The 70318-nt window shown below is 40.6% G+C and overlaps 1 protein-coding gene across 1 annotated transcript; it reads left to right on the forward strand.

Annotated features, from left to right (window-relative positions):
• Nucleotides 1–12384: 12384 nt before the first annotated feature.
• On the forward strand, nt 12385–29010 carry tmem88b (transmembrane protein 88 b). Its single transcript, XM_039747188.1, has 3 exons — nt 12385–12727; nt 17771–18099; nt 28502–29010. The coding sequence occupies exons 2-3, from the start codon at nt 17791–17793 to the stop codon at nt 28781–28783; spliced, it is 591 nt and encodes a 196-aa protein (XP_039603122.1). The 5' UTR covers nt 12385–12727; nt 17771–17790; the 3' UTR covers nt 28784–29010.
• The last annotated feature ends 41308 nt before the right edge of the window (nt 29011–70318 follow it).

Genomic DNA, 70318 nt, shown 5'->3' on the forward strand with positions numbered 1-70318 from the left:
AAACCGAGCGGAGAACTTGCGTACGACAAGGCATGAGGTACCGTGGAAAAGTGCGTGGCTTTACGGCAAGTGTAGGTTTTATACATCGCGATTTGAACGTGGAAAAGTTCTTACGCAACATTTCTGTGCGTACGCACCGTTTATACATGAGGCCCCTGGTACGTTAAGGTTACACCAGTTAACATTGTGTGTGCGACGCATACTTTCAGATGAGCAACAAATACCATTGCGTGCTACTGTACGTCATTTTCTGGAAACAGGACATATCACTAAATAGTCTGATGTTGTCCTCACACTGTCACATTCCACGGAAATGGATATTGGCAAGTTTATAAAAGCAGGCTATGCAGTCAAGCCCAGGTTGTTGGATCCGCAAAGCAGCAGCGCGAACCACGGCACCAATTTATAGTAAAAGGCAATAACATTAATTAGCCATCTACTTACTAGCCCGCAGCTTCTTAGTCGCACAAGTCACGAAAGGAATTCATATTTCACGTATTGAGTGCATGTGAAGTTTACCCAGTCCAATGCGGGTACACTAACTTAATTCTCTTGTAAACCTGGCACACTCGATCGCTTATCTGCACCAATGAACTGTGGGATCTACAAGATAGGGGTTATCCCATTTATTTTTCACTGTGCGGTTCAGAACTTCTGTGATACGGCAATTTTGCAACCTGGAAACTTTCTAAAAAGGGCATTTTTTTTACTTATTTTAGTTTTTGCGGGGCTGAAAGAAAGGAACATTGCTCCTTAATAGTTTGGCAATACCACACATCCCTTTGGATCTGTATACATCTCAGAAATAATTTCGGACGAAAATAAACAGGGAAACTGCCTTTTGAAAATTTAGTACGGCTAAACAGAACCAACAATGGCACAATCTGCGATAAAGGTGTAATCAGACGAGGCAATTAAATTGTTATCTAAATTAGTTGCGAAGAAAACGCAGTAAATTCGGCCGCCGGTCCAAAACTTTGTGCGTGCTGTCAACGGTGTCCTCCCTTCAGCTCTAGCGCGCTCCTGCTGCCTGATGGGAAATGTAGTCCTTACATCGACACAGGCTTTCGGGTTGCCAGCCATTATAAACCCCCTCGCCTATATTTTAAGTTGGGTTTAGATTTAGTCAAAATCTGATAAATAATCAAATGAACTGATTACGATCTTATTTATATGTTTTAGTTTGTAAAATGTAGAAACCCAATTATCAGTTATTATGGTGAAGTTTAGCTACACGGGTGCCGAAGCAGAGGACAGGACTAGCCGTACTGAATTTTTAGACAGCAGCTGGTCATCAGCAGAGGGACTGAAGATGAGAACCGAGACACGCGGGTCCAGAGGGCAGAGCCAGAACTGAAGGGGAAAGTGGATCAGGTTTAAATCCCATCAGAGAGCGCCATTGAAAGGGTGTCACAAAACAATTAGTGGCCTATATGGTGGCAACTATTTTAAACAGGACCTTACTGTGAAGGCTATTAAAAAGCACTAGCTATTTGAAATTTCACTGTTTTTAATGAGCATTATTAAAACACACTTGACAAGGCAGGTAAACTAAACATGGTGCCTGTCTTTTTTCTAACTTAAAAAAAGCAGTAATAATTTTATATCTCACCCTTTATTACTACACATAATTTTACAAAGGACAAATGAGGCATATTTCATATGCAGTGCCGACAGATTTGAGCTAAGGCAGGCCCCCCAACTGTTCCAGGAGCACAATGGGGCATGTGCTGGCCAGTGTGTGGCACCAAGGGCAGGGCTGGATCTACAGTACGAGGAAACTAATGTGGCTTAAGCTTCAGGTGCCCCTAATCCTGGAGGGGCCCCACAAGCAACTTTAGTCCACATTGCTTAAAAATGTAGTGTGTCTGCTATATGAGAAACTGTTTTAATACTAATAATACAGTGTAATTCAATACAAATTAATAGTTAAAATAAAAATTAAAAGGTAATTAAAGTGTCAAAAAAATTGTGGTGATCTGTCGTGGAACCACCCCGTTGAAGAAGACAGCAGTGGTTACCCAGATCTTGCTTGCAATTCAAGCTTCAGGGACCCAAAAATGTAGGTTCAGCAGAGATCAAGGGCAGTGCCATATCTGCAAGCCAGTGTCTCCTGGCAGTGCCGTTATGGTTTTCTTTATTCTGTCTGTTCATGGTGACACCATAGGCATGCTCAGAGACCTCTGTCAGGCAGGTAATTCACATATACCTGCTTCTGATTCACCCGTGTTGCCCCACTCAGGTGTTTCTTCAAAAATAATTGAAAAATTGAACAAAGTATTTGATTACTGGAGTTTGAGGTTAAAGGCAATAATTAGCAAATTGAAGCAGAATGGCTTAGGCAGGCCCACCAGTCCATCCCAACAAAATACAAGCAAATTTTATTTAAAGCAACTATCATTTGTTTTTTCATGATAAAATTTATATTGAAATAAAAAAGGCAACATTTCAAAGGGGAACATAAACCATTTTGACAATAATTAGAATAAAGTAAAACCCAATGCCCACCTCCAACTCTATCACCCCAAAACACAACCCAACCCAACTCTGCTACATTAAAACTGAGAACAATAAAAGAATAAAGGAGGCCATGAGGAACGGCAAGTGAGGGAGCAGCACAGCTCCAACCCCATTAAGAAGAAGAAGAGCCAAGGATTAAGGTTGTGCCCAGGACCGGTGGCATCCGTACTCACGCCAGCTGTGCTGTATCCATCCATTTGTCAATACAAGAGTCAGATGCCCCATTGATCCTCGCCACTGACCATTCCGAAAAGATCAGATTAAAAAAGGAAGACTTTCAGACAGAAGGAGGCAAAAGAATGGAGATTTCCAGCAAGAGGCAAGGACATCTTTAGCAGCCATTGTCCCCAACGCAAAGAGCCTCTGCTGGATAACAGACAAATGAAGTGAGGAAAATGTGAGGAAGCGTGGGAATGGCAACAGACAGGGTGGTCGTAAGAAAATGAGACCCCCAGACCAAAAACTAACCACCGTAACGGCAATCCTGAAACATGTGCATAAATGTACCTGAGGCGTTCAGGGAAGGAAAGTGACAATTTGGGTCAGAAGGCGATCCCCAGGCATATCGTTTACAGGGGGCGACACGGAATGGGCAGACAACTGTAAATTGAGTTTGGTGACGATCAGGATTCATTGGTAACAGCAAGACATTTTTAAGAACTAAATTCTATGAAAAGGAAAAAGTGGGAGAAAAATTTCTCTGACTTACAGTAACTGATAGCGGGCGATGTGATGCCTTACAAAGTTTTGCATATAATGTAGACAAGAGTTCACAATTAGGAGACAGAGTGAATAAAAAAACTATATATACAGTACAATGGATAGGAAGCAAGGGCAACAGAGATTAGAGCCCCCACACTTTAAAGACAGATCTAAATTGTAAGTAAAAGACAAAGGATAGAAAAGGAAGATTTTACAAAATGAAATGTTTGAGGGCAGGTGGCACAGTGGCGCAGTGGGTAGTGCTGCTGCCTCGCAGTTAGGAGACCTGGGTTTGCATGTTCTCCCCGTGTCTGCGTGGGTTTCCTCCCAAAGTCCAAAGACATGCAGGTTAGGTGCTTTGGTGATCCTAAATTGTCCCTACTGTGTGCTTGGTGTGTGTGTGTATGTGTGTTGGCTGGGATTGGCTCCAGCAGACCCCCGTGACCCTGTAGTTAGGAGGTAGCAGGTTGGATAATGGATGAATGGATGGATGTTTGAGGGCCTGACTCACCAAATACATCACCCAGTATGTGAACACCTTTACTAGACCACAGCTGAAACGTAATGGGACCACCTGAGGATGTGAAAAATGGGGATATATCACGTGAGACAGCGCATGATGCAGCACCTTTCACGATGAGCCGGTCCAACGAGCTCCACAGGCTGCTGACTCTCACACCAGGCAGGAATGCAGGCCTCTACAGATGAGGCCAGAGTGGCTCCGTTGTATCGGTCCACTGCTTACCTGCTGAATGTCCAGCTAAATGACTTTTTAGGTCTTCCATGTGCTACTGAAGTGCTGCCTGTATCCCCTCCAGTGGTTTCTAAAGCCCTCTTCTGCATGAGCTGCCAGAACCCGGTGAAATCTGCACCCGTATGATGGGCAGCTCCTCTAAATTTAATACAATGGCTTCTGGCCGAGGAGCGAGACTTACTGTTAAGGTCCGGTTTTTATCAGCACATAAAAATAAACAGAGCAGAGGGGCCTGGAATCCCCTAATGTCCTCTTCAGCTTCCTTTCTGGTCGGGCTGCGGGGCCTGCTATTCCTCAGAGCTTGTGACATGTCATCAGTCTCTTCCTTGTTATCAAAAAAAAAACTAAAACAGAGAAAGAAATCGGTGAGAAACTACAGGGAAAAAAATAAAGAATGCGACGCTCCCACACACAAACTCCAGCACGGGAGGCTGGTGTGGGGGTCATCAGCTTGGATCTTTAGTGGGGGGCTGGTTATCAGGCCCTCATCCCTGGAGTTGTTCGTTTTCTACTGTGCTAGGCTTCGCTCTCTGGAGACAGACCTCAAAGGAGTGTCTTTGAACTGCTCCCCACCAAGGGGGCTGCAAGTGCTGCTTTGTAACCAAATTGGGCTGAAGGACAACTGGCCAGCCGGAGGGCACCTTAAAGCTGTGGTGGCTGTTGTCGTCCTCCTCCCTAATGGCTTTGTTCCTGTGATGGACTGCAGACATGTCCAGGTCTGTCTGACCTGTGTGGCTACTCCTAAGTTAGGACATATCCCAAAGATGTGTCTTAGGTTCACTGGTCACTCTACATGGCTCCCATATGACTGCATGCGATGGAGTGGAGTGACGTCTCCTGTATGGTGGCTCAGATCTCAGACGCTTGTCAAAAGTGAAACCAAATGCACATGGAATAAGGTAGCAAGTAGAACTCTAAAGACCTTGAAAAACACATCTTCATCACATAGATAGGAGTGACAAGCTCGTCGTGCTCTTCTCATCCAGATGGTAGTAATGTGTGTTGCAGTTTCACTGTGATGATTCTCTGTCTGTGCTATACTAGTGCCCACAATGGAGTGGCATCCTGTCCAGGGTTCGTTCCTGCCTTTCACCTAATGTTGCCAAGATAGGCTCTAACTTCCCAAAGCAGGTGGAGAACATGAAAGGATGGATGAATATTTTGCAAATTGCAAATACAACTAAGACTGAAAGACTCCCCCTACTTACGGCTCTAATAAGACTGTATATTCAATGTCTTAAATATGGCGCCTGTGAGGATTCACCACCACTAAACAATACAGCAGAGGTGGGCTAACCACATGTCTCTGACTGATTCTTACTTTATGTTGCCTGCAGTGGACAAACGGCCCATCTAGGGTTGGCTCCTGATTTGCACCCGATGGTGTCAGGATTGGCTTTGGGGTATGGGGGTAACTTGGGGAGAACTGAACAATTCTAAAATGGAAACGTGATGTCTGAACGTGGGAACGTGTAGGTGTCCAGGGCACACTATTAGTGGAGATACGAAGAGGCGTAATAATTTACAGTATGACGATCCGTATGATAAAATGTCACACCAGAAAGCGCTTCCAGTGGTGCTGTACCCTTGCATGCCCATACAATGAGAGGAACAGTAGTTAAAGCTGCTGCCTCACAGCTCCATGGATCCGCATTCAGTCCCATGCCCAGTCCCCATTTGGGTGCAGTTTGCATGTTCTCCTCATGGCTTACCTGTTGTTTGCTTCCACATCCCTGGGACAGCAGATTAGCTTGACTGGTGCCCATAGGTGTAATTTGTGTGTGCCCATCAATGGACTGGTATTCTGACTCTACAAAGGAATAGTCGAGTTCATAAAATGAATGAATGAATGGATATTATTCTTCAAAAGTTACAATTCTGTTGTCACTTTAAGTCCTAATATGGGCTCTAATTCATAGAGGTGGCACATGGGCAGCAAAGGGGCTGTGACATCTGCCCCTTGACACCATAAACAAATAGATCTAATTTATAATATATTACATTTTGAAATCTCCAAATCTCTGGCCCGTTACAAAAGCTGAGTCAACTTAAAAGCAGGGTAGACTCTACAAGAATGTAATGGCCGCTCAGTCACCAGCTCTGCAGGAGGCCCGGTGAGTATCAGGTCACGCAGAGCAAAAGGAGGGCATGGCATCAGCATGGGGCTTGAAAACTGATAAAGCACATGGTGGCTAAGTTAATAATACTATGGGCTTATTGTTCTTGGGTGCAATGCCCACCTTTGTCACTTTTAGTGTGGAGTTTGTACACCCACTGGTGTTTGTTATTTTGTGATAGTATTTCCCAGTTTTCTTCATATAGATTGAGACAGACATAACCATTGGTAGAGTCCTCTGGCAGTACTGCTGGTCTGTTAGACAGCCGGCGTATGACATAACATTTGAGGGTGTGGGGGCCTGTGTTGGCAACATCGGGTAAAGTCATCGCAGGGCTAACTCAGCTGTGCCCGTCAATAGGTGAATGTGGGAAATATGGAAGCAGCCGGGCACAGGACATGATGTTGGAGCTGCACTGACTTTTTAGGTAACTAGTGGCAGAAATTTTTCCACAAATGTATAATTACGTTTTACTTGCCAGTTGGTTTTTAATTTTATCAACTCAGCTATTTTGAGGTGGGCGGCACGGTGGCGCTGCTGCCGCACAGTTAGAAGACTTGGGTTCGTTTCCCGGGTCCTCCCTGAGTGGAGTCTGCATGTTCTCCCCGTGTCTGCGTGGGTTTCCTCCGGGCGCTCCCATTTCCTCCCACAGTCCAAAGACATGCAGGTTAGGTGCTTTGGCGATTCTAAATTGTCCGTAGTGTGTGCTTGGTGTGTGAGGTGTGCGTGTGTGTGTGTGCCCTGCGGTGGGCTGGCACTCTGCCCGGGATTTGTTCCCGCCTTGTGCCCCGTGCTGGCTGGGATTGGCTCTCGTGACCCTGTGTTAAGATATAGCGGGTTGGAAAATGACTGACTGACTCACCATTTTGAGTAAAGTTTACTACAATTTGTTACATAACTGCAACTCCCTCAAAAAATCAATTTTGAGTTTTAATTGATTTTTTGTCATATTTCACATACATAAATTCTACTTATAGCAATATGTCGTGTTTGCTAAATATGCTTAAGGACTTCTACCATGTTACAACTAGTTAATTTACACGTAGATTAACTTGGCAATACTACACAAATAAATTAATAAATATAACCTTATAATCAATAGGGCATAACAAAAACTCAAATGCTCACGTTAGAACACAAACTAAAGAATAAGAAACACTTTTTCATTTGTTTTTGGTTGAACGCACTTTTCACAGATTCATAACATTAGTTGCAATGTGTTGGAAGCAAATAAAAAGTTGCTGTTTAACATAAGGTGCCAGCGTATAAAAAACAAGAGGGTCACAATTCAACTTCCACAACCACACAAAACTGACGGCGTTCAGAAAAAAACAAACAATTCACGAAAAGTCTTTAACCCTTCAGCCTCAGCCTCATTAATGTCTGCTTTCTGCTACTTTGACTTAACTGGCTTTATCTTCATCATATTATTCAGTATTATTCATGTTCTAGCCCTCAAAATAAAGGTCAGACATTTCTCTTGCAGAATTCTGGCAGCTGGAGAGTTAGTTATGTTACACACAAACACATTACAGCAGAATATACTGCATATTCAGTAATAATTTTATCAAAAAATGTACTTTGAGTGTTATTATTTCCATTGGTGTTGGGATAAGCTTGTAAACTCCATAAAAGTGTCAGTGAAAAATGTTGTGAAATATCTACAACTGATATGGCTAGTTTCACTGTTTTGCAGCAGTACAAAAGACAGGATTCTTCTTCTCTTCTTTTACAGTTTTCAAATAAGTATCCATAGCACAAATGTCCATTATTGAAGACCCATGGCGTGTGCTTCATTTTGAAGGGCAGGCCTTACTCTGTCCGTTAGTAAAGAAATTATACTGTGCATACAAATTGAAACACCAAGAGTTGCAAGATTCAAAAATATCTTTAAATCAGAAAAATATAAGTGGATTGTGGTGTCATTTGAAAGTTGAAACAACCCTCTCATGAAAAAGATAGTAGTTTGTCTGTCAAATTGTACACAGAATGAATTAGGACGTTCAGGAAAGCCATTGGGGCTTGGGGTCAGGTGTTGCTCTAATATAACAACTCGGACATCTAGCATGATATTGGGGTACTATAATTATAGCAACGAGAAAATAAATGGTTTTATGAAGTTTTTTTTCTGTATTATTGTTCAGTCCCGCCGGCAGATCCAAAACAATGGGGCTGAGTTTAAAGGGTTCACTTTCTTTACAACTGTACAAAGGTGTGGAGGTCCTTTGGACAACAATGCAACAAAATGGAGGGGCTTTATGCAAAATGTCATACTTTAAGCAAAAATTGATAGATAGATAGATAGATAGATAGATAGATAGATAGATAGATAGATAGATAGATAGATAGATAGATAGATAGATAGATAGATAGAGTCTTATGAAAACGTCTGGGAACCCCTCTCAGCCTGCATAATAATTTACTCTACTTTCAACAAATAAGATAACAGTGGTATGTCTTTCATTTCCTAGGAACATCTTGTTTTCCAAACAAAGATTTTTAGTGAAGCAGTATTTAGTCCTATGAAATTAAATCAAATGTGAAAAACTGGCTGTGCAAAACGTTGGGTACCATTGTAATTTTGCTGATTTGAATGCATGTAACTGTTCAATACTGATTACTTGTAACACCAAATTGGTTGGATTAGCTTAGTCTTGAACTTCATAGACAGGTGTGTCCAATCATGAGAAAAGGTATTTAAGTTGGTCAATTGCAAGTTGTGCTTCCTTTTGACTCTCCTCTGAAGAGTGACAGCATGGGATCCTCAAAGCAACTCTCAAAAGAGCTGAAAACAAAGATTGTTCAGTATCATGGTTTAGGGGAAGGCTACAAAAAGCTACCTCAGAGGTTTAAACTGTCAGTTTCAACTGTAAGGAATGTAATCGGGAAATGGAAGGCCACAGGCACAGTTGCTGTTAAACCCAGCAGGTCTGGCAGGCCAAGAAAAATACAGGAGCCGCATATGCGCAGGATTGTGAGAATGGTTACAAACAGCCCACAGATCACCTCCAAAGACCTGCAAGAACATCTTGTTGCAGATGGTGTATCTGTACATCGTTCTACAATTCAGTGCAATTTGCACAAAGAACATCTGTATGGCAGGGTGATGAGAAAGGAGCCATTTCTGGACTCACGCCACAAACAGAGTCACTTGTTGTATGCAAATGCTTATTTAGACAAGCCAGATTCATTTTGGAACAAAGTGCTTTGGACTGATGAGACAAACATTGAATTATTTTGTCATAACAAAAAGCACTTTGCTTGGCGGAAGAAGAAAACCGCATTCCAAGAAAAACACCTGCTACCTACTGTCAGATTTAGTGGAGGTTCCATCATGCTGTGGGGCTGTGTGGCTAGTTCAGGGACTGAGGCCTTTGTTAAAGTTGAGGGTCGGATGAATTCAAACCAATATCAACAAATTCTTCAGGATAATTAGAACATTAGAACACTCTAGGCAAGAACAGGCCATTCAGCCCAACAAAGCTTGCCAGTCCTATCCACTTATTTCTTCCAAACAAACATCAAGTCGAGTTTTGAAAGTCCCTAACGTCTTACTGTCTACCACACTACTTGGTAGCTTGTAATGTTCAAGCATCAGTCAAAAAGTTGAAGTTACGCAGGGATTGGATATTCCAACAAGTCAATGACCCAAAACACAGTTCGAAATCGACAAAGGCATTCATGCAGAGGGAGAAGTACAATGTTCTGGAATGGCCCTCACAGTCCCCTGACTTGAAAATAATCGAAAATCTATGGGATGATTTGAAGCAGGCTGTCCATGCTAGGCAGCCATCAAATTTAACTGAACTGGAGAGATTTTGTATGGAAGAATGGTCAAAAATACCTCCATCCAGATTCCAGACACTCATCAAAGGCTATAGGAGGCGTCTAGAGGCTGTTATATTTGCAAAAGGAGGCTCAACTAAGTATTGATGTAATGAAACTGTTGGGGTGCCCAAATTTATGCACCTGTCTAATTTTGTTATGATGCATATTGCATATTTTCTGTTAATCCAATAAACTTAATGTCACTGCTGAAATACTACTGTACCATAAGGGGTATTAAAAGGATGTTGCTACTTTGAAAGCTCAGCCAATGATAAACAAAAATCCAAACAATTAAGGGGGTTCCCAAACTTTTTCATATGACTGTAGATAGATAGATAGATAGATAGATAGATGTTTATATACACACTATATATATATATATATATATATATATATATATATATATATATATATATATACACTATAGTCTGAACACACACTGGAATGACTATAAAGCAAGAAAATAAAAAGAATGAACGTTTCTACCTTGGCTGCCCTGGTCCCAGTAAGACATTATGCAGGCGTATTGCTGTTGGTATAAAGGAGCCGCAGTAGTGTTTCTTGAGACATTTCTGCTGAATAATTAATTGGCTTAAAGTTCTCAGTGTTACCATATCAGAGAGAGGATGTGCAGCACTGTTCATAATGGCACTCAGTTTTATTATAATTCTCCCCTTTGCTACGACCTCCAGGGGGTCCGGAGGGAGTCCGATAACTGAGCCTGCCCTTTTAATCAGCTTGTTGATAGAATTGTATAGTATAGCTTGTAGGATAGCCATGTAAATCCATCCATCTATCCATTATCCAACCCGCTAAATCCTAACTACAGGGTCACAGGGGTCTGCTGGAGCCAGTCCCAGCCAGCACAGGGCACAAGGCAGGAAATAAACCCTGGGCAGGGTGCCAGCCCACCACAGGGCACACACACACCAAGCACAGGGACAATTTAGGATCGCCAATGCACCTAACCTGCATGTCTTTGGAGTTTGGGAGGAAACCAGAGCACCCGGAGGAAACCCACACAGACACTGGGAGAACATGCAAACTCCACGCAGGGAGGACCCGGGAAGCAAACCCAGGTCTCCTTACTGCAAAGCAGAGCTACAACTGCACCAACGTGCCGCCCTAGCCATGTACAGTTAAGTTAAATTAAGTTAAATCAACTTAATTCAACTGCGTATTGAGAAAATAAAAATATTATGTATTTAGGATTTTAACAGTGTTTATTTTGAGTAATTTTAAAATAAAATAGGTGAATAATTACAACCGTCTATGCGTCTGATTAGAGAAGGGTCTAGCTGCACCTTGCAATACCTATAACATAGATCATGTAATAACGACAACGTAAGTCAGAAAACGTCCTTTGACACAGATAACCCTCCTACAACCCTAATCTTAACCGTAGTGTAACGGGGCCCTAATGTTAATCATAGTGTAAGGCAATGCGCGTTTCGTGATGCTGGGGCATTACAAGACAGACCTCATAGGCACTGCGATCGACAATTACACTCTGTTTTCTGATTGTGCTTCTTTTAAAAGAAGATGATTTAATGGCTTTGTTTCAACATCAATAAATTGTGTTGATGTGACATCTGTGAGATTTTTGGAAATGTAACTAGAAAATACCAGCCAACACGATTCTTTTAAGTCGTATAACCTTAAATTGGATACAAAAGGTATATGTCCCTCTGTATACTTTTTTCCTATACACATAAAAAGAAGTGGTGCCAAAGAGGTTCTTCAGAGACATGCCATTTAGATCTGTAACGGGTTCCATCAATGAATGCACGAATAGATGATAATCGACTATCACTGAGCTCCCGATTTTAAAAGGGCTCTTGTACTGCATACAGTAACGCAGGCTAAGCTCGGGGCTTCTTGATCTGATGTACCCCACTAGGTTGAAGCCTTTTTGTCCACTTATTAGTAACCGTCCTTCTTAGAGACAATGACTGAAACGGTTCTTTGACAAGCGACGGATCTACCAGTAAAAGTGCCATTAAAGAACGTTACTGTCCAGAGGGCGCCGCGGCGCCACGACGTGCGAGTGTTCGAATCTCGTCCGCGAGGAGCGTGTCTGATACCGAAGTGCCTGCTAATACTTGTAACTTCTACTCGTTTTCAAATTTGGTCGGCACAGCGCTGCTAGTTAGCGACAACTCCTTGGCGTCCCGACCGGCGCTGCTTCCTGCTTTGCGCCCAAATTCAACGGCGTCATTGTACTGGAATAAGAAATAGAAGTATTAAAAAAACGAATGAACGAAACGCGCTAATATAATAACAACCAAAACATAAGACAGAAAAACATGTTAATATAGATGAGGGTCAGCTGGAAACCCAATGGGCACCTCATAGAGGAGCCCACGCTAAAGGCGGTGCCAGCGAGTGCCAGCGCAGCACGTCAGTCCATCCGTCCACACCCCAGCCCCCATCCTACTTGTCCGGGTTATCTTGAAATTCCTAGGAGTCCGGCGGCCCCCACCGCCCACCTCCCCCCTCCCTCCCTCTCTCACACACACACAGAGGTGGACGAGGAGGGGAGACGCACATTTGGCATCGCTGCCCCTCCGAGAGGCACAAGAGGAGACTCACCTGTCCTGCTGTCGACTGGAGTTTCACAAAAAAAGACAACTTGAGTCAGTGAAGGAAGACAAACCGGGCGAAAGCGACCTTCCTAGATATCATCCTGTTGACGGTGGGTTACCAGCGAGGTCTTCGTAGCGGACACCTGAAGGAAGCGCGGAGTCGTCCGTCACACGGGAAGAAAAGCGGCGCTGGACTGCCTCGGGGCCCTTTGTCTCTGACGGTAAGTTTCACGTGTTTTCTCGCCTCCACGTGGTACACTTCACACATTTGCGCTGCTGCTCGTCTGGAGGGTTCGAGCTGCTATCAGACATCGTAACGTGGTGGCAGTGATCACAGAATATGAGCCGACTTCGACCCTACAGAAAAGTCGTAACCCCTCAATGTGGGTGATCTGTGGAAACCTGCTAAGCAGCCAACTACACATTAAAGGTTTCTCTTTAGACCACATATTTTAAAATTCCAAAAAAAATATGATAGTTCTATGACAAGCAATGGGTCTTACAAGGAACCTTGCAACGCGATAAATTGCCATTAAAGAACCGAAACAAAGTGTGAATGGGTCCTTAGGCTTAACTGAGTCTTTGGTGACTTCTTGGACTGGACACCGACAGAGCCTTTGATACCACTGACTAATCCATACACGATATACAAAAGTGTTGGCATCGGTGGTCTGTAAGGCTTCATAACAGCAACTGGATTGCATGCCAGCAGCTTCGATTCTAATGGGCCCTTTAAAGCTCAAACAGTTAACTTTTGTAAAGGATGTGCTAGGGTGTCAGAAATTTGCGGCTCTGCTCCAAAACTGATCAAAGCCTATTACTTATGTAGGTGCTCACACATCTGGCAACCACTCATTTTCGTTGTTTTCAGTTGGTACACTTTGACATATCAATGGCGAAAAAGGCAAAGAAACAGATGGTAGTCACCCTCGGGTCTCACGCATATTGAAGGTGACAATTTAACAGGAATCTGTCGAAAGCAAACATAGAGAGAAAATACTGAGTCCATGCTAAGGATAAATATAAACTGTCACTCAAGTCAGGAGCAAAGAAAATAAAATACACTCCTAAGCCAGCCTCACACCAGACCAGCATGGCAAGGAGTGGCATCTGAATACTCGGTTGGACTTGGTGGTGTGATAAAAGTCCAAAAAATCGAGCCAAATACCTTACAGTGTGGTTTAGCCCAGCTAAGTAATACTATAATTTGTTGTTAAAACCGCTTTATCATTTAAAATTATTTTTTAATAATCTGTAATTATAGTTCATTGGACAGCAAAGCCGACATATTACATGGCACCTCTGTGACCAGCTGCACATCTGCTTGCTTGCACTCCATATTTGTCCTGTAGAAACCGTAGCTCTCACTGCTAGCCAACTGTAATGTTAAAGTTATTATTTTAGTTAATTCATGATGAGGGGTGAAGGACTGAAGGACAGTGGTGGGTCTAGCGATGTCTCACTACTTTGACCCACGACGACACCACCTTTGTGTTTCTTCCACAAGTTGAAACTGTGACTCTGTTGTCACTATCGAATGAGGGAGTCATGCTCAAAAATTATGGATGCTTATCTGTTCCCAAATGCAATCATTTCTTTTTCATTTTGCAGTGTTACGTATTTATTCCTTGTCATTATTCCTGATTATGTGCCCAGTAATTGACTGGCACCCTGTCTTGAGATGGTTCCTGCCTTGCGCCCAGTGCTGCAGGACTAGGCCCTGCCTCTAGAAAATACTGTAATGAAATATATCTGTTTGGGAAGAAATGAACACATGTGGGGGCGGCACGGTGGCGCAGTGGTAGCGCTGCTGCCTTGCAGTTAGGAGACGAGGGGTTTGCTTCCCGGGTCTTCCCTGCGTGGAGTTTGCATGTTCTCCCCGTGTCTGCATGGGTTTCCTCTGGGCGCTCCGGTTTCCTCTCGCAGTCCAAAGACAAGCAGGTTAGGTGCATTGGCGATTCTAAATTTTTAAATTGTCCCTAGTGTGTACTTGGTGTGTGGGTTGGTTCCTGCCTTGTACCCTGTGTTGGCTGGGATTGGCTCCAGCAGACCCCTGTGACCTTGTGTTCGGATTCAGCGGGTTGCAGAATGGATGGATGGATGAACACATGTGACTGGCCCAGTATGAGTAAGTGAGGGTGATGGTGGCCCTAACATGTACTGGGTTCTACCAGCCTAAAATGTGCCTCTCTGCAACCCTGTACTCAGTTCAAAAGATTTCAGTAAGTACGTAGACTGAAGGATGCTATTTACATTTTGGCAAAAATGAGCCCCCCAAAATTATCTGTTTTATTGAACATCATGGACATTTTTTTTATCAAATTAGAGCAAGTACTTAAACCACTTCAGTCCAGTCAGAATCTGTTGGCAGTGCCCCTCGAGCCGAAATTATGCTCATTTAAGAGTCCTACGTCTTTCTGCAGCTTTTCTTTGCTGCCAGCACTGTGGTGGCACTTGGGTACATTTTCATACTTTATTTCATTTAAGTATCATTGGTCAGTAGGCTGAAGGGGCAAAGGCACTGATTGAAAGCAGAAAGGCTGCCAGTTCAGTCCCCACGGTGGACTATCAGTTAACCTGCTGGCGCACCAAGTGCTGCGGACCCTGACTTGCTAGACCCCTTGGCATTGTCTTTACTATTAAAATGCGTCTTGTTTCGTGTGGTAATACGTGGTTCCCACATAGATGACTTCTGTATATTAGTTTGAATAGCCTTTCAATAAGTCGACTATATAGTCAAGTTTTGATCCTAATAGTCTCATCAAACCTTTTAATTGGAATATGAATTGAATTTTGAATTCCATTTTAGAACTTCTTCTGTATTTGCTAATCCAGTTCAGGTTCATGGGGCATTGGTCTTTGAAGCACCAGCCCATCACAGGGCACAGTCACTCATTCACCGGACATGCACATCCTTAGAATGAAAAATCCACAAACACACAGGAAGAATGTGCAAGATGCACACAAGACTGTGAGCAGGACTTGGAAGTTGTGAAACAGCAGCACAAGTTGCTATGCCACAGTGCTGCCCCTTCAAAACTCTTGATCACAGATTTAATTTGTCATAACTCACACTCAGATACCTCACTATATAATCTGCCCAGAATGCAGACTTGCTAAAACCTCAGCAACTGTGAGGACATATGAGCTCCATAGGCCGATCAAGCAAAAGGTTTAATGCCATCACGGGGATCTTGTTGACTGTCCACCCATCCATTTATCCATTTGTACTTCCTTCTGCCCATCCACTGGTCATTCCAACCTCCTGTCCATCCCACCCATTTGCAGAACCAACTTTCTACTCTTTCAGGTTTTTTGATTCTTTCCTGGGTGAGATGCCACTCATGATGTTTAAACTTTCTTCTGCTTGTGCCTCTGAGTATGACAGACAGGTTTAAAGAGCTGTAAATAAATAGAAAATCTGAACTGGGAGATCCTGCCATCCATGGAGTGTAGTGTGTCCCCACAAGTTGTCTTAATCTGGAGGCACACACCCTCTGATGTCATTGCTAATTGAGCTCAGCACTTGCTAGCTGAGCCGATCGACTTTTAGATCTAAACTCACCATTTAAATTCCTGTTTGTGGTCAATCGTTTATCTCATTTGGGACACTTGTGACATAGCAGTTGTCAATATTTATTTCATATAGTGCCTTTCATATTTAGAACATAAGAAATTGGACAAATAATAGAAGACTGTTTGGTCCATCTGGCCTTTTATTCAAAACAATAAAAAGAATAAAATGGCCAATTAAAAAGCTCAGGTGCCAGTTCATCTGTCTATCCAGCCGTCTTCTGCACCTGCTGCCTCTGGCCCCTGTTATCCTGGCTGAACCCACCATGGATGATGTTCTCTTTAAGAGCCCTCGCACATCTCAAGCCAGATTTAAGGAAACCTTATTCAGAAATTGAAGCACCAAAGCCGAATTCTGCTGACTGGATAGAATTTTTCAAAATTCTGAGGGGAATTATTTGAGTGGATGGCAGTGGTTACTTTAAAATGAGGTTGTCAACGAGAACATAGTGCCAAATATGAAAACTTGTAAAGGGTCCATTTTGTGCAAGTGACACAGAAGAAGAGAACCTCAGGTATGTGGAGAGCATAATATGTAGCAAAAAAGATGACCGTACTTATAGGACCATCGAAATGTAGTGATATTTTGGAGCAGTCGGGTGAACAGGAGTGGCAAGTTATGAAGGGCTAAATGTACTGTCCTCATTAAAAATTGTGCCATGTACTTACTGTATGTTAAAAGTTATCCCTCTTTGCTGTAATAAGCTCGCTGCAGTACCCTCGATGTCAGTGCTAGTAGGCCCATACTCTCATCCTCCTAGAATACCAGTTGCTCTCTCACAGTCAATTAAATATGACATGTTAGACAATCAGATGCTTGATTAGCAGCTGCCTGACAGCTCCAGTGTCCTGGGTTCAAATCTGAGCTTTGTATTGGGGAACCTGCTCATCCCAAAATGTGCAGGTCAGGGTGACCAGCGACTCCACATTGTATGGGCTTGAACATAAGTGGGCACTTTAATAGACTGCTGTGCAATCCAGGGTGGCACTGTCTTGTGGCCACAGCTGTTGGGTTTGACTCCAGCTTCCTAAGACTCTTAACTAAATGTGCAGGTCAGAAAAATGGCTGAATGAATACCTGACTCACGTGACTCTAAATCTTTATCTGAAATATATTGTAATTTAACTGCCCTCTGTGTTTCTGAGTTTAAACGTGTGTGATCATGCATAATCAACAGAGAATGAAACTCTTCTCCCAAAATTAAAGAATGCCACTTGTGCCAAAGTGAAGTAAATAAAGTGATGATTTTAAAGTATATAATCACACGAAACCATGATGAATATTTCAGGCATCAATTCAGTACTTAATTTTGGTCCATTTATTAGCCAAGTTCCTTCATTACGTCCAATGCTGCCATGATCGGCGGTCCCTGTGATCCTATAATGGACAGGTGAGTTCAGAAAAAGGGTGGGTGATGAGACAAGACAAACAGTTTGGCTGAAGAAGTCAAGAGCGTTTTGCCCTTTAGATTCTGAGGTTTAAGGACCCTGATATGCTCTCCTTCTAGATACTTCAACCCTGATTTGAAAGCAGTGGTCTGAGGGGAGCAAATCATTTCCAAGCTGAATTAAAGCCACTTCTTTGTGTCTGGCCCATTAAATATGTGCATTTGCTTGTAAACTTCTTGCCAAGAAACTAAAGAAGAATGCTTTCATGAGACATTTTTTTTCTCCAAATATGTAACTTATAGGGCCAGCTTTGGGTGAAGGAATGTCTGAATCTCTCGAGAAGCTAAGTGCGGTGGAGCTGGGAGCGATCCTTGATTCCGAATCCCTCCCCGTTGGCAACTGTGGCTCCGGAGTCATGTCACCAGTGGTTGTGGTGCCTCCTCCCTACTCAGCGGCAGAAGCTCCCCTAGAGTTGCGAGGCTCTCTGGACTGCTGGGCCTGCTCTGTCCTTATCTCCTTGCAGAACCTCGTCATAGCTGCCATCAACCTGAGCCTTATCTCGCTCATCTTTGGCCTTGTCCTCACACCTGCCTCAGTCATGCTGGCTTTTGGATTCCTCTGTCACTCCAAGGTAGGAAGGGTCAATTGACTGGCATGGGGATGCGGTAGGCATGTTAATGCACAGAGGCACCTTGAATGGAGAGATGCAGTTTTTAATCATCCATTCAAAAAAAAAAGATGGCATACATAACTAATTATGTTGACCAGCTACATCCAGATCTAAGTTTAACGTGCAATTAGACACTGCAAATCGAGTCATGTATAATGTCAAGTTAATGAATCAGCAGTACAGCTGTAGTGGTTCAAAGATGTGCAGTTCATTGTCTACAGCGACTATAAAAGTGTTCACCCTCTTGGGACTTCTCACATGTTATTAAATCATAATTTGGCTTTTTGACACAAATCAACAGAAAAAGACTCTTTAATGTCAAAGTGAAAAGAGATTTCTGCAAAGTGGTCTAAAATTCATTAGAAATCTAAAACACAAAATAATTGATCACCTAACTCTTATTCATCCCCTTCAAGTCAGTATTCAGTAGGTGCACCATTGGCAGCCATGACAGTCTTAAGTATGCATGCACAGGTCTCTGTCAGCTTCGCACATCTGCACACTGACGTTTGTTATCCCATTCTTCTTTGCAAAAGTGTTCAAGCTCTGTCAGGTTGCATGAAGGTCATTAGTGAGCAGTCCTTGTCAGGATCAGCCACAAATTCTCAATGCGATTGAGACCTGGACTCTGACTCGACTACTTTAGCACATTGACTTTATTGTTTCTGTGTAGTTTGGGCTTTTTTGCTTGGGCTTCTTGCCTTGCTGGAACACAGATCTTCTCCCAAGGCGTAGGTATCTTGCAGGCTGCATCAGGGTTTCCTCCAGAGCCTCCCTGTACCCTGTACTGCTTTCATTTTACTCTCAACCCTCACAGGCCTTCCACAGCCTGCTGCAGAGAGGCACCCCCACAGTAGGCTGTCACCACTATGCTTCAAAATGGGGGTGTTTTTCATAATATTTAGTGTTCAAACATGACATTTAGTCTGGTGCCTAGAAAGCTACATTTTCCTGTCATCAAACCATAGAACCATCTTGCAACCTTCTTCATAGTCTGCCTTGTGCCTTCTGGCAAACTCTATCTGAGATGTCATGTGCTTTTTTATAACAGTGACATTCTCTTTGCCACTCTCCCATAAAGTGGATGAGTTGTTATCTGCCCAGTCTTAGCCACTGGCGCTCATAACTCTTTCAGGGTTATCATAGGTCTCCTGGTGGCCTCCCTCACTAGTCTTTTTCTTCTTACAAACCTCTTTCAGTTTTTGTGTATTTACAGCGGTGCAATTGTTTTTCCATTATTTCATGACTGATTTAAGTGGATGCTAAGTGATTCAGTGACTTGGATATTTTGTTTTATCCATCTCCTGACCTCTACTGTTTGGTCACCTTTTCCCAGAGTTCCTTGGAGTGTCCTTTTTGTCTTCATTGTGTAAGGTAGACCACCATACTCACCCACCACAAGTTTGGACCTTCCAGTTAAGGTACACTGAGACGACAATAAATTAAAACCGCAGACGAGTGAGCTCCATTGAATTAACGATAGGACATCTAAACCAACTGGCAGCTCCAGCGATGATTTAATTGTGTTACAATAATGGGGGAGGGGTGATTACTTATGAGATTAATTACTTTGTCTCTCTCTATTATATAAAAAAAAATCCTGGGACGAGATGAGACTTTTTAGCCTGCGACAAAACATGATTTTCCAGAGAGATACTTTCAAGTCCAACGAGACGAGACTTTGTGACAAGAGATTTAACCACTCCCTGGGCCAGATATAAAAGACAAAGAGTAGATGACAAAGTAGAACGTCGTAAACAAGTTCAAAAATGTTGGCGTGATACACATGCAGAGCAGGTTAGAAATTATGAAAGTACTAAAATTCGAAAGTCTCAAAAAAATTATAGTAAAGATCGCATTTGCGCAAACAAACAGAAATTATTACTCGCTGAAATAATGGAACAGCAAAAAGAAGTTAAATATATTGTTCGGATTTAAACTTTAAGTCAGAGACTTGTAGATCGTCTAATTTGTGTTGCCATCATGGAAAAGTAGTGCTTCTTCCCAATGAAGAGGTGTATCTGCAAGAATTAAAAGATTTGTTGTTTGTTGAAAGTGAAATCCACATACGCGAGCGACAGAGATGCGAAGTTGCTGGTGCATACCGCAGGCCAGAGGGTCGGAGAGCGAAGGGAGCAGAGGGCGAAGCCCCCTAGTTTTTTATATTTTTAAATAATTTATACCACTTTGTGGAGATATTTTTTCACTTAAACATTAAAGAGTGTTAAAAAACCCAAATTAAATCCACTGTGATTAAATATTGTGTAACAATAAAATGTGAAATCTTTCAAATGGGTGAATAGGCACTGCAATTATGAATTGTATTGAACTTTCTACAGCAGGGTATAAAAATTCAGCTGCTGAAAGCAATGCAGAGTCTGTGTCAGTGATGTCCATTCATTTATTTTACCATACAGAGGGCACTGTGGCAGCACTCACTTTTACATCAGAAACACTAATTAGTGAACCAATCCTGGATGGGGTGCCAGGCCATCACATGAAATGCCAGCACCGACTCACGTTGGGACAATTTGAAGTTGGCAGTTAAGTTAGCCTCCATTTCTCTGGGATATGGGCACGCTGAAAGAAAACCAACAAGAGGTATGGAGAACACATGCAAAGACAGGCAGTGCCCAGCAGAAATCTGAGGCAGCACCATTGTGCCACCATTCTGCCCTATTCTTAATATTACCTTCAGACAACACACAACCTCCAAACACACTATGCCCAATTTAAGATATGGACCCTATCTTCTGGACTCATGAGCCTATCATTATAATGCAGAACATAACCAGACCTCTGGAGTGAGGACATGAGAGTGGCTCATTGCTGTAAATGAAATTGTTTTCAGTTTCATTCAGTTAATAACAGTGGTGTCTGTGCACCAAAAGCTGATACTCAGCTGCCATATTCTTGTAATTACCCTCTCTGCTTGTGATCCAAGGCAGTACAAATCTTCATTCCTGTCTGCAACCCCACCCCCAAGTGCTCCTCACTACGTAATTCTACTCTCTGGGAAACAACAAGGCCCTCCTGCCTGGCGGCTACTGTGAGGCCCCTCAGGAATGCCAGGCTCTGGTCCTTAGAAAGCATTCTGGCCCTCGAAGTCCAGTCCGCTTTAATTGGGATATTTTTAAAATAACCAAAGGTGAAAAACCAGACAGTGGATCAGGGATAATTTGATGAAGTCCGGTTTCCTTGTCTTCTGGTAACCTAAATGTTAAAGCAGTCACTAACGTGGGTTCATCATTAAGCTAATTGGCCTCCTTAAATCTCCCCATCCTGAGTAGGTATGATGGGGTCCTACAATGCCATGGTTAGTCCCTACATGTTGCTTAATGCTACTAGGATAAGCTTCAGTCCTGCTGCTGTGCAAATGGGTTTCAAAATTGGTGGTGGTTACCAGTGCTCAGAAAACATAAAATATCCAGCGAGTAACATTTAGAGACTCAAAGAAGCTTTGGCAAATGGATCTTACTGAAGGGAATCTGAAGGCCTACATTTCTGCTCATTAAGATCGACGCACTCACCAGCAACTAAAAAGAAAGACCCCCTAATCCTGCCATTCCACCCCGCTGCCTGTTCCAGCTGTCCTTTAATTATTTAAGGTTTAGACCCCTCCAGGTAGCACTAAGTCGGGTCCAGGTTATCTTGGTTACAATCTGTAAGCCAAAAGTGAAGCAGCGCGTGACAGATATACCTTGTGGTCATGGCAGCCCCTCCATCCTCGACTCTGATGTAGTTGGTGCCTTGCCTTCCACATTATGAACTGGGGTGCTACGAGTGACCCCAAAGTGTAAATGAGCAATGGCCTGGTGTCATCCCAACATGAAAAGACAGCAGCTGGGAATGGCGTTTCTCCACATGACTAACCCCCTGACCTCCTGCTTTAATTGACTCTGTGTGACTTTAAATCCTCTTAATCTGGGGATTAAACGCAAGCAAAAGAAAAGGGCTAAGTGACCCTTAATGACCCCTGCCTGTTGTTACAGCTGCAGTGCTCTGTTTCTAGTAGGGAGCAGACTCTGCACTCTTTACAAAACCTTTCTTAGTGAACACCTTTATGACACGATGAATATTACGATACATCAGTAAGCCAGGAGACCTCTGGAACCATGGGGTGTGCTGGAGTTTAGTTTAATGATGACCTCTAAATGTCTGTTAATCACAGCCATCTTGAGTGCCAGCCTGATTAGGACGCATCTCTAGAGTTGTAATGCTGAGTGTGAAAGTCCTAATTAGGGTAACAAGACCATCTTGCTGTGTAGATATGCTGTGGTCAAGATCTCAAACCTGCTGAATCCAGTTCAGCATTGTGTGGGGTCACAGCCTGTACTAGAAGACCCTTGACATGGGTGGGGGGTGTCAGTCCTTTGTAGTGCCAGTTTAGAATCCCCTCATGCACATCTCAGGCACATGGTAAATTCAAGACACTGAGAGCAACCAGGCCTTGGGTTTGAACTCAATATCCTGAGGATGTGAGATATCAGTGCTAACCAGAGACACTCCAGGATGGTCGAATAGACTGTCAGAAACAAAAATTAAAACGTGTGAAACAGGCACAGGCAGAAGACATTTTCTCAAACTTGGACTCACGCTTACAGCTCTAGGGGTGGTGGGTTGACTTCCATTTTAAAGGTTTTGTTCCCAAGGTCATTCATGTCATGACTATAATGTGGCTGTCTTGTTCTGAACATCAGATGATTTTTTTTCCAAAAGCAGATGTTGGGAGAAGAGCAGAATGTGATGCAGCATCCATTCTTCCATTTTGTATTCTGCCTGCAGATATGCACAACTATTAAATATCAAGTGGACGAGGCTCCTGCTGAGGGGTGAATTATTAAGTGAGCGCTGGCCACACTGCTCCGCTATAAAAAGTGTATATAATCGCCTTATCTGGAAACTTCTGTTGTTCTTACTGGAAAAATCTCAGAACAATATGTCACTGCTTTCATGTGGTTATTTACATGGGGACAAATCAATAAAGAGGTAACAGCAAAACCTTCATGGATATTCTTATACTTTTTATTTGGCCAACACCTTTATCCAAAGCAACTTACAACATTTGCGATAAAATTGGTTACATTTCTTTTTGGTTTTCCAATTGGAGCACAGGTGGGTCATGTGACTTGCTCATGGTCACATGGTGTCAGTAGTGGGATTTGAGGGCCAAAGCCTTAACCTCTGCACCACACTGCCTGTCTAGGGGGTATGGCTGTTTTCATCATGTCTTTTACCAGACAATGTAAGACTAAAAAGAAACTACAGCCGATAAATAGGTCTAAACAGTGCCATATTATATACAGATAGATACAGTAGTTATGAAAGATACTGTATGATAGATAGACAGATATGAAAGGCACTTATATATTAGATAGACAGATACATATATTGCTTTGAAAGGCAATATGTAATTGACAGATATAAAAGTCAGTATATGGTAGACGCATATTTAGAAGGAGAGACAGATTATATAAGAAAGGACCTACTGAGTATAATGGACAGATTATTAGACATGAAAGGCACTACATAATAGGTGGGCAAATACATAAATATAAAAACCATTATATGATATACAGAATAATATGCAAGACATTTTATGATGGACAGATAGATAAGATACTTCATGTCATTTTATAACCTGCTTAGTCCATACCAGGATCATGGGGGTGCTGTAGCCTAACCCTGCTAACATGAGAGCGCGAGGCAGGAACAAACCCTGGATAGGACGAACAAACTCGGGCCAATTTAGAGTTGATTAATGATCACCTGATCAATCTTTATAGATAGACAGGGAAAGGCACCACATAACAATAAAAGATAGATATGAAAGACACTATATCTTAGATAGACAGCATCCTCAACACATCTCATGCTCGTCTCCCTTTTCCTTTCCCCTCACAGAATGATCTGGCAGCTGGCTTCGTCCTCTTAGAATAAATCCATTAGTGCTAATCAGGATACTCCTGAACAAATCTGGAAGCATCTGGGTGTGAAGCCTAATCAAAGAATGCCAATCCTGCAAATTAGAGTGTAGCCAGAGCAGAAAGTTATGGGGTTCACCCAAAAGACTTTAGGGTCCGCATAAAGCACATGGCTACAGAACAGCATGCCACACAGCTGCCATGTCTTCTTTCCAGATCATAAAACACTGACTACCCTTCTGCCCGTGGAAAAGAATCAAGAATAAATATAAGTCGACTTCATTAAAGAATTGTCATTTTTTATCAGTATTTTACACACACCCGCACATTCAGCAAACAGAGGAAATCAGAAAACAGGACAGAGCTTGGTGAGACTAACCTGTGGCCTTGTGCAGGCTCAACAAGACAAGCCATTCCCTGCAGTGTGGTGAGGTTCACAAAGTATTTGCCTTTGTATATCGGATTTATCTTGGCCCACTATGACCCCCTTAATTTAGAAACAAAATTTTAAAACATATAACGGTATGAATGGTATCATAAAATAAAAGGTGCATTGTTAGCACAGCCTTAACAAACCCACTAACTCCAATTCAGAGTTGTGACTCCTCAGGTTCAGAACAGGAACCAATCCTGGACAAGAAACCAGTCCATTGTATGGCCAAAATATTGTTATTAATTTACAGCACAGAGTTATTATTTTATTATTAATAATACTTAATACTAAGAGTGACAATAATTATAGTTATATAATATAATTTGAGTTTCCCCATGGGAATAATAAAGTTTATTTAATCTAATAAAATATTTACAGGCTATAGCTAAATCAGAGATTTTTATCATCCTCACGCTGAACCTTTCATTAAGCTCACTTTCATTTTCCTTCCACCCACTGTATGTTGATCTTAATAACTTGCTGATAAACAATTGCTTTACTAAAAAATATTAGGCACTGAGAGTCTTCACCACCATTAGTGCTATTCATCAGGAAAATAATGGTGAGATGGTGTAGTATTAAACTCCACACATCCACGATTCCAAAGGACCGCCAAGGGTTCAAGCCATGCATGAGGCCTATGTGACAGGTGCCTCTTTGTCTTTTAACTGATCTACAAATGAGGCGCCCACTCAGATGCGTCAGGGCCAAGTCTACCCACCCTTGTACGTTTATCACATCCCGCTTCCCAAATATTCAGTTCCGATTTCATGAACACAGGAGCTCACTTCACGGATGTATCAGTTTGTTCTTTCAAATCAAAAGTGCACAGCAGTTGTTCTTGGAAAGCCATCAGCACATCCTCTCCCTGCGCCTGGTCTGCGTCTGTTATCACCTCTTGAATGAATTCCACTGAAGCAGGAACATTCCAGAAGCACATAGCTCTGCAAGTTTTATGAGGGCCCCAAGTTCAGACACCATGCCCCTGTGCTTGTGTGAAAACACCAGATAGCAGGAGCAGGACATATGAAGGAAGATTTTGATGATTTCCCTCACCCACACATGTTCACTGGGCTCCACCCGCATTCTTGCTTGACGTCCCAGGAGCTATCATAAATTTACACAGGCATGGCCTTCTCAGACTCGGAGCCAGTTTAGTTCCTGGCATCTTGCAGGACAACAAAGTTCTTGGCCTTGCCTCAGTCTATTCTGAGAAGAAGCAAAAATTAGACTTGTGTGACCTGGCCTGGGGTGACACAGTGATTAGAGCTGCTGCGTTCGACACCTCACCTGGTCACTGTGTGGATGGGTTTAAGGGATAAAACCAAAATATATGTTTCGGCATACGTGGGCTCAGTAACTTAACTCAAACAAGTCTCTGTTATCAAAAATGAATACTTTTGACAGCAAACAATCATTAAATCTCATTTAAACATAACGGGGCTATTGTTATTAAAGAATGCATGTATTAAGACTCATAACCTTTAAGTTTTATTCCACCAGACTTCCGTCTGATTACCAAACATAATTAGCAAATGATTATTCATATGAAAATGTCTATAAAAAAACATTCTTATTTTTCCATATGGTGGAGATGGTGTACAAACCTGCTTCTCAAAAGACCCCATTCTCCACACTGCATCCCATAGATACAATTAGACGAATTTAATGTAAAATCTTGAACAATTTGCAGTTCAACCTAAGAAAATTTATTAACAAACATCTTTTTTTAACAAAAGGAATCTGTCATGTTGCTTCATTTTGCCTAAATGTTACTATGTTTTGCATGAACCAAAATGTCTTTTAAATTTGTATTCCTGCGTTTTGCAGCTACTGGAATACTGGAAACAAAGAGATAAAAGATCTTTGAGGCACCACGAGGGCCAACCCCATCGAGATGATCAAGTCATGTCATACTTAAAACCTTTGGAAGCAAGTCCCGTGAGACGGTGACTTACAAAGTCACGCCCTATTTACAACCATTTTCAAACAAGACCACGGTCATCTAACCTCTCAGGTGTTGAAATGTTTTTGGCAGACACACTTCCTGCACTCTCAGCTCTTAAAAATTCAGGGCAGGAAAAACACAAAGTAGAACGTCGTAAAGCATTCAAAAATGTTGCCGTGATACAAATGCAGAGTAGGTTAGAGATAATGGAAGAAGGAAAATTCGAAAGGCTCACAAAATGATAGTAAACATCGCATTAGTGCAAACAAACGGAAAATATTACTCAGTTAAATAACTGAACAGTGAAAAGAGATTGAACAGTGTTTGAGGATGTCTGGGGGAGAAGAGAGAAAAGGGAGTGAGACAAAAAGAGAGCTGCTGGACAGGCTTTTAAACAATTGAAGTGCTGCACAAAATGTAGATCACGTGGGATGGCAGCAGCAGCAAGCCAGCAGCTGATCGAGCAAAGAGGAGGTAAAAAAAACCTGTATTTGTTTCCCATAGTATCACCATTTAAGAGGGGTTTCGGAGGAGCGACCGTGTTTCCTTGCGGCGTGTTCAGCCCCCCTCTTCACAACGGCACATAGCGCTTGTTGGCGAGCAGGGGACAAACCCCCCTAGCATATTCAAATAAAAGCTGTGAAAGAGCTAAGAGAAGAAATGTCAAAATGATGTGAGTCTCCATCACACTGACTCAAGATGACATTGCTTCAAGAAATAAAGATCTTAGGCAGCAAGAGGATGGTTCAGGTGGGCAGAAACCAGAAATGACATCATGGGTGTCATGGTTGTCAGACTTCCGGATTGCAAAGTGAGGAAGAGAAAGGGCATTCGTCAGCAATGCCCTCTGGCTCTCTGGAGGATTAGTACAACTATATGAGCCCTTAAACTGCCCCAGTTTGCACGTGTGTGACAAGTTATATTATGAATTAAGAATTATAGTTTAATCATCCAGTCTCTTATACAGGTCAGGTCATAGGTCCAATGCCACTGAGAGAAACAAAAGAGTTCTGTAGTATCCATTTTGTCTTTGAAGATTAAGCCCCACCCTGCTATCCAGTTGAGATTAGTCTCTCTCAATTGCAATTGTTGAAGATAAGAGTTTAATTTAATATGTTTATATGATAAAAAAATCATTATATATGAAAACTGAGAAATACTAAATAGTAGTCCAAAGTCATCAAGATTCCAAAGAGATCTCCCAGCACATATGTGATAATCAGTGATATCCATAAATGAATACACATGTCCATTGTCTAAATTAAGTTCACTTAGATGAATGACCTTCCTAAACTGACTTTTCCACTTAATCATATGAATCAAATACTGGCTCTCCAAATCTAATCTGCTGCTGTATGCCTCTAGGAACCTGGGTTCGATACCTGGCCTGGTCAATGTGTGGTTGGGGTTTGCTCTGTAGGCAGGCAGTGTTTTCTAGTAGTTAACCTTCTGAACTTTAACACCAAGGGTGCCAGTTCAGTCAATTGCTTCCAACTTCTGTCCCTGCCTTATACACAAAGCTGCTAAAATAGTCTTATGCTTTCCACAGCCCTAAACTGGGAAAAGAAAGGTTCAGAAAATAAATGCCGTATTTACGTGTGTACCATGCGCACATTTTTTCCCGAAAATTAGCATTAGAAAATCAGGTGCGTGACATACACGAGGAAATGTAATTCTGTAATGTTTACTTCTTCTGCTTGGGCTCACTCGCTCGGTCTCGCTTGCTCATGTTGTCTCTCTCGATCACGCTCTCTCTCTCTCTCTAAATGCTTCCTATGCAATCACAATGCACGTCGTATACGGGGCAAAACAATTTTCGCGATTTTCTTTGTAAAAATTAGGGTGCACATCTTACACGAGGGTGCATGGTACACAAGTAAAAATGGTAGATGGCTCCAGCCATAAGAGAAGAAGAGCCTCGTTTACCAGCCTGATAGTCAAGGAGTTGGTAATAACATGACTGAGATGTTCTCCAGTCCAGGATTCAGACTTTTTAGCTGTGCGATTCTTGATCCTGTCTTCTTTTCACGGGCTTACACTTACACTTTCTCTTTGCAGGTTCAACCCATTGGTGCCGTCCCATACTGCTCTGCCTTGCTTAACGATGCCGGCTGCACAGCGCTTATCGTAGTGGGATTCCTGCTGGTCCCACCCTTACTGGTGCTGGCATTAGCTGCCTATTGCCGTGTTGCCCGCCATCTCCAGCTGGGGTTGTGTTTCATCCCTTATAGCCGAGCAGTGTACAAGAACCTGCCTGCATCCCAGTACCGTGGCCTGGGCTTGTGCTGTGAGGGGCCTGGGGATGTCGACGATCAGGGCGGTGGGAAGGTCTGGGTGTGAAGTGTTGGTCGTGCAATTCTGACAGTTTCACTGCTTGTATGATTCGAACAAGGTATGGACACTGAAGTGCCCTCAACATTATGAAGGAAACACAGACCAGAAGGGGAACTGAGTGGGATCAACGGTCAGTCATCAAACTAAGAAGTTTACCTTTACTGAGATGATGCTGTGCATACGAGTATTTGCCTTATGATAAATAAAGTACATTGAGCGTTGTGTCATTGTCACTTCTGTTAGGATCAAGTCCAGTATATTGTTGTGTATCTAATACAATAAAATTCTTACTTACATAAGATATTAGTTAAAATATGAGTTGCAGGATTATTCAAGACAGTCTTAATACACATGAATTGGAAAAATGTGTATTAACACCATAATACTCTCAAACTTGCCTAATTATATTCAGGGTGGAGGTGGACCAGAGCATATCCTGGCAGCGATGGGCACAAAGCAGCAACCAGCCTTAGATTAGGTGCTAGTCCATCACAGGGCCTACTAACCCATACTGGGCTGATTTGGAATTTGCAAGTCTTTGCAGATGTAAAAGCCCAGAACGACCCAGAAAGAGCATGAAGACTTCACATCGACAAAGAATGAAACCCAAGAGGTGAGCGCTGTGAGGTGGTGCACCACCCAATATGTATTCATTTTGTTTTTATAAAGTGAACTTCCACTTACTGTCCCAGAGTTGGATACGCTACACCAAAAATAAATTGCAAACGCACAAAACACAGTGCTGAGCACCACATGTGTGTGCTCTCAATATCCAAGGCTCTGCCATTTGTGATACTAATGATGACCTTCCATCACAACACAACTTTATGGTGCCTCACAATGATGGCTCACTTATTATTAAACAAATCAAAAGTATTTCTTCTTTTTGTAATTGTGATTGATGGGGTTGTGGTTGTGTTATATCTACATTTCTTGAGCTCCTGTAACAGCTACATTTTGCTTCTATCTATCTATCTATCTATCTATCTATCTATCATCCATCCATCTATCTGTTTGTCTGTCTGTCTGTCTGTCCGTCCTTTATATAGTTCCTTTTATATAAACCCTTTTATATATTTATCCATCGATCTCTTTTATTGGCCCCTTTAATCAATCTTACCTGTTATAGGAACACACAAAAAAACAGCCAACCGAGCCTAAGAAAATTTTACTCAAAAGCACAAGTAGCAGCCTTCCTCATTTGAAATGTTTAGTTAAGGTAAGGTGCGTTAGAAAGAAACTTCATGAATTAGAAATTGCAGTATTGACTTGGGATAGCTGAAGAAACCTTAGGGACACAACTTGGGAAATCATTGAACATAAGAAGAAAATATTGTCACGCATGGGTTTCTGAGGATCATCTTACCAGTTCATCTCAGGTATACGATACCACCCCAGGAAGAGAGGGGGTGCTATCTTTAATGGTATATTTTTGTTCTAGTCTCCCACAGCTTCAGGAAGATATTCCATGATGGCAACCAACACCACCATCATTGTTCTTAGACCTTGATTTTTGGTTTTGTAAATTTTTGTTTCTCTGTATTTGAAATGTTTGATTAAGGTAATTTGGTGTTTTTTCATTTATATTTTCATCTTTTCTGTTCCTGTTGCATATTTTTAATTCCCTTGTTAAGAATTTCTTTTTGTATTTCATGCATTTAGTTTTCTATTTTTAAAATAGGTGTTCATTGTTGTTTTGATGTATCTGTTCTGTTTAATAAAATAATCCTTATAATGTGAAACATCATAACAACTGGAAAGCAGAAATCCACGGAACAGTGAATGAAGCAGACACAAGAAGGCACTCAGGTGAGACGTTTCCTTTTTATAGAGCACACATAAACCTTCACAAATTTAAGGGTTATATTTTGGCTAGAAAGTGAAGATAGAAGAGCCATCTGAAGCTTCTGCAGTGACCACCACAGACTCATTAGGATACCAAAAGTTCACAAGAAGGCCATTAACACCATTGTACCCCTTTGGAAAACTTCTTTCCAGTTTTAGTTTCAGGTCATTCTTCTGAATATGTATCTGTGAAAAGTTGAAAAGAAATAAATGAAACTGAGAACTTCCTGGGTCCTCTCTGCGTGGAGTTTGCATGTTCTCCCCGTGTCTGTGTGGGTTTCCTCCAGGTACTCTGGCTTCCTCCCAAAGACATGCAGGTTAGGTGCATTGGTGATTCTAAATTGTCCCTAGTGTGTGCTTTGTGTGTGTGTGCCCTGTGGTGGGCTGGCACCCTGCCTGGGGTTTGTTTCCTGCCTTGTTCCCTGTGTTGGCTGCAGCAGATCCCCATGACCCTGTAGTTAGGATATAGTGGAATGGATGAATGGCTAAAGCTCAACTTCCATCTGTAATCAGTTTATAAAATTAATTTGTAACTTTATTAGGAAGAAATAACTGCCATCGCAGTGATCTTCTTACCGTATCTAGCAATTGCTCCAAAATAGCATTTTGCAGTCTAATGTCATTGAAATCGTCTTCAGTCTTTATCAATTTTGCTTTCTCATTCTGCAAAGGGAAAGTAGAATATGGATGTGACACAGCAAAAAGTTTCAAGTGGTTACCAAACCTATCTGCCCGTTAAAGCCCATGAATTCTGTCAAAAGTACAAGCTTTCCCAACCCTTCGCTGATATTTTTGTGCCTTTTCTATGCTCTCTGAGGCTTCTTTGAACACCAACATGGAGCAAGAGGGCTGACCCACCTACTTTACCTGCTTTACTACCATACACCAACAGTACAAACGTCATCTGAATGTCACATCATCTTCTGCATTCGCAGCGAACTCCCTAAAGCAGGGCTATTCAATTACAATTTCACTTGGGCCAGATATTCAAACCAGGAAATTTAGCTCGGCCAGACATTTTCAGCAGGTAATAAACAAAAATGGATGTATTGAAAACCAAGTAATGTTTATTCATTGTTTCCCTTTTAAATTTGGTCACATTTGACACAGGCACATCAAAAAGTGTATAAAAACAATAAAAAGCTACAACTGAACAGAATCTGAGGTAGTAGCAATACTTTTTTTTCCAATTTTGAAATAAACCAGTCACATGTTAAAGTGCATAAAATCAAAATAGTGCACAATATTACAATAATGTTTGTTTCCCTTTTGAAATGAAATAATTATTTTTGGTCATATAACAATGACAATTCCTTATATTTACATTGCATTTTTCTGACTGCTTGAAACTCTTTGTTCCTCACTCTGGATGTTAACCCATCAACTTTGTAATGGGAGGAAGCTGCTGGAATTTAAAAGATGAGGTCCCTGAAAATTACAGCACAAAGTGTCAGATATGTAAAAGATGAATTAACCCCATTTTTGGACAGTAACCATCCTTTTTGTGAAGTTATTGGCTTATTTTCAAATCTTTTTTCTGGTAATCACCTTTTGCTCCAATTGTTGCTAGAGGTTTTGACTATGTCTCTTCTTCTGATTTATCTTATAAAATTCTACGTACTCCTTAGCACAGTAGATCGGCTACGGGAATTATGAGAGGTGAAGGCTGGGTGGGACCCTAATTCAGGTGTCCAGAGCACTCAAAGACATTGATAAAGCAGAATTCGTTTAGATAAATAGTCTAAGATAAATAGTAGAGGAAGTGTATTTAAGATAGAACACAGTAGTAGGGTGTTGTACTGTGTTAGCCATTATGGATGCAATGAGAAGTCAAGCAAAATGACACCTTTCATTGGCTAACTAAAAAGATCACAAAAGGCAAGCTTTCGAGGCAACTCAGGCCCCTTCTTCAGTCAAGAGGTAAACCAGAAAAGCACATCTGGGCACAAAAGGTTATGGAAACTTGGAACAAACTACCAATTCAAGACAATGATGTGGAGGCATTGAGAGCTTTTAAAGAACATCTGGTTAACATACAGAGTTATCTTAGCTATTATCTAACCGAACAAGATGGGTGGAGTGATTGCTCTCGTCCCATTTGTAACATTTCTAAGGTACTTACGTACTCCGATTAATTTATTGATATTCACAGTAATATTTAGCATTCTAAGAAAACCCTAGGAAAACAGACACCCGACTCTGTTACAACTGTGTTTTTAAACAGCTTCCACCAGAACTCAGACTGAAATCCTAATTGTTTACTGCCTGGCAATTGTACTGAAAAAAACAAAATAGCATGTGCCATGTGCCAGTGCCCTCATACACGTGTCCCCAGTACAGTGTGGTCAGTGCAGTCCATTGCAGTGTGAGGCAGACGACACTCTCCCAGCTAGGAAACACCACCTCACATACCCACATACCGTTAACTCCTCTTGGTTTTCAGAGTACCCAGACAGTCTCATTTTCAGGTCCAGTTGCTCATGCTGAGCCTGTTTGACTGCCAATTTCAATTGCTTGCTTTTCTTTCTCAGCTCCAGCTCTTTGGTTCTTAGCTTCTTTTTGATGCCCAGCTTTCGAACTTCATTCTGTTGTGAAGAAAAGAGTGTGAGGGATCAACAAGAAGTTACAGATTCAAGCACCTGTCACTGTAGGACACACGGCAGTCCAAAGTCAGACATGCCACATGTGTCTTTTATTGTTATAGAAAAGGTGTGTAGATGGTTGATACCCACAGTAAAGAGAAAGAGAAACATTCAGTTGCACAAATGTCTATTTGTGAAATTTTTTAACCCACTTAAACCGATTTAGAGTTGCTGGCAGGGGTCTATCCTAACAGAATTGAATGCCAGGCAGGAGCCAACTGTCAATGGAGGTGCAAGTCTGTCGTAGCTGACACTCACACATGTAAACACCTAAATTAGGCCAGTTTAGATTCACTCAGTTAAATAGGTTTCTCATATTTCTAGGCAGAGAAATTGACTATTGGAAGAAAAGCTCACAAATAACACATTCCACTTTGACATGTGGGTTGGAATCTGGAGTACCTGGAGAAAGGCCAACACACACACAAACACACACACAGGGGAAACATGCAGACTCCATGTTGAAATAACCATGTCAATATGTGAAGGCAATATTATGGCCCTGAAAGAAGACATGGACTTGCAGCACAGACACCACTAGACAAAGATCTCTTCCTTTCATGGATGTTTGAACTTTTGCTGAGATTGCATTGACATGTTAATATTTTCTGAACAGTGTACCTGTAGTGATGCCAGTATCTGAAACGGCCTAGCAAAAAGGTGGGCCAGTCTTGAGTCTGGTTCTGTTCATGATAGCAATGGAATATGGTCAACAGGAAGGAATGTATCACATTGTCCTTGGGCACACAGACAGCTTTGTACTGCCGACAGAAAGGTAAGTGGAACAGAAGAAACAATATTGACATGAAAAGCTGGTATAATAAAAGTCAATGCTGGTAACACCAAGATGATGTCTGGGCACTTGGATAAGGTGAGTAAAGGGCCAGGCAGCATGTGGTGACCGGAATCCCTTTAGTGTAGAGGTCTATGGGAGGAGGTTCATAAAAATGTATTGCTGTGAGAGGTGATGTTAATGTAGCAAACATGAAGATTTATTCTTAGAAGCACACGGGAAGGGATTTGGATGCTGCTGTAGTAAATGTGTACGTAGGTGTTGGGAGTTTTTTTGAAGATAATAGATGGGTTTGACTATTGAGTTGGCAAAGGAAGCAAAGGGGAATTCATTAAAATGGTGACGAGAACTCCAGAAACAAAACTGTGGGACCCACAATATACCTCAGAAAAAAAACTGGAAGCTCAGTGTGTACGGCATGGCTCATGAAGGTCACAGAAATGGTGGGGGAGCTAACCGTTTTGCTCATGACCAGACCCCAAGAATATAAAAAGAGATGAGATGGGTAAACAGACAGTTCACTTCACCCTGGGAAGGAGCTTTCAGATCTTAAGGACATTTCAGCAGCTTAGGACCAAAGTAGTTTTGCAGTTAAAAAAACAAATTACTAGCATTGCTACAGATTTTATTTATTTTTTCTCCAGCCATCTGGAGTTTTTTTGTTTTTTCTGTCCCCCCTGGCCATTGGACCTTACTCTTATTCGATGTTAATTAATGTTGATTTATTTTGTTTTCTTATTGTGTCTTTTATTTTTCTATTCTTTATTATGTAAAGCACTTTGAGCTACTGTTTGTATGAAAATGTGCTATAGAAATAAATGTTGTTGTTGTTGAATCTTGGTTTGTGGAACACACCCTACACTGAAAAGAATGAAATCTAAGCAAGTGAAAAGTATTTATTTCATGACATTAAATCTATTGTAAGAATTAATTTACTTATCAAAAATGTTTTATTTATGATTTTTTAACTTACTTTAAGAAGTAAATTTTGCTTAACCCATTGGCAGATATTTTTGCTAAATAACTCCCATTTCATTTTTTTTTGGTCTAGTTTTTGTATATGCATATTTTGCAGTGTAGTGGGCACAATGAGTTCAGATACCAGTTCAGGTGCCAGTAGTGAAACTTAAATGAAAAACATTTCAGGAGTCGTCCATCCAAAGATAATTAGTATTTAGTGCTGTTTTTACTTGTATCCATTTTATTGCTGACATCACTTTATGGTCTATCTATCTATCTATCTATCTATCTATCTATCTATCTATCTATCTATCTATCTATCTATCTATCTATCTATCTATCTATCTATCTATCTATCTATCTATCTATTTATTATGATTTATCATTTATCTGTTCTCATCCTCTTAGATCTGAGTGCTGCATTTGACACCATTGATCACAATATTCTTAGAAATCGCCTTAGTCAATGGGTGGGCCTCTCTGGCAGGGTCTTAAATTGGTTTGAATCCTACCTGGCAGGTAGAAAATTCTTTGTGAGTTGTGGTAATCACATCTCAAAGACACATGATATCCGATTTGGTGTTCCACAAGGCTCTATCCTGGGTCCGCTGCTCTTCTCAATCTACATGCTTCCGTTAGGTCAGATTATCTCAGGTTACAACGTGAGCTACCACAGCTATGCTGATGACACACAGCTGTACTTATCAATAGCACCTGATGACACCGACTCTCTCGATTCACTAACACAATGTCTTACTGGTATTTCTAAATGGATGAATAGTAATTTTCTTAAACTAAATAAAGAGAAAACTGAAATTTTAGTAATTGGCAATAATGGATTCAATGAGGTTATCAGAAATAAACTTGATGCATTAGGATTAAAAGTTAAGACGGAAGTAAAAAATTTAGGGGTAACTGTTGACTGTAATCTGAATTTTAAATCGCATATTAATCAGATCACTAAGACAGCATTTTTTCACTTAAGAAACATAAGTAAAGTTAGACCTCTTATATCATTGAAAGATGCGGAGAAATTAATTCACGCTTTTGTTTTCAGTAGACTAGATTACTGTAATGCACTCCTCTCAGGACTACCCATAAAAGACATAAATCGTTTGCAACGAGTGCAGAATGCAGCTGCTAGAATAATAACTAGGAAAAGAAAATCCGAACACATTTCTCCAGTTTTAATGTCACTACACTGGTTGCCTGTGTCATTCAGGATTGACTTTAAAATTCTGCTTATGGTTTATAAAGCCTTAAATAATCTCGCCCCATCTTATATACAGTATCTGAATGTCTGACACCTTATATTCCAAATCGTAACCTCAGATCCTCAAATGAGTGTCTCCTTAGAATTCCAAGAAGAAAACTTAAAAGAAGTGGTGAGGCGGCCTTCTGCTGCTATGCACCTAAAATCTGGAATAGCCTGCCAATAGGAATTTGCCAGGCTGATACAGTAGAGCACTTTAAAACACTGCTGAAAACACATTACTTTAACATGGCCTTTTTATAACTTCACTTTAATTTAATCCTGATGCTCTGTATGTTATTCATGGTGGCTCTAAAATCTGTACTGAACCCTAATCTCTCTTCTGTTTCTTTTTCCGGTTTCTTTGTGGTGGCGGCCTGCGCCACCACCACCTACTCAAAGCATCATGATGCCCCAGCATTGATGGACTAAAAGCCAGAAGTCTACGTGACCATCATCATCAAGTCCTTGCGTGAGAACCCTAAATCCAAAGAGGACTGTTTCACTTATGTTAGGTAGAATGCCCAGAGGGGATTTTTTCTCCAGCCTTCTGGAGTTTTTTTGTTTTTTTCTGTCCACCCTGGCCATCGGACCTTACTCTTATTCTATGTTAATTAATGTTAACTTATTTTCTTTTCTTACTGTGTCTTTTATTTTTCTATTCTTCATTATGTAAAGCACTTTGAGCTACTTTTGTATGAAAATGTGCTATATAAATAAATGTTGTTGTTGTTGTTGACATCACAGTTGTCTGCATTATTTGTGTTGGCTGCTATGATTCTATGTGCTACTAGATAGGTGAGGTGCATGCTATGTGATATTTTATGCCATAGCAGCCACATGTTAAAGGGGATACAAGCTTTAATTAAAATAAAAGAAAGACTTTCATAAGAAATCCGTTTTCAAAATATTGCCAAGTTATTGTTTCAGATTTAAGCCAAACTATTATCTTTGTCCTTTTGAGCAATTGTACTGGTGCCAGATCTCCATTGTTTCTGCCCCTGCTTTACTCTGACTGTTCTTTAAACGTCAGTCACTGAGATTTCTCATCCATGTCGCCATTCATCTCTTGAATGAACGGTCACAATGTATGGTGCACTGGAGCAAGATATGTGTGAATGGACTGAGATGAGAATGATCTGTGGGATATACTGGGAAGACAATCCTTAATTAAGAGATAGGGTTGGTGCAGAGGCAATAAGTTAGCTGGGCCATGTGAGGAGCAAAAAGGAGACAAGAAAGTAAGGAAGGTCAAAAAGGAATAAGGAAGCAGATATGGATGATAATGGTGGCAAATGCGCTTTATGGCTCTCCGATAGCCAACTGGAGTTGTAGACCTTGAGGATGTGTGTGTCTGACGACTTTTCTTACATGATATTTTTTCCGCACCTTTCTTTTACTGAATAGCCTCATCCTAGAAAATATGCTTTTCTCATTCTGTCACTATTTGTTCTTTAAGACAGGAAATATTTGACATGAGAAATTCACCCAAACTGGAAGAAACAAACACTGCAGACAATTGGTGTGAGACTTCTTGTTTTCCTAAACGGGCACTTTACAAATATACTAGGGGGCTCTGCCGCCTGCTCGCTTCACTCACCCACCCCTGGGTTTGGTTTACCAGATAAACAATTTAAAGAGATTGTTATTTTCATATGAATTGTTTCATTTACATTATTTTCATTTTTACTTTAAAACTTTTGTAAAAACAATATTTGTCCTTTGTAACCGGCCCCGGGCGTGGTTACATTTCTTTCTCACGGCTGAACGCACGCAAAGGAGATGCCATCAGATTAGCTGCTTTTATTGTGTTGTTGCTGCTGGAGAGCTGCATATTCTGCTTGTTGCACTGCCGTCGATCATTTAAAAGCCTTCATTTTTCTGCCGCTCACATTGTGGGGGATATGGCTGAACAAATACTAAGGAGATGTGGTCGGATCATCTGCTGGTGAGCTGCATGTTCTGCTTGTCGCTTGTCATTGTTTTAAGAGCTGGGAGCATATGAAGTGTGTCTGCCAAGAACATTCCAACAACTGTTAGGTTAGATGTCCACGAACTTGTTTTAACTTGTGTGTAAGTTAGGCGTGACGTGCAAAAGTCACCATCTCATGGTTCTTGCATCCTAAGGTTGTAATGTCTAGTCTCACGTGACTTTAAAGTGTTTCTCCGAGATGATCATGTCTCGTTCGCTTCACCAGCCCACCCCCAAAACAGAATAAGAATCTGAAAATCTAACAACATGACATTAAAGTTCAATAAATTCTGAAAAGAATGATACCAAATATATATATGTAGGTTTTAAACTAAGCCCGATTTAAAACGTGATAAAAAAGTGACATAAAATCGTTGCACAAAATTGTAGAACTTTTAGGTTTAGGATTTTATATATATAGAGTAAATCTTACAATAAAGTTCAAGTTACTCACCTGAAGGGTTTCGAGTTGTTCAGATGGTTCCCGGTTCATGGCAAGGAAATTTATTTCCAGATCTTTAAATACTTGAGTAAATTCTTTCTCCATTTTCTGTACCTCTTTATTCATGATTTTCTCTGCTTCCTCTATGCCAGTTTTCTGTGACACAGCCATTTGGTGGCAGAGCATGTCCCTCCTGTCTTCATACTCTTCCTTCATTTCTGTTTTCAATCAGAGATTTGTAAAATATAAACAGAATTAAACGTGGTCAACAGTTGTGTGAACTCACACTTGCATCTGATTGTTTCTGCTGGAATCTGAGATCTCTGCTGAAACTCAAGAGGAGACCCTTGTCAGTCTACCTGGGGTATTTTATCTCAGGAGAACAATCTGAGAAACAGGAGACAAAAGAATATGTTCCATTTTATTCCTTTCTGACGTCATTATATTCTAAGAGAGACCAAACAATTATTAAGGAGGTCTCTTTTTCAATTTTTCATTCCTATGGGAACTTACTCTGGGGCTCAGCTCTGAACAGTTTGAGATTTTGGACTGTGCTGCTAGTGCCCACATGGGGTGAACGAAGGAAGGCCGTAAGCTTAAAGTAGACTCAAACAGGCAAATTTTTCTTTAATGTAGGTTTTCTTGTGCAATTTATCAAAGCACTTATTATAAATAATCTTAATTATCTTAATTAGTAATAAATTAGATCACTTTGCAGAGATCTGTTTTGACTTTGACATTGAAGAGTGTTTTTCTGTTGATCAGTGGCCAAAAAAAGCGTAATTATATCCACTGCAGTTGGGAAGGACTTCTGGGGCTTTTTGCCAGACCCTGGGCAATCTGAATCCTTACCTGTACTCGTCTAATGAACGTATGCTTCTAGCTCCTGATCCTTGAGAGCCCAGCCCTTACTCCTTCCATTTAATTTTCTGATTGCAGTCGTTGACAGCGCAAAAGCTTCATAGCTTTTCTATCCAGCTATTATTATGAGGTAGTGAATTTATTGGGGGCTATGCCCCTAATAAGTTCTTAAGCTTCCAAGGCGGTGAATACCTTTTATAGGCACTGTGTGTAAAAATATTTATTGCATTGTAGACTCTCTTCCCAATAACTCTGGACTGGAATGAGCATGATAATGGATTATTTTTATTCTGTCGTAAATAATAGGCAAGGCAAGTGCACAACATTAATACATTTTAGAGGGTAAGTACACTAAAGACATTTTTCTAACTGCAAGTAAATTTGTAAAGCTATTCCATGTTAGCAAGGATATCTGTGGACTGATCAGTGAGTATATTATGTAATACATAAAATCGTTAAACCCCTAACCTAATGCAGTGTTGCCAAGGGCTGCTACATCAGGAACAAGACAGGAGACAACCGTGGACAGGGCACCAGTCCATTGTAGACTCTTATCTGTTGCACACACTCATACATATTCAGACTTGCCAGTTAACATGAGGCTGGCATCACACTACAAGACTTTTTACCAGCAAATTTCAGCCATAGCCTTCATTTACATACACACTGGGCAGGCATTCACTCTGCCGTTCTCTCACATGTTATGACATCAGGAGATCTAGTGCCATTTCCCAAATAACACCTTATTTGTACGGCTTTGGTGACTGCTACCACACATACACTGTGTGATCTTATGAATTCCCAAACCACTGGAGACCTTTTGAACAATTGAGTAAAGAGACCAGTGGATGTGGCTTTACAGTTTCTGAGCAATTTGACACGTCAAGAGTGGATTGCAGCAATTTTGAGTGAATCCAAAAAGAAAATTAATATGAATCTATTAACCACACAAATGTAATGATTCTAAGAATTTGTATGTGCTGGGCAATGTTCCTCAATATTTCTTCTTTGAAGATGCAATCAGGATGTTTTTTAGAAACAAATACAATTATTTTACCTCCTCTTTGCTTGATCAGCTGCTGGTTGTAGGTGCTGCTGTACGGCGTGATCTGCATCTCCTGCGGCGCTTCAAATGTTTAAAAACCTGTGCAGCAGCTGTCATTTTCTTTCACTGTCTTGTCTCTCTTCTCCCCCAGTCATCCTCAAACACTATTCGATCTCTTTTCACTGTTCCATTATTTCACCGAGTAATATTTTCTATTTGTTTGCGCTAATGCGATCTTTACTATCAGTTTTTTTGAGACTTTCGAATTTTCATACTTCCATTATCTCTAACCTGCTCTGCATGTGTATCGTGCCAACATTTTTGAATTCTTTATGATGTTCTACTTTGTCATCTACTCTTTGTCTTTTATTTCGGGGAATGGGCATGGTTAACTCTCTTGGCACAAAGTCTCGTCTTGCGGGACGTGAAAGTGTCTCTCTGAGAAAGTCACGTCTTGTCTCTCTGAACAGGTCTCATCTCGTTACAAGTTTTTTTAATATCATAGAGAGATACCATACAGTGAACAGATATCTTTTTGCATCCTGACTAATTTGTCTTCCTTCTCATGCATCCACATACGTTTTATACCTTTGGTTGTAAAGGTCACTTTATGATGGGTCAAAGGAAACTGAAATGCAGAATTGCAGAATCCCAAGACCTCTTCCAATGAGCTCAAGCTAACTGTGTCTGACTTTCATAACATGGAGCCCATAAGCCACTCAGATCAGTTTGGAAGGTATCGCATACCTCATGAGTAGGGACTTTACAACCTTCAATGACAGTCTCACAAAACCACTTAGGATCTTACAAGTTGAGTTAAAATCAATCACACAGTGTATGTTAAACCATAGAGAGTCATACTCAGCTACATACAGTGTGGTCACAAGGAAAGGAGAAAAACTGGCATTGGAGAATCCACAAACACAAAAGAGGCTCATCTGTCTGATGTCTCGTGTTTGTCAATCCACAACACCAGAATGGAAAAAAGGAAAGAGAGGCCAAGACTGTGGCTGAGCTCACCATACCAGGAAAACATTTGTACAGCCACTGGCACTAGCACTGTCAGTTTGCACGTTAATTGCCTGTCAAAATGTGGTGAGCTCAAGATACTCTGAGTACTTGAAACTGTGCTAAGAACAAGATAATCATCCCATGTGATTCTTAATCATGTAGTTTGACATCTTTAAGGCGACGAGATTCAGCAACAACAGCTATCGAGTTACAATGCATGCAGAACTTAAAAGTGATTTAGTGCACTGCTGCCCTAACATGCATGTCTTTGGGAATGTGAGCAGATGTTAAAATTATTAGTATTTTAAAGTGTAATTCAACCTTTCATTCTCGTTTTCCATTCCTCTTGCACCTTTTCAATTTCTTCATTGTGTTCCTGTTAAGTAGAAATAATAAGACAGTAAATGCTGAGCTCACTTTCCAAGAGCAGTTGATTCTGCTTCCATCAATTACCCATAGTGTCACTTTAAACGTGTTCTTGTTTAAGTGCATAATGGATACCTTCATGTCAAGATTTATTTTGGCTGATTCGGTAATGTCAGCACTTTTTCACCAATGCATGTAGCACACAATTTGCAGTGCTTGATTTGATTAGCAATTTATTTAATATTGCCTAAATAAGCCACCGGAGCAACTAACCAAAACCAAATATTGTAATGGAGCTTGCAGTGATCTTTTCCAAAATATTGTAAGATGTTATGAGGGTTTCACAGGAGATACCAAACAGGCGATGTGGTCAGACATTAGTGGACACTCTGTTGGATCCGTGAGTGAGTGAGAACAACTGCTACAAGTAAACAGGAATGAAAACCAATGGCTACCTTTATGTACAATACCACATGCAGGGTTCATATTTGTCAACCTAGTGATGTCCCCTGTGATCCTAACAGCAAGGAAGTTGAGATGGGAGCTTGGAAGTTGGTCAACTGTCAATTCGATTTGGTGTCATTATTTTTTTTTAATCTTTATGAGAATATTTGGAGCGTTTGAAGAAAACATTCAGTGCTGTGTATATGTATTTGCTGTCCTGGTATTTTGGTGTAGGTGGTCCCCATAGTGGATGTTAGTCACACCGTAAGAAATATATGATGTGGTCCAGGACGAGAGGAGGGCTTGTAACCGTCCTGGTTATGTTGGGGGCCTCGGGTAGAGGGCTTGGAAGCCCAGCCCTGTAGGGACTGGCGGCACCCCAGTGCCTGATTATCCCGGGAGCTCGGCACTTCCACCACACCAGGAAGTGCCGGGGGGAAAACGACAGGGGACACCCGGACGGCTTCCAGGTGCGCAGCCGGCACTTCCGCCACACGGGGGTGTGTCCGCGGGAGATTGCCGGGAAGCAGCAGGAGTCCATCCGGGTTCCTATAAAAGGGGCCGCCTCCCTCCAGTCATTGGCGGAAGTCGGGTGGAAGAGGACGGAGCTGGAGTGAGGACTGGAGGCGGCCAGGAGAAAGAGAGGCACAGGACTGTGTGGCCTGGACATTGGGGGAATCGGTGCTGGAGGCACAGGGGTTTGTGAGTGCACTGAACTGTAAATATTGTATAAATAAACGTGTGTTGGGTGGAACTATGTTGTCTGTCTGTGTGTGTCCGGGCCAGCGTTCACAATGAATTGTACAAGCAAGTGCTGTACCCTACAGAATCATGAATGAATGGGTCTCAGCCCTAAATAAAACTCCTACCATTATGCAAACGTCCATCTGAATCTCAGTGGCTTTCTGATGTTCAATGAGCTCTCCCCTGGAAGTGATAATGTTTTTCTGCAGTTCCTCTATCTCGGCGCACTGCTTCCTCTGTAGCACCCGAAGACGCATGAATCCTAGAGCTTTCTGCACTGTGATGGTCTTCTTCTGCTCATAAACTAGAGCGTCAATCTCTTTCTTGCATTCCTAAAAGAGGTACACAGTTTCATTGAAGCTTCCTGAGTGGTTATGAACTATAAATCAGCATACCACTTTTTATCCAGATTAACTGGGAGGTTTAAAGTATAATAAGAAAGAGAAAAAGTAGGCCAAAATGTCAAGCCAATTACCCAGATAGCAGTACCAAGAAATAGCTGATGAAGTAACAGGCTAGACATTCTATAGTGAGTGCCTCCTAGCTGACACTGATAAAGTGCATCAATCACCTATTTCATTATTCAAAATATTCATAGAAAGGATTATTAATATACAACAAAAATCAATAAATAGCAGATAACTAAGCAAACCTGCTGATCCACTGGTGTATTTTCAAGTCAGCTTGTTAAAAAGGCTGACTGGCAACATAGTCTGATTTGTTCATCTATTGCTACCATGAATCTGTTTCTGCTAACAAAGCAGCAGATATACAGCTTTCATATTGTGACGGTCTCACTGAGTTAACGTGTTAATCTGCTCATTTTTAAGATTATAACTCTGCAGTTTATTATGGAGATCCGACATGTTCAAGCAACATCTTGCACACGGCTTTCAGTGAAAAAGTTTACTTTGGAATACGTTAATATTTATCAGCTACTTATAATATGCAATGGCTGTTCTTTCTTGATCTTTCTGTTTTGATTTGAGTTAAACTTGACACTAGTTGGTAGTCAATGTTAAGACAGTAAACTAAATGTTAATTTTTTAATGGACCCACACACATAAAAATTTAGAAGACACCAAGATGAGTAAATCCTAAAGCATAGGCTGTGGAGTCTTTTTGTTTAGAGCAGTGACTCTGCCCGTCATCTCCCAGAAGATGGCACCATTGTGCAAAAAATTAAATTAGCTGTAAACTCCCCTCAATAATTTCACACACAGTATTGGCTCGGTAATAAAACTTTTGAGAACGGACCACCTTTATAGTGAAGTCTGCATAAAACCTATTATGGTGCAAAGCTGCTAGAGTGCCGTCATTGTGCAACTTCCTTTTACAGAACAGTCATTGTCTGTTAGAGATGTTTTGTGTGTAGTGCAGAACACAAAGTTATTATTATATGTGTGTGCTTATTTATTTCACATACACAGTAGTTATATTTATATTTTTATGAACTAATACATAGAATTTGCCTGGTATGTTATGAATATGTAAATCAGTACTTTTAGGAGCTAAGACGAGGTCTTTTATAAAGAATTTCTATAGCCTTGTGATAATTGGTTGATTTGTTTGTGATAATAATAATATAATAATAATTCATTAAATTTATATAGTGCTTTCTAGCTACTCCAAAGGTTTTTAATAGTGAGTAGGGAGCCACTACATCCACCAGCAATGTGTAGTCCCCACCTGGATGATGAGAGCAGCCACTATTGTGCCAGTATGCTCACCAAACATTAGCTTTTAGGTAGTGAAGTGGTGAGAGGTAGTTAGACAATTAGAAACGAGCGATGATTACGGGGCCAGAATGATTAGTTCATGGATGGCAATTTAGGCTGAATATTGGGATACTCCCTGCTCATTACATAGGATACTCGGGGATCTTTTATGACCACTGAGAGTCAGGACTTTGGTTTTAAGTCTCATCTAAAGGATGGCACCATTTTTACAGCATAGCGCCCCCTGCCGGTCTCACCAATACCTCTTCCAGCAGCAACATTAGCTTTTCTTAGTGGTCTCCCATCCAAATGCTGGCCGGACCCAAACATGCTTAGCTTCAGAAGGTGGTATGGCTGCTGATGCTACTTAAAAAGTCGGTAAAGCTGCACATCTTAGTTCGATTGCCAGGAATAACATTAAATAGTAATCTATACAGTGAACAAAATTGAAATTTATGAAAATTCTGTTCTGTTTTTGGTGTTGAGTATTTGATGCTGTGATATCTTTTAATAGTGTCTTTGGTGGTTGTACTCTATGACAATATGCTGTTGGATCATTTTTATTTGTGATTTTTTATGGCATTAATTAAGCTGACATTTTGTCATCACTGATGCTGGTAGACTAGTGTGTTTTCCTTGCCCACCCATGTAAGGTTTAGTGGAGACTGTCTCCTTCCTCGCCAACATTGCACCCACCCTACCAATCTTCACAACTACATCTATGTAGCTCGCTTTGCTCGCCAACCCACCCGGCTAGTGCTATGTGCCAGCCATTTTGCGTCGCTGCCGCTTGCATATGTGGATTTCACTTTCACCAAACAACAAATCTTTTGATTCTTATGGATACGCCTCTTCATTGGGAAGAAACAATACTTTACCCCGATGACAACACGAATTAGACGATCTACAAGTCTCCAACTTAAAGTTTAAATCCGAACAATATATTTGATCTCTTTTTTTGCTGTTCCGTCATTTCACTGAGTAATAATTTCCGTTTGCTTGCGCTAATGCGATCTTTACTATCATTTTTTGAGACTTTCAAATTTTAGTACTTTCATTACCTCTAATCTCTGCGGTGGGCTGGTGCCCTGCCCGGGGTTTGTTTCCTGCCTTGCACCCTGTGTTGGCTGGGATTGGCTCCAGCAGACCCCCATGACCCTGTAGTTAGGATATAGCGGGTTAGATACTAGATGGATGGATTATCTCTAATCTGCTCTGCATGTGTATCACACCAACGTTTTTGAACCTCTTTACAACATTCTACTTTGTCATCTACTCTTTGTCTTTTATTTCTGGCCCAGGGCATGGCTAAAACATCTCTTGGAAGTCCGCAGGACTTGAAAGTATCTCTCTGAAAAAGTCACGTCTTGTCCCAGGATTTTTTATTATAATAGAGAGATGTCACACCACTCAGTTAGCATCAGAGGCTATGACCAGGCAGGTGATTCAAACCCAGGGTGTTGAGTTTATGAGGCATCAGTGTTAATGACTACAACAGCCTGTGTACCCTTTATGTTTTCCACAAACCTGCCACCCACTCATAACCACCTAATCCCAGTCAGTCCCATATACTCGTATTAATTTCACATACACATTACTAAAATTACCAGAATTTTTTGGTCATACTCTTGACACATTTCTTCCATGTCAGGGTCCTTCCATATGAGATCAGCCTTCATATCAATTACTTGTGCTGCTGTAGTTTCACAAAAGACTTTGCTCTCCTCTATCTTGGTCATGAGGCACAGGTTTTCTTCCCTTTGCAAACGCAGATCTTTAGTGATCTGTTTCATCTTCCTCTGAAATTAAAGAATTGAGTTTTCAATAATGGGATATTCTTATTTTTTGTCAGATATTCCTTTGTTTTGCCTGAACCAGCTTTTGGTCTTTTTGTTGGCTGTGCCTTCACAAGTGGTTTGCAGTAGAAATGTTCAGTTTCCAAGTGTAGAAAATAGAGAAATCAAACAAGTTTTTACAATTTAGATTGTGTTTAAGAATGAAAAAAAATAACAGAAGCCTAGCAGCAAGTAGGAAAGTGATATGTTTGAAGAACATTATGAAAAGGTGCCAATAAAAAGTTATAATAACTTAATTTCATGGGGATAGAGAAGCAGATGATAGGCACTGTGGAAAATAAGTTAATACATGAGTGATAAGGATTAGGCAGATACCAGGTCAGCAGAAAAGTACCAATAAAATACCAATGGAGAAACAAAGCTGAAATCAAGATGGCAAAAAAGTTATTCCAGCTCAGCATTCAGACGATCAAAGCTAACTGTAAAATTATATTTAACTGTTCACTCCTTTGTCACCTTTATTGATCTTTCATTATTGGTTCCATAATCTTTCTCTTTGCGGTGTGAATCATTTTTACTTTCTGCTGCCTAAGTTCTATGCGGGAACACATTTCTTAAGAAAGTAGAACTGCAATATGAACATTTTGTTTCTTGTATGAAAGTATAAAAGAAACTATAAAGTGAAAGACAATTCATTGCTTTTAATATTGATGTCAGACGATAATTATTGTGTCTTGTTTTGGTCTCACTATTACAATAAGTTATAACTGGAGGGGCATTTTCATAGCAGTACATTGAAGTACATGAGATGGATGTGCAAAGGAGAACCAAATACATAGAAACCAAGAAAAAAAAAACAAAAAAAAGAACATTTTTTACCTGTCTAGACTAACCTGCACAGGTTCTGAACCATTTCTACTAGGTGTTGTGGCCAAACCTCACATGTAAGCAGCCTTTACACTTCATCCTCTTTTTCTCTATCAAGAACCCCTTGTTCAAGTCATCTATTAACTTTAGACACAATGAGCCAAACACAGGAAATGGATTGAAAACCTCACTTATGATTTCATTTTTAGGCAATCTGTGATATTACTTTTGATGTCAAGAACACACCTCTGATAGTCCAAGGCCTTCACCCCAGACCTCATCCTGGTGGCACTACAGTCGGAATTCATAATTACAGAACCAAGCACTGAAACACATGCCCCCAACAGGAAAATTTTTCTGCAGCCGTTCATTCAAGGGACACTCTCAATGACCTGTCTTACTTAGACGCTAAAGAGTAATTACTTCTGGGAGGTGTCTTTACTTTCACAGTGAGACATTGGTATGTATCACTAAGTGCCAGTGTGTGTTCTTTGCTCTCCAAAATGATCATACTAGATGCCGTTCATATCTTGTGCCACCTTTTGGTACACACAGTCCATCACCAGGGATGGAAAAGCACAAGTGGAAGTCCAGAAACAAACCAGACTAAGCTCGGACCTATGGGGCATGAGGAGGTAAGAGGAAAGACAGAAGGAGCTTAACCCAACTGTGGTAGAGAGAGGACATGACAAACTTATTAACTGAATCAGTAAGATTAATGCTGCCTGTAACTTTAAGGTCCTGTGGTAGGAAGCATATTTGGCACAAAATTTGGGAAACATTCCTTGACTTACATTTGATAAATGTGCAATAAGGTATAGTAAGGGCCAGAATGAATGAGTCCTCTAAGAAGAAGTGACATTCTCAGAGTAAGCAGCCAAGTCAGACGCCTGAGTCAATTGAGTTCTCCATTGATTTGAATGGCTAAGGCAGTTACTGTGTCTGCACTCCTCACTGGGTGTAGACCCAAATTTGCATTTAAGGAGCCAAGAGAGGACGACCAGCATGAGGAGCTCCAGCCAAGCAAACAGAAATGGGGGAGCCTGACAGTGGGGTTGACAGTAGCACTCCAATATATTTTTTGAACCATTAAGCAATAAAATTTAAGTTAGGATAAATTATCAGTTTTTCTGAAAATGTTCTTGGGATTTTTATATGAAAAACAAGACAATGGGTTTGTCATAAGGAGATACACGGAGGACTTTCAGCCAACGAATCATTCAGCAGAACTGTGTCAAGAAATGCTATGGGGGCTCCTTTTTATACAAACAGCAAAACACCTGTATAATGCCTCACTGGGACTGGAACGGCCAAATCAGACATTTTTTATATTTTTTAGTCATTCTGGTGTATGTTTAGGCCATCTATCATAATCTTTTGTATAATGCCTTATCTATCTATCTATCTATCTATCTATCTATCTATCTATCTATCTATCTATCTATCTATCTATCTATCTATCTATCTATCTATCTATCTATCTATCTATCTATGATTAGGAGGCAGCATTACCATTACCATCCATCCATTATCCAACCCGCTATATCCTAACTACAGGATCATGGGGGCCTGCTGGAGCCAATCCCAGCCAACACAGGTTGCAAGGCAGGAAACAAACCCTGGGCACACACACACACATACACACAGTAACCACACACTAGGGACAATTTAGATTAGCCAATGCACCTAACCTGCATGTCTTTGGGCTGTGGGAGGAAAGCGGAGCGCCCGGAGGAAACCCATGCAGAGACACGGGGAGAACATGCAAACTCCACACAGGGAGGACCCAGGAAGTGAACCCAGGTCTCCTAACTGCGAGGCAGCAGCGCTACCACGGCACCACCATGCCTCCCTGCCATTACCAGATCATACAATTACTGATATGACTGTTCAAATATCAGCACTTTTACTGATATGCAGGACAACTGTAATGTGGCAAAAGTTTAGGTCAGTAGTTGACAACTTTTAGTCATGAGTTGTATGCCAGCTAAAAACCTTCCAGTTATGGATCCTGTACTCTAGAACTATCTCTCCAGTTCTGTGCTCTCCCATCAGGAAAAAAGAGCAGGCAGGTTAAAGGAGCTAACTGAGAAGAGAAGTTAATAGGCAGGCAAGAATCAAGACCAGAGTGACAAGAGATTTGGTGATTAAACTGAAGAGAAAGGCAAAACTCATATTTCAATAAAGAAAACAAAGCAGGATCAAAACTAGAAAAATAAGCATGAGAGCTTTTTGCACAAAGATTGTGTAGATGTCCCAGAGGATGGTTCAGCTTCCCGCACAGGACGGAGGTGCAATCCTTACCTGGCTGGGATGCCATAATGGAAGGATGAACTAAATGGGGGCAATACCAGGCCGTGCTGCCTTATGATTACTGTCCAAAGTGGAATGACAAAAGATTACAAGAAAATTGAGGATGGCCAGGAGCAGTTCATCCTCCATTTTAATAGGTGGCAGTGTCCCTTGTATAGAGTCCCAGTTTGGACACCTGCAGGGCTGCATGGGAGTTGGAGTCCAGAAGTGCAGACCTGTAGGGATCATTGGCGGATAATAGAGGGCTCTGCCAGGGGAGGACCTCCCTCGCTTTCTCATAAGGTGCTTCCAACTTGCTACATCACGTCATTGGAAGTACTCCAAGGTCCTCAATAAAAGAGACCACACTGCATTGTCCAGGTGAATCGGAGCTGGGAGAGGAGACGGGCAACACTTGAATGGAGGAGTAGCAGTGCAGTCTAGAAATGGGGAGAGAGAGAGAAGAAGAAGAAACACTTGTGTAATTGTTATAGAAGGTATTTTGTAATAAAACCCCTTTTATTTGAACCCAGGACTGTTTTGTGCATTTGTGCTTAGGGTTTGGGGCTCAGTGGCACCCCCTAGCCTTCACAGTTGACAAAAGTTAGACAGGAAAAGTATAACTCAGATGCCATTTATGCCATACGGAAACTGACACAGGGTGCAACCCTGACAACCGCCTAGCAACCAGGTACCAAAATGGCAATATTCAAACTAAAACAAAATGGCGTTATGGTATGTTTACATACCAATGCAAAAACAAGGATTAACTTTCATAAGGCACAATATACAATTAAATTCTTAACCAAAAAGCATCCTGATGAAAAATAACATTATTACATGGTAAACCTTGCTTAAGGAAAAATGTATCCTCCCAGAAAAAATGAAATATAAATGTGGTTCATGGTAGTCTGCTCATGAAGCTCCACCTGTGGACTCTTCAGAGGTCTCTTGAAGGCTCGCCTGCTCTCTCTTTTACATTTAAGTGCACTTGCCCAGATCTCTGTTCTTATTTTATTCTTCTTTTCCAGTGCTTTCCTCTCAAGACTGTCCATTGCACTGTCCGGCTGTTCTTTAGTTTTAGATATTTTAGCTAATAATCAATGTTATTAAAATCGCTTAGAACTACAATTTAGTTCAAAATGTATCCTTTAGACTGTTTAAAGTGCCTCGTGATGGTGTATCCAATGAAGAGTGCTATATTTATAAATTAAGATTTATTAATTGAATTAATTGACAAGTCATTGGATCACCAGGGCTTTGGTGCTCAGATGATCCTTGGCTTATTAACTTTACTGCAAGTCATTCTTGGACAATTCACAGTAATCAGTGAGTGCGTCTTCTGTTTCAGTTGTTCTCACGTTCCTTCACATCTATGACTGTAGATTTTTGTTCCAGCCAGAGGCCCTAGTAGTTGAGTTATTTTGACCACCAGATGATCTTTACTAGGTGGTCTTTTTGGATCCAGAAAATGAACTAGTATGAGATTTACATTCATAAGACATTTAGGAGTATTTATATCTTAGCTAAGAATTTAAATTATTTAATTCTCTTTTGCCATTTCACCTATTTCTGTGGAGTTACTCTCTTAATGGACCTTAATAATGGCATTTAGCTACATGTACTGTAGATCAGAAAACACAGCAAATGACGCTCAGTCTGAAAGACTACAGCTACATGAGTGACATACGTACCTACTAGCGTGGTTACTAGTAAATAACAGCTTAAATATGTGGAAATTTGTAAAAGCAGAATGAAAATCATGAGGAGGGTGATAATTGAAAAACACTCCAGTTAAAACTAAGAAAACCAAGTTTTTAATTTCAGGATTACCAGTGAAGTACTAAAAGTAGGAAATAAAAGCTTCATTCATTAAGGTAGGAGTCCAACTAAAACCAGAAGTTGGTTGGAATGAAACCCTGCAGTCGCAAAGGATCCCAAGTGTTGTATTTCACGAAATTCATTTCTGTGTATAGTGTGGAAATGCAACAACAATATCATGTTTATTTTTAACTGGTAATCAAGTAAAAGTTATTAAAAAAACTATTTAGATGTTTGTTAACCCTGTTTAGGAACAACAAGCAAGCTACTCCACGGTGTTGTAATATATATTGTCTCACCTTCTCCTTTTTAGAGAGGGGCTTCTTTTTGCCATCTTTGTCAGTGGGCTTGGGAGGCTGTAGAAAAAAACAAAGAGATTAATCAAAACATGATATAAATTTGGACCTTGCATTATAGTCTGTACCTGAGCAGAGCGAAAATGACAAAATAAGAAACCTTTAAGTTTTTCTGAAAAGTCTCTCTTGGGAGGAAAGACAAAAATACACTAAACAACAACAATGTTTTTTTTTCTATAGCTCATTTTAATACAAAACTTGTAATTCAAGGTGCTTTACAAGATGTAAAAGAAAATAATTTCAGTTATAAAGTAGAAAAAAAAAATACCAACTTATATAATACAGATAAGAAGCAGATAATATAAGTGTTTGACTCCTTAAGTATGGATTAAATTGCTTCTTTTAAATCTCTAATGATTATAATGATAAGCCTGATGATGCTGTGGTCAGACGTCCAGTGAGGACAAGACATGAACCTGTGAGGATTCCAAGGCCAAAGAAACAGACCACTCGGCTGGGCACGCTACTAAACATGGCTGTGCTGAAGTTGTTCATTATTATTTTCAAGCACAGTCCTAGAAGTTTAGATGCACTGGGTCTTGTCAAGAGTCGGAGTATCCACACCACATTCCTTCCAACTGGTCAGACAGCTGCTGAGTACTGGGCCATTAGCACTGGCAGCAGTAGACAGTTGTAAGGTTGCTGAAGAGTCAACTATGAGAACAAATATTGTAAAATAACACACAGTATGTATTTAACACTTGCAAATACAATACATGCTGTGTGTATATTATAACACTGAAACATTTTCACAAGAACAGGCCATTCATAGCACAAAGCTTGCCACTTCTGAAGTTTGTGAAAAATCCCTCCGCTTTTTCTATAATAAAATTAAAGATCTATACCATTCAACATAACATAAATCCATAATTCCATTTATATCTTTCCCTGTCTTCTCACTTCATCCAGTTCCTTTACTAAATTTTCACCAGTCACATCTGCATGTGTTAATGGTCTGCTTTGTAAGATGAGGCCGACTACTTGGGTACTGGACCCCATCCCCGGCACACTTCTTAAATTCTACCTTCATGCCTTAATCCTGACCTTAATAACAATAATAAATGCATCCCTTGACACTGACTTTGTGCTAAGCACTTTTAAAAATGCTTCTGTAACTCCAATGTTAAGAAGTCTGGTCTTGATGCTAACAATCTTAACAATTTTTGGCCTATTTCTCATTTATCTTTCTGTCAAAAGTTTGTGAGTGTGTTGTAGCCTCCCAAGTCACTAATTACTTTTCTTCTAATAAACTGATGGAACCCTTTCAGTCTGATTTCAAGGCACAGAACAGTTATGAAACTGCTCTGCTTTAGGTAACTAATGATTTGCTTATGGCAGCAGACTCTGGACAAACCAGCATATTAATTCTGTTAGACCTCAAGTGCAGCATTTGACATGGTCAGACATGACATTCTACTGTCCAGAATGGAGAGCATGCTGGGTATCTCTGGCACTGCCCTCCAGTGGTTCAAGTCCTATCTGACTGATAGGTGAGAGTTAGTTAGTCTTGACAGCAGCAGATCCAGCTCAACATCAGTCACACAAGGCATTCCTCACAGTTCTGTCCTCGGCCCTCTTCTCTTCTGTATTTATATGCTTCCCCTTGGCCATATTATTTGCAGCTATAGACTGGGTTATCATTTTTATGCAGACGATACTTAACTCTATTTCAATGTCTGAAGTGAAACTTCATTAGAGCTTTCTCATCTCACAACTTGCCTCAGTGAAATTAAAACCTGGATGGAGCAGAACTCTTTAAAATTAAATTGCAATAAAACTGAACTCCTGTTAATTGGCACTAAAGTGCAACTTAAGATCATGAGCTCCTTTTCAATCACTCTTGACGGTGATCTCATCAGATCAAGGTGTAATATTAAATTCCTCCCTTTCTTTTTCCACCAACATAAACCACATTAAAAAACTTTCTTACATCCACCATCATAACATATCCCATGTTCGTTCTTTCCTCTCTGTATCTAATGCTGACATTCTTGTCCATGCTTTTATCACATCCCGCATCCATTATTGTAACTCCCTACTGGCAGTTGCACCTTCTAATCTTATATCACAGCTCCAGTTGATTTAAAAGTCTTCTGCAAGAGCCTTAACACAAGCCAGCATATAACATTCATTCAGTTTCGCCTTCAGGCTCCCTGCCCTACCTCTTACAGGACTACTTTAGTGACCTTCCTAATCACTCCACTCCCGTTTGACTACTAAGGTCCTCTGATTCTGACCATCTTGTTGTGCCCCACACTAACCTTAACTCTGTGGCTGAGAGGGCCTTCAGCTGTATGGCGCCCAGAATTTAGAATAACCTCCCAAAATTAATTAGATCAGCTGACTCGATTCATTATTTTAAAAAAACAACTTAAAACTCATCTGCCCAGGAAGACGTTTAACTTAACCTGACATTTTGCCTCCTTTTTCAGTTTACCACTCTGTCTACATGCTCAGGATAATGTGTGTGTGTGTGTGCATTATATTGCAAATGATGCTATTTGTTCAGGCTTTTCTTTTTTAGTACTGAATTTAGCATTTTTCTCTGGTTTATTATCATTGCTTATTCTACTTATTCTTTGTATATCCTGTATTTATCTGTTTTAGTGTTCTGTGCAGAAAATATTTATATCCAATGTTACATATACGCTATTGTTCTTTCTGAAACTCTGTGAAGCTCTTCGAGCATGGGAAAGGTGCTATATAAATAAAATGTATAATAATAAATTATTATTATTATTATTATTTTAGTTTGATGCCCAACCTCCTATATGGCACCTTACCACATGCTTTCTGAAAGTCAATATAAATACTGTACTGCCATATGCTCCATGTTTTGTTGTTTTCTTATAGAATTCCAGCCTTAGTAAAACACGACCTCCCCATCTGAATCCATACTGACAGATCCATAAAACTCTTGCTCTTGCCATGAGTTGCCTAATCTTCTCCTTAATAAAGTCTTCCATTAATTTACCTGTGATGCATGTTAACACTTAATGGCCTCTAGTTACTTGGATCTGCCTGATCACCCGTTGTATTTAACAGAATAACAATGTCAATTTTTCCAGTCCTTTCCTGTGCAGTGACTTTCAAAAAATGTGTGAAAAGAGTTTATACATACTCACTAACCTCCTTAAGCACTTGAGGCTAAATGTTATCTGATCCAGGTGAATTGCTTGATTTCAGCCTATTTAATATGAGCAGCACTTCTCATTCTAAAATTTCCAAATCACTCAGCACCTCCTTAGTAGTCCCTGATACTGCTGGGATGTTATCTACTTCCTCACATGTGACAAATTCACAGTAATGTAAGTTTAGCGCATCTGCTATTTCACTTTCTGTGTATTCTAATTCTTCTTCACTATTTCTGATACACTTTTTCTCCTCCTTATATCTTCTTTTACTACTAAATACTGATAGAATCTCTGTGGGTCATCTTTCATCTTATCTGCAATATTACTCTATAACTGCCCCTTAGCTTTCCTGGTATCCTTCTTAATGGTTGCTCTTATGCTCTCATAACCCTATGGTTAATGTTGAAGCTGTTAATCTTATTTGCCTTATAGCACGGATTTTTTCCTTTGTAGCTTCATGTTAATTTTCATATTAAGTTTCTGCATAAACACTGAGAATCTACAGTATACTGTATATACACACCAATCAGCTGCAACATTAAAACCAGTAACAGGTGAAGTGACTAACATTGATTATCTCATTACAATGGCATCTGTCAAGGGGTGGGATATAATAAGCAGCAAGTGAACAGTCAATTCTGATGTGCTCGAAGAAGGAAAGGTGGCCAAGCATAACGATCTGAGAAACTTTCATGAGGGGCTAATTGTGATAGCTAGATGACAGGGTCAGAGCATGTTCAAAATGGCAGGTCTTATGGGTTGCTCCTGGTATGTGGTGATTATTACTTTCCAAAAGTGGTCCAAGAAAGGACAATTGATGAACTGAAGACAGAGTCATGGGTGCCCAAGGCTCATTGGTATGCATGGGAAGTGAGGGCTAGCCTGTCTAGTCCAATTCCATGTACCATATATTGCTGAAAAATGTAATGCTGACCATGAGAGAAGGATATCAGAACATACAGTGCATTGCAGCTTGCTACTTATGGGGCTGCAAAGCTACAGACTGTGCTGACCTCTGTCCACCCCCCAAACCACCTACAATGGGCATGTGAGTGTCAGAACTGGACCATGAAGCAATGTAAGAAAGTGGTCTGCTCTGACGAACCACATTTTCTTTTAGGTCATGTGGATGGCTGGGTGTGTATGCAATTTTTATCTGGGTAAGAGATTATAGCAAGTTAGGAAGAAATCAAAGCCAACAGAGAAAGTGTGACACTCTGGGCAATGTTATTCTGGGAAATATTGGGTCTTGGCATTCATGTGGATGTTACTTAGACATACCATCTACCTAAAGATTGTAGCAGATCACACATATCCCTTCATGGCAACAGTATTCCCTGATAAAAGTGGCCTCTTACAATAGGATAATGTGTCCTGCCACACTGCAAAACTTTTTCAGGAATGGTTTGAGTAACATAACAAAGTGTTCAAGGTGTTGACTTGGCCTCCATATTCACCAGGTTTTGATCCAATTTTTGCAGTGTGTGCTACAAGGTAAAGATATAATTATACCCAAAATTCAAATAATTACTATTAATTACTAGTCTTAATTCAAAATAATAGTTTCCTGTAAAGTTGTAATTTTTGACATACTGTATTATTCCCCAAGAGCAAATTGTCTTTGGAGGTCAGAGCACAGGGTCAGCCATTGTACAGCACCCTTGGAGCAAATTTCAGGTTAAAGGCCTTTCTCAAAAGGCCAACAGAGTAGGATCACTTCTGGCTGTAATGGGATTTGAACCATCAACCTTCCAGATACCAGCACAGATCCTTAGCCACAGAGCCAATGCTCTACCCCATGACCAGCAACAAAAGCCAAAGTCAATCAGTAGGGAAAGCAGGAATTGGTCTACGGCATGAATGTTTTACTCATGAGCAACTGCATATAGCATTTTCAAGAATAATGAGCGGTTAACCAGCAATATTAGGCCCTGGTTAAAAAAAAAAAAACAAAACAGTTAATTATATGGGAAAGGTGCTATATAAACAAAATGTATTATTATTATAATAGCACTTCTGATATGACCAATTAGCTGCCGCTGCCGCAACTGAGGCCCATTCTATTAGAAGATTTCCCAGGTTGATCCTAGTGGTTCAATCACCTGTACATTCTCAGTTCTATCCTAAATATTACAAAATACTAAATCTAAATCTAAATCTAGAGCCTGTGTGGGTGCTTTAACATACTGTGTTACCAAAAGTCACTGAATACATCTAAAAACTCCTGCTTATGTACACCTCCGTTTGCAAGGTTTGCCTGGTTAATATTTGGAAAATTAAAGATCCCCATAACTTTAATGTAGCCCTCTAAATTTGCCTTTTCACGTATTATTAAAAATATGTTTTGTGATGACCAGTGTAAATAAGCCTACAAACCCCTGAGTACACATACATTGTTTAGTTTGGTTCATCCCAAGGTTCTTCAGTTTCTCTTCACATCTCAATGGGGTCACCCTCATACACAGCATATGTTTACATCCAAAAGTCCTGAACCTCTTGATTGTGAAATCTGACTTTTTTAACACAAACAAGTATGTTGAAGTGAAAGGCTTTGTTTCATTAATGACCATAACATTAATGTTCTCAAACCCACTTCATGCAATTCAGTGTGTCTTTCCTGGTATTACAAGGCAGGGTCTTCTTACTTGCACAGCTCTTACCCTCACACTTGTGCAGGACTAGTTTTGAATCATCAGTTGTCCTAATATGCCATACAAAAAACTCCAGGGTGGTTCCTCCCCATATGTCGACTCAGCTCCTTGTAGGCCACTCAGCATTTCAGTACATGGAATTATTGATTGCTCAATGCAGCCCCCTCCTGAATGTTTGGAATGAGCTGTGCTCTCGAAATCAAGCTAGTTAACTGAATGAATTTCAGTGGCAATATTTTTCATTAGTTGGATCTCTTTGTGTTCATTGATTCTGCACATCTTGTTTGATCACTTACATATCTGCTTTGATTTGACCCTGTTGTCACCAGCAGGTATAAATAAGGCAGTACATTTTAATTCCTCACATGTCACCCCTTTCTATTGAATTTGTAATTGAGTCTTTAATCCTTTGCCACTGTATGTTACATAAAACAAAGGAACAGTTTTTTTTCCAAAAACTATTGTCAAAGAAACAAAAATTACAATAGAGCATTTTTATTAAAGAACAAGGAAGGTAAAAGACAACAGTAGAAAAGACATATATATCACATGCAATATACAGTACATTACATGTCAGGAAAAAAACCATATTTATCACAAGTCATAACAGCACATATGAAAACGTCAATTACACAATCGTCACGTGGATCTCACTCAGTTGACTCATGCAGAAGTCCAATTGTGTAAATGCCAATCAGCTGATGAGGTTCAGGAGCCACGCCCCTTCTTCAAGGCTATAGGTTAACACAGCTGAATTAACTACCAATTGAAACTAACAACCCCAAAAAGTTATAATTTTAATACAAATCATCGATAAAAATTTTTACTTTTAAAAACGCAACTTTTGAAAAGGAGGTTATGAAATATGAACAATTTCATCCATATTCTTACCTTTGTTAGTTTATGAAGAAGAGTATGAAGGTTAATTTGGGGAATGAATTAAGTGGTAAACACATTATGTTTTCTAGCTAAGTTTTTGTTGGAGTATCAAACCCAGGTTATTGAAATTTGTTGCAATTTATCATTTTTTTTGAAAGCTACATTTTTTTGTGAATGATTTATATTAAAACCAGTAACGGCGCACTGCACGATAACATGCACTGAATACACTTGACTTGAGCATTCCTGGTTTTCAGACTCTTTCTCTGTGCGTTTAGCATTTATTTGTTCAGAGGTTGATGTGCTTGCTGCTTCCTGAGCGGCTCTTCTTTTCTCCACCCTAGCTACCCGCTTCTTCTTTTCTTCCATCAGCATCTTTTCACATTAAAACTGATTATGTCAGTGTTTGTGTTGCAATTACTTAGTACGTTTTCCTTAATTTTTCACTTAAGCTGTCACTTCAGTCTTCAATCTGCCTCAAGAATGACTTAAGATATGAAGAGGTAGGGGAAGTGATGGCGAAGGTGGTAGGGATGAGAACGGCGCACAGCCACCCTGCAGTTGATTCTACAATAAAATAAAATAAAAAGAGGAAAAACCTTAGAGGTCAATCATTACCCCGAAAGCGAATAGTAGACATCACGTAGTATACATATGTGTACCAAATTTCAGGTCAATAGGTGAAATGGTTTGCGAGCTACAGATGAATTAAAATCCTGGACAGAAAAATGGAGAGCCACGGTAGTGTATTATTTAAGAAGATTGTAACTTTTTGTTTGTTATCTTATTTACAACTGATTGTGTGAAAGAAAATTTAACTGCTTGCAAACTATTAAGGATTAAAAGCTATTTTATTTTAATGGCAGGTTATTCATACAGGCGTCTGTCATAAGATAAGGTGAACTTGGGTAACTTCCTTTTAGGAACGCGTCTGTTAGACACAGGAAAGATGACCTTTCGTTTTTTGGGGCTCCCTCTTGACACGTACACAACAAAGAAACGGTTGGCCGATTTGAGGAAATGCTTAGATGCTGTTTCATAAGTAAGGGGAAGGGAGGAAAATGAATATTAAAAGCTGATTAAAACCAGGAAATTATGCTGTTGTGCTTTGCAAAGCATGAATCCACGTACTCTTCTGTGACTGAATAAAGACTGATTGATTGAACTGTTCCTGTCTTCCTTGGGCGTTACCTCCACAATAGTATTAACCAATAGTCCTGAAAAAAGGGGTATGGCTCCCAAAACACGTTGGCTAATTAGTAATTACATAATTGGGCTTTTGAATGGGTCAACTGAGATCCACTTGACAATTGCGTAAGTGACTTTATCATATGTTAGAAGGTCTATCATTTACAATAAATGTGTTAATTTTTTCTAATGTGTAATGTATATTGTATGAGATATACAGGTATTTTCCAAATAGTTTTTTTTTATCTTTCATGTTTACTGCAATAAAAATTCTTTACGTTAATGTTTGTTATTTTACACTTTCTTTAGAAAACCTGTTCCTTTGTTTTATATAATACAGCATATCTTATATTTGTTATATAAGATGTTTTTTATACTGTATATTACATGCCATTTAGTGTCAATAAACTACTTTGCTGCCTTAAATAAAAAAACCTTTATTGAACCAAATCACAATTGGTTCCCATAGGAATTAAACAGTCATAGAAATTCTACAACATTCTGTACACCCTGTAGGAGAAAGCCAAGCATATAAACTCACCATTTTATTCCTTTTTTATAATATCTGCTTGGAAGAGAGTATTGATGTTATGAACTGGTGCCCATCAAGTACAGCCAAGCGCACTGGCTCAGCTGATGATTGAGAGTGACTTTCATTGTCGATATTAAATCACGCAGGAATTGGATTCATGCAAATTAGAATATAATTAATTATTCTGTTGGGAGGCATGGTGGCTCAGTGATTGTCACTTTGCTTCAAATCCAGGCCTAGGCACTGTTGGTTTGGAGAGCACACATGGCTCACATGGATTTGCCACAGCAGTTCTCCCACACATTATAACAGATGTGGAAGTTAGGTTGACTAGCAATGCTAAACTGTCTCATTATGATTGCATGTGTCCTTCAGATGACTAGCAGTCCCTGCAGCATGGCCTCCTGCCTTGTACTGCTAGGACAGGTGCTTAGAAACCACAAAAACCTGCATTGGTTCAAACAGGTCCACAAGACAGAAGGATGGCTGGCAGTTCCATTGATGTCAAGCATGTCTGTTTCAAACTAATAAAGCCAGTAGGAAATCTGCCATTAATCAAGTAAACAGCAGTGTTGGGAACAAACCTGAAGTGATACTACATAACAGTACCTACACTGGCGAGAAAATGTGAACATTCACAGAAATAAAAAACTGTGCCAATCAGCATTCTGTATGGAAATGAAGCAAATAGGAAACCTAAACATCTACTGGCCAATATAAATGTATGCAATTCAAATTAACGCATTTTTTAAAATAAAACATTGCTTTTATTTGCTTAATAACTTAACCCGTGTTTTATGATATTTTCCACTGTGAAAAACACTCAGATATTTGAATGTAAAGACACGATTTTCTAGTGACCCTGTTATCAGAATGCTTTCCCAGTTCATCATATAATGTTATGGGCGCTAGGTTAATGGGCAGCTCTAAACTGGCACCTTACGAGTCAGCTCATACCTCTGTGTGAGTTTGTCCTGTAATGGACTAGTGAGCCTGTACTGGGATGGATCCTGTCCAAAACCTCATGTGACTCACAATAGGCTCTGACACCTGAACAAATGGATGAATAGCAAGAAATACAATGGCTCTATTAATGTGACATAGAGAACAATCAGCCATAGTATAGAGAGGTCACAAAAATCTGGAGTCTTACCACGTTACGTTCTTAAGTCTGCTTCATCCAATTGAGGGTCATAGGGCTGGAACCTGTCCTGTCCCTATAAGGTGGAAGGCAAAGACCAGGCTCCAAGCCATCACAGAGCGCACAGAGGGCCAATATTGAATCACTAGTTAACCTAACGTGTACAGTCTGTCTCTGGGTATATGGGAATAAAACCCCCAAAAACACAGGGAGGATGTGCAAACTTCACTTGGACAATAATGATCCACAGGATTCCAACCTAGAAGTGCATGTGTGATGCAATTGCATCATGTACAGCACCACCATGCCTCCCTACACTGGATTATTCTCCTTGATCTATAAAAAAAACTCTTTAAATTGGTAAGAAAATTTGACAGAGCCTTCTGAATTATTTATAAATACCCTCCAACCCACAAGTCAATGGCCGGCAAAAGTAATGCAGGGAGAATGGGTTTGTTATAGGTGGCAAAACCTACACCCCTTGAGGAACGAAAGCATCATACGTGATAATATACATCTTTCTGAGGAAGATAACAGCATGGCACTGGTGTCAGAGAAAAAAAAAAAGAAGAAGAAAGATTAGTGCCACACATCATCAGCAGTAGTGACAAACACCATAACTCCAGGAAGGTTGTGGTACCCAATGTCACCAATAGCAGAGAGAGAAAGGAAGAGAAAGACCACCAACAAGGGAGAGCGCAGCACATCACATTCTTGGGATCAGAAACCAACATAAAAGTAGTAGCACATGTCACCAGCAGTACAAAAGCCTCATCCCGGAGAGGACTGCCACCTGGCACTAAACAGCAGCAAGAGTGACTGTACTCCCATGTGCTATTGCTTCATGGGAGCCAATAAAGGGGAGCTTTTACAGCCATAGGCACCTCTACATGAAACAGAGCAAGGAAAACAAGTCTATGGGGATGGTGCCAGGTGTGCCAACCCTCAAAGTAGTAACAAACTTTTAAGCCAGAGCCAGGAGAGAGTTGGGGCAGATGCACTTCATTTTTAAGTCACCATGATGGTATCCATGATGGCATTTTCACCAGCAAGCTAAACAGGAATGAGACAAGCTGAGAATGCTAGGCACCCAGGATTCAATGTTTAGTCAAAGAAACATAAGCTGCGGTGATGGCAATCCCTGAGTGGAGAATATTGTAGTGGGGACGCAGTGTACCAAAGCCTGGCTTTGATTATTGTAATGTACTTCTATTGTACTTTTGGGGTGCCGCAAGGTCGCTGCAGTAAGTGTTGTATGAATCCCACCATCTCTCTCTTTCTTACATGAACTGATTAGTGAGCTGCTGGCGTCCCCAGCCCTTTATGTGTTTTTGTCCACGGCCAACTCTAAATTATCACACAGTGAGTGAATGTGGAAGTGTGTGTTGTGCAGTCATGCTAAATCCCATCTGGGACTAGATGGCACCTTTTCCTGGTTCTATTAGAATAGTTGGTTGTCATGATTATCCATCCATTCATTTTCCAACCCGCTGAATCCGAACACAGGGTCATGGGGGTCTGCTGAAGCCAATCCCAGCCAACACAGGGCACAAGGCAGGAACCAATCCCAGGCAGGGTGCCAACTATAATAACTATTCACAGTGGCTCCAAAATCCATACTGACCCCTACTCTCTCTTCTGTTTCTTTTTCTGGTTTCTTTGTGGTGGCGGCCTGCGCCACCACCACCTACTCAAAGCATCATGATGCACCAACATTGATGGACTGAAAGCCAGAAGTCTACGTGACCATCATCATCAGGTCCTTTCATGAAAACCCTAAATACAAAGAGGACTGTTTGACTAATGTTAGGTAGATTGCCCAGAGGGGACTGGGCGGTCTCTTGGTCTGGAACCCCTACAGATTTTATTTTTTTCTCCAGCCTTTGGAGTTTTTTGTTTTTCTGTCCACCCTGGCCATCGGACCTTACTCTTATTCTATGTTAATTAATGTTGACTTATGTTTATTTTTTATTGTGTCTTCTATTTTTCTATTCATTTTGTAAAGCACTTTGAGCTACATTTTTTGTATGAATATCCATCCATCCATCTTCTAACCCGCTGAATCCGAATAGGGTCACGGGGATCTGCTGGAGCCAATCCCAGCCAACACAGGGCACAAGGCAGGAACCAATCCTAGGCAGGGTGCCAACCCACCGCAGGACACACACAAACACACCCACACACCAAGCACACACTAGGGCCAATTTAGAATCACCAATCCACCTAACTTGCATGTCTTTGGACTGTGGGAGGAAATCAGAGCACCAGGAGGAAACCACACAGACACAGAGAGAACATGCAAACTCCACACAGGGAGGACCCAGGAAGCGAACCCGGGTCTCCTAACTGCAAGGCAGCAGCGCTACCACTGCGCCACCATTGTCATGATTAACTAATAACAAATGCAATATTTATAAATGAATGTTCCTGTTGTCATATTGGGACCCGTTTTCCTTGCCAGTGGCTGTGCACTGTTGTGTTCAGGCTTCTCTGGTGAAATGATATTTTCTGTAACTTTCCTGTCCCTTTTATGTCACATCAGGCTGGCATCAGTCCCAAGGTTCATAAAAGAGAATCAGCGTCCTCTTTGCCATTCAGATTCCTATTTCTAGAGTCCTGCTCGATACGTGTGACCTGATTTATGAATTTTCATGAAGTCAGAGGTTGGAAATCCTTTGGCCTTGAACATGTGCCAAATATACAAACTGATAAGCTTTCAGCCTGTGTGTGGATGTGCAAAGAAAAACTGATTTAGGTGTATTGCAAGCATATATATGATAAAACTAATAAATGACAGTGACTATTTTGAAAGATTAATAATATTTATTTGTTTTGGTTATCCAAAGCAGCTTACAAATCCAAGTCTGTTCATCCATTTATATACATAAAATGTATTATTATTATTTTCGAACCTTTTTATTTCTATTCAGGGTTTCAGGGAGCCAACTTCAGCAGCAATAACCAGTTTTGGATGGACACACACACACACTCACTCACTCTAAATTCTAAATTGTCATTAAAATAAATCTGCACATCACTGACCTGTGGGAGAAGAAGCAGTGCTCCCGTAGTAAAAGCCACAAGGAGAGCATGCAGACTTCACACAGCCTGGGATTTATTTGAGTCCTCATGAAGCTGTTAGGCACCAGCATTAAACACCGTGTCCTCATCACAAGGACAGAGTAAAGTTTTCCATTTTTCTATGAATGGAGCACTGGAAATGTCAATAACTTAAGAAGAACCCTCAGTGAGTCAGTGGATACTTTTATTCAATGGAGGGAATTCCTGAGAGCACTCTTTTACAATTCTTAGGGGATTTAGCAAAGGGGCTTCTCATTTTCATAAAAAGCTTTCAGTTAGCTCTAGAGCTATGGACATAAATCAGTGAGATTGTTGGCACAAAAAATCAACGTGCTGTTCCTGCTATTGAGTTTCAGGTCATCAAACTGCCTAGATAAGGTAAGTCAGACAAACTTAAAATGGAGTCAAGGACACTGACTGGTCTAGTAGCTCCCTGCCAAACACGGTGACCTCCATGACTTTGCCATCATGTTTATGCACCTGCATGTCATCTGGTATTACTTCATTAGTCCTCATCTGTTGAATTAATATTAGACAAGTGGACAGGAATTCATGTACAATTAAATTATGTTTACATTACAGTTTACCTTTTAATTGTCCCTCCCAGGATCTACAGTGCATTTCATCTCTATATCCATCCATCCATCATCCAACCCATTATATCCTAACTACAGGGTCACGGGGGTCTGCTGGAACCAATCCCAGCCAACACAGGGCGCAAGGCAGGAAACAAACCCCAGGCAAGGCGCCAGCCAACCGCAGATCTCTATAACTAATCTGTCAATAAAATCGAATGTACTTCCTTGCCTCCGGAGAGTGCTTTCTTAACTCTGTAAATTTTATATTCCTCTCGGCTGAATTTTATTCAGCAAGAAAAAATGTTATTACATAGAGCAAAAACATGTAAATACTGAAATGGCAACATTAACACAGTGGAAAAAGTCAGTCTAGTGTCCACTGCTGTACTGATGCAGATTCAGTACACGTCTCTTGTGTGATATGCTTGGACTCAGTCGCCAACACACAACATGAGGTTGTTCTCAATGCTCTCAATGAGGACTGATTGTGAGGTTATTGATGTTAGGTAGAATGCCTAGAGGGGACTGGGCGGTCTCGTGGCCTGGAACCCCTGCAGATTTTATTTTTTCCTCTAGCCGTCTGGAGTTTTGTTGTATTTTCTGTCCTCCCTGGCCATCGGACCTTACTTTTAGTCTATGTTAATTAGTGTTCTGTAATTCTATTTTCTTATTTATTTTGTCTTTTTTCTCTTTCTTCATTATGTAAAGCACTTTGAGCTACATCATTTGTATGAAAATGTGCTATAGAAATACATGTTGTTGTTGCTGTTGCTCTCGGGACAGTAGAAACGTGTTTCTTTGGGCAGTTTTCTTATATTTGTCTCTGTTGTTTGCTCATGAGAGAGTATAAAATTAGTGCCCAACTGCTATGATCAACACACTCCTTGTGTTATTGTAGGCTGCCACAGTTCAGGGCTTAGTGAAATCCACTTTCCCCAGACAAACATTGATAGCTGTCATATTGTGAACAGTACTTAGGGGGATAACATCTTGCTTGTCCTGGCACTTGATTGCAGTCATTTGGCCTGTTTGTCATGCAGCCACTGTCACACCATACTGAAGCTTTACATAACTGAATTCTCTCTGCATATCACAGCGTTTCTGTTGTGCAGTGCCACTCTCTGTGTCAGTGTCTGATGACCAATTTGAGCAATGGTTCGGTTTCAGTACATTCTACAACTGCCTTTACAATTTTTCATTTACCAATGTGTTTTTCATTAGAGGTCTGCACCATTAATGAATATTGATGAGGTTCCTTGGAGTTGTTATAAAGTGGCAGTTATAACAGAAATATTCTTTTTTTTTCAACATGATGTTTTTTCATCCACTAGATGGCAGCAGAATGCTCTCCTGAGATGGGTTTAACCGAAATTGCACAGAATTCTTGTTTAGGGTTGATGCCAAGGAGGATTTATTTGGCTCCACTAGGCCTTTAAAATTCACTATGTATATACTTTCACAGTACAATAATTCAGATTTTACAGTCAAATAGATAACACGTCAATGAGTAGTTAGATGAAACTAGAGAACACAAGGAAAGTGTGCAGACACCGCACAGAGGACACCCTAGTTAAGAATGATATTAGAACATTAGAACATTCTAGACGAGAACAGGCCATTCACCCAACAAAGCTCGCCAGTCCTATCCACTTGTTTCCTCCAAGAAAACATTAAGTCGAGTTTTGAAAGTCCCTAACTTCTTACTGTCTACCACACTACTTGGTAGCTTATTCCAAGTGTCTATCGTTCTTTGTGTAAAGAAAAACTTCCTAATGTTTGTGCGAAATTTACCCTTAACAAGTTTCCAACTGTGTCCCCGTGTTCTTGATGAACTCATTTTAAAATAACAGTCTCGATCCACTGGACTAATTCCTTGTGAATTAAAGGAATGGATGAATGAGAACTACTTGTCTTTAAATACAGATAAAACAGAGATGTTAATTGTTGGAGGGAATGATGCTGATCACAGCAATATTTTGTCGTCATTTAACTCAGTTGGAATCCCAATTAATTTTACTGAATCAGCCCGCAATCTAGGAGTTATCTTTGACTCTAGCATGTCATTTAAAGCGCATATTACAAAGTCGTCCAAAACATGTTTTTTCCATCTTAAAAATGTTAGGAAATTAAGGCGCTTTCTAAATAAACAGGATTGTGAGAAATTAATTCATGCATTTATCTCTAGTAGGATTGACTACTGCAATGCGGTGTTCACTGGCTGTTCAAACTGTTCTCTATACAGCCTCCAGTTAATCCAAAATGCCGCTGCAAGAATTATTACAAGAACAAGAAAATTGGAACATATAACCCCAGTTCTTAAATCTTTACACTGGCTCCCGGTTAAGTTTAGGGCAGATTTCAAAATCCTCCTTTTAACATATAAAGCATTAAATGGCCAAAGTCCGGCTTACTTGTCTGAACTTATCATGACTTACAAACCAGAGTGCACATTAAGATCTCAAGATGCCGGTCTGCTTAGGATTCCAAGGATTAATAAAATAACAGTGGGAGGTCGAGCTTTTAGTTACAGGGCCCCTAAACTGTGGAATGGTCTTCCTGCTTCTATAAGAGATGCCCCTTCGGTCTCAGCCTTTAAATCCCGGCTGAAGACTCACTACTTCAGTTTAGCATATCCTGACTAGAGCTGCTGATTAACTGTACATACTGCATCTCTGTTGTTAGTCATTAGCACTATAACATAAGTAACATGATAATTATATTTGAATACTAACCCTCACCTATTCTGTTTCTTTTCTCGGTACCCAAATGTGGCCATTGGTGCCACGGCCCACCTGCCAAATTGTTTGCCTGCCTATGGTAAAGTCATCCCTGATGGAGGATCACAGGAATCATGGGAAAGAGGGGTCCTTTCATCGAACAGCGTTTCAGCCGTGGCATGGCCAAATGGGGAGGCAGCTAGATGGATGAGGTCTCCAGGACTCTAAAAATATCCAAACCTAATTATGTCATATCATCTACTGTTAAACCGTACTTCTAAAATTTTTATTATTATGCTGTCTTAAGGAATTGTTCTGTTCTGTATATTGTATTGTATTGACCCCCTACTTTTGACACCCACTGCACGCCCAACCTACCTGGAAAGGGGTCTCCCTTTGAACTGCCTTTCCCGAGGTTTCTTCCATTTTTCCCTACAAGGTTTTTTGGGAGTTTTCCTTGTCTTCTCAGAGAGTCAAGGCTGGGGGCTGTCAAAGGCAGGGCCTGTTAAAGCCCATTGCGGCACTTCCTGTGTGATTTTGGGCTATACAAAAATAAAAAAATAAATAATAATAAATAATAATTCCCTTCATAATTTTAAACACTCTTGTCTCCTCTTAATCTTTCTTTGTATAAACTGTAAAGGCTCAGCTTTTTTAATCTTTCCTCATAATTCAACCCCTGTAGTCCTGGAATCAGCCTAGTCGCTCTTCTCTGGACCTTTTCTAGTGCTGAAATGTCCTTTTTGTAGCCTGGAGACCAAAACTGCACACAGTACCCCAGATGAGGCCTCACCAGTGCATTATAAAGGTTGAGCAGAACCTCCTTGGACTTGTACTCCACACATCGTGCTATATAACCTAACATTCTGTTAGCCTTCTTAATGGCTTCTGAACACTGTCTGGAAGTTGATAGCTTAAGAGTCCACTATGACTCCTAAATCCTTCTCATAAGGTGGACTCTCAATTTTCCGACCGCCCATTGTGTATTCAAACCTAACATTTTTACTTCCTATGTGTAATACGTTACATTTACTGACATTAAATTTCATCTGCCACAAATCTGCCCAAGCCTGTATGCTATCCAAATCCTTCTGTAATGATATAACGGATTCCAAATTATCTGCTAATCCACCTATCTTGGTAGCATCTGCAAACTTAACCAGCTTGTTACTTATATTCCCACCTAAATCATTTATATATATTAAAAATAGCAGCGGCCCTAGCACTGACCCCTGTTGAACACCACTCTTAACATCGGCCAGTTCTGAAGCGGTTCCTCGCACCATCACCCTCCGCTTCCTGTGTCTGAGCCAATTCTGCACCCATCTAAAAACATCACCCTGAATTCCCACTTCTTTTAACTTGATGCCCAACCTCTCATGTGGCACCTTATCAAATGCTTTCTGAAAGTCCAGATAAATAATATCATAAGCTCCACTTTGATCGTATCCTTTTGTTGCCTCCTCATAGAATTCCAACATGTTAGTAAAATCTCCCTCTTCTGAACCCATGCTGACTGTTTAGAATAACTCCTGTCCTTGTCATGTGTTGCTCAATCTTATCCTTAATAACTCCTTCCATTAATTTTCCTGTGATGCATGTTAAGCTTACTGGCCTATAATTGCTTGGATCTGCCCTGTCACCCTTTTTATATAATGGGATGATATTTGCCATTTTCCAGTCCTTCAGAATCTCTCCAGTGCACAGTGACTTCCTAAAAATATGTGTCAAGGGTCTATATAGGTACTCACTAGCCTCCTTAAGAACACGAGGATAAATATTATCTGGGCCTGACACTGAGCTCCATGTGCTCAAAGGGGGCAATAGCCTCATCTATTAAACTTTCTTTTTAGTTGAAAATAATTTAAACTTAAAATGAATTTGGATGCACCTACAAATGAGGTCTGTTACAGTTCATTGAAACTAAAATTGCAGCATAAAGAAGAAGGACGCCTCACGCCTGGACAAACTGGTGAGGAAGGCAGGCTCTATTGTAGGCACGGAGCTGGACAGTTTGACATCCGTGGCAGAGCGACGGGCACTGAGCAGGCTCCTGTCAATCATGGAGAATCCACTGCATCCACTGAACAGGATCATCTCCAGACAGAGGAGCAGCTTCAACAAGAGATTGCTGTCACTGCCCTGCTCCACTGACAGACTGAGGAGATCATTCCTCTCCCACACTATGCGGCTCTTCAATTCCACCCGGAGGGGTAAACATTAACATTATGCAAAGTTATTGTCTGTTATACCTGCATTTTTATCACTCTTTAATTTAATATTGTTCTTTATGTATGCTGCTGCTGGAATATGTGAATTTCCCCTTGGGATTAATAAAGTATCTATCTATCTATCTATCTATCTATCTATCTATCTATCTATCTATCTATCTATCTATCTATCTATCCATCTA

The sequence above is a fragment of the Polypterus senegalus genome, chromosome 3 (genome assembly GCF_016835505.1).
Source record: "Polypterus senegalus isolate Bchr_013 chromosome 3, ASM1683550v1, whole genome shotgun sequence".
NCBI lineage: Eukaryota > Metazoa > Chordata > Cladistia > Polypteriformes > Polypteridae > Polypterus > Polypterus senegalus.

What these genes read in the sequence shown, in the direction of transcription:
- tmem88b (XM_039747188.1), top strand. Translation starts at nt 17,791, where the DNA reads ATGTCTGAATCTCTCGAGAAGCTAAGTGCGGTGGAGCTGGGAGCGATC. An exon ending in GATTCCTCTGTCACTCCAAG is followed by an intron (nt 18,100 to 28,501) that starts GTAGGAAGGGTC and finishes TTCTCTTTGCAG; the next exon opens with GTTCAACCCATTGGTGCCGT.